The sequence below is a fragment of the Panulirus ornatus genome, chromosome 37 (genome assembly GCF_036320965.1).
Source record: "Panulirus ornatus isolate Po-2019 chromosome 37, ASM3632096v1, whole genome shotgun sequence".
NCBI classification, from domain to species: Eukaryota; Metazoa; Arthropoda; class Malacostraca; order Decapoda; family Palinuridae; genus Panulirus; species Panulirus ornatus.
In genome coordinates, this window is record NC_092260.1 from 16,448,418 (window position 1) to 16,513,997 (window position 65,580).

Consider the following 65,580-nt stretch of genomic DNA (forward strand, 5'->3'; position numbering starts at 1 on the left):
TTTCTACCTCTTAAAAAAGTGCTGGAATAGCTTCCCTGCTTATTGGGTCTTCACCCAGATTCAGCAGACGGCAGTCGTTAGGTCCGCTGGTGTAAGTAGTGCAGCGTAGTGTGTGGTGTGTTAAACACCTGTGACTATTGAGAAATTCCTAACAAATAGTGCATCCTTATCAATACTTCCGGTAGTGTAGTGTGTCATACATCTGCGATTATCGAGAAATTGTCTACCGTGAGTACGTCTTTATAAATACCTCTTGTGGCGTAGCGTAGTGTAGTGGGTGTTAAACTCCTGTGATCATTGAGCATTTCTTTACAAAGAGTACTTCTTTATAGATGCTTCCTCCACTGTATTTCTTCTTTTGAAGGTCATCCTCAAATTGGAAGAATAAGACGATAGATGTAGAAGTTGCTCTGCTGATGTTTGACGTTCTTTTGTAAGGTTTTGATTACCTTCATCTAGGCGTTTTCTGTCGTATACGGGTTCATGTGGAGCAGGTGACCCAATATTTGATGAGCCACATTTTTTCATTTCTGAATGCAGAATATATTTTTGATGAGATTCTCTGGACTTTTTTCATTTTTTAGAGTGGAATTCTCCGGGGCCCGATGAGTCCGGTTGTGTCCGTTGTTGGGCGGATGAATTCATACGTCGGTTGCTAGCTGGTAGTGAGGGCATGTCGAACATGCCCATTTTACTTTCTAAATCTTCGTTCTCCTCAGAATCACTCAAAACTCAGACTGTAAATGACAATCTACGTCTTTCAGGTATAGATTTTCATTTACAGCCGGGCATTGAAAATATATGCAGGATATACTGTAAGCTACATCGAGAACGTCACCTATCTTATATATGTTGATACAGCTCACCGGAAATCCATAAACAATTAAGATCACGCAGTGTTAACATGCATCACATAAAGAATAAAACCATTATACGCTCATGGTATGCAGTCTATATTTGCTACAGCAGTCTTACATACCAAGTCTGAAGAGAGAAGGTTCTACAGTGAGAGGAAGCAGGAGTACGCCAGCACTTGGGTTGCACTAGAGCATTAGGCTAGGCGGCCCGTACCTCAAGGACACCACCGGCACTCGCAGTACGTTGTACTACAGCTTGCCACAACACATCATGGTACATTATGCGAACGTTTCTTTACGATCAAAAAGTATTTCATTCAGTCTGCTTAGGTGTGCTGTCATTTTAGACCCGACGTCATGAATGTATACAGGATATCAACTGAAAACTGACAGTAAACCAATCAACTTCATCAACGTAGAATCATATATCTGGGTATGTTGGATATTATGTCCTGACTTGTCCAGAACCATCAAGCGTTATGCCAGATCACGTGCTTTACACGTCAAACATAAATCTCAAAAGATCTGGCCGGCGGTGTCGGTGAAGTGGATGTAGATAACCTTTTATAACATGAGCTTTCTGCTTGTGTTTTAGCCACTAAGGTCTGGACCTGCGGCACGCATCTGGCTGATGTTCACTTAGTTTTTGGATTGAGAAATGCTGTATGAGTATCAACCGTTGTCATACTTCCGACTTCCACTAAATCGCAGAGCTTAGGATTTTTTTCCATCTTTCTTATCTTCTTTTTTCTCTGTAACCTTTCTAAGATTCAAGCCCACAAACGTAGAAGTAGAAATGGATGGAAATAAAAAGACTTTGGTGAAGAGCTGAAATGGGTGTGTTAAATGGTTTGGACATATGGAGAGAATGAGTGAGGAAAGGTTGACAAAGAATATATATGTGTGAGAAATGGAGGGAGCAAGAACCGGGAGACCAAACTGGAGATGGAAGGATGGAGTGAAAATGATTTTCAGCGATCGGGGCCTGAACATGTAGGAGGGTGAGGGGCATGCACGAAATAGAGTGAACTGGAACAAAGTGGTATACTGGAGTCAAGGTATCATCAATAGACTGAGCCAGGGCATGTGAAACGTTCAGGGTTAAACCATGGATGTGGATAGGGTAAACCATGGATGTGGATCCTCGGTGTGGATAGGGGCTGCGGTGTCGGTGCATTACACATGACAGCGGGAGAATGAGTGGGAGCGGTTGTGCCCTTTCTTTGTTTCCTGGTGCTACCTCGCTGACACGGGGCGTCGATCGGGTGTGGTAAAGAAGAAAATATGTTATCTCTTTTCCTTTCATGCATTTTCTGCTGTTTCCTGTGGGGCGAAGGGGCGTCGGGAATGGATGAAGGCGAGAAAGTATAAATCTTTTTCACTCCCATCTTTCCACCTCCAATTTGGTCTCCCACTTCTCGTTCCCTCCACCTCTGACACATATATCCTCTTTGTCAATCTTTCCTCACTCATTCTCTCCATTTGACCAAACCATTTCAAAACACCCTCTTCTGCTCTCTCAACCACACTTTTTTTTTTATTTTAATTTCATTTTTATTATAGAATAGCAGATGTAGGATGTTTTGCTCGGGGTGTTGTGCGAAGCGATAAAGTCAGGGGGAATGGTTTGGTTAAGAGAGAAGAGGTAGTGAAAGCTTTGCGGAATATGAAATCCGGCAAAGCGGCGAGTTTGGATGGTATTGCAGTAGAATTCATTAAGAAAGGGGGTGACTGTGTAATGGATTGGTTGGTAGGGATATTCAATGTATGCATGGATCATGGTGAAATGTCTTAAGTATTGGCAGAATGCGTGCATAGTGCCATTATACAAAGGCAAAGGGTATAAAGGTGAGTGCTGAAACTACAGAGGCATAAGTTTGTTGAGTATTCTTGGGAAATTATGTGGAAGGGTATTGTTTGAGAGGGTGAAGGCATGTACAGAGCACCAGACCAGGGAGAAGCAGTGTGGTTTCAAAAGTGGTAGAGGAAGTGTGGATGAGGTGTTTGCTTTGAAGAATGTGTGTGAGAAATACTTCGAAAAACATGTATTTGTATGTGGCATTTATGGATCTGGGGAAGGCAAAATGATACGGTTGATAGAGATGCTTTGTGGAAGGTCTTAAGATTATATGGTGTAGGAGGTAAGCTGCTAGAAGCAGTGAAGATTTTACCGAGGATGTAAGGCGTGTGGACGAGAAGGAAGAGAGGAGAGTGACTAGGCGTTGATTAACCCTAAAAGGAAAATGACTTTTCGAATACTATATAATCGAATACCCTTCGTTTCACATAGGCTCACACAACCAGCAGATAGCATTTTCCAAAACCTGACTGTACAACACGGAGAGTGTGATTCCACCTCTTGACTCAGTGAACATACTTGGTATTACTGTAACATCCACTCTTACTCAGAAACCCCACATTGCGGGAATAGCTAAGTTTTCCTCTAAGAAACTGGGTGTCCTGTTTAGATGTCGAAACTTCTCATCTGAAAACTTGCTCCGTTTATACAAGGAATTGATTCGTCCCTGTATAAGATACTGGCCACATTTGGGATGGTTCTTGTTCTGCATCCTTACTTGACAGAGTTGAGTCGAAAGCGGTCCAACTGCCCCAGGCTAACTTCCAAAATTGATCCTCTTGCTCTGCGCCGCAATGTTGGTTCACTTTCCCTCCTCTATAGATATTACTTTGGTTTTTGCTCCTGAGAGATGGCTGTTTGTGTGCCCTCACCACTAGCTAGGCCACTCAATACTCGACAAGCTGCTGCGTCACATGATTGTGTGGCCATCGGCAACTCAAAGGTCGGCCGTTTGGAATCGTGCTTTTTTCCCGACATATTTCTCTTTATTTTTCAATGAAAGCCCAACCTCTATGTGGACCTTTGTCCGTGACTGAAGTCTTCAACATATACATACCCTGTAGTTGAAGTGCAACCAGATGTATGAACCATAGCTATTCAAGAATAATGCAAAATTTTATATTTATTGTTTGATAAATACACATAAATAACTTACTTTTACGACCTAACGCACTGTTTAGTAAATTTCTAGAATTGAGAGTACGTCCAAAAAAAAATTTGAGGGCTCTGTACAACAGTCAGGTCTTAACACAAAATTCTGGTATTCAAGGAGCTCTGTATGTCTTCTTTGGGGAGCGGGCTTCCTCCTCGTCCTCACGTCGCGCCTTCTCGATCTGGTCGAGGACGAACTGAGGGATTGGGTGAGGGAATTCAGGTGCCACAGGCAGGAAGCTGGACTCGGGCTGGAAGCCTCCTTCGTCAGCCACGTAGGTCATCTCGAACTGCTGTCCGTCGGGGAGGGTGAAGCTGTGGGAGACACAAGCAGACAGTGAGAGATGGGTCTGGGTTGGGAGAGTGCCATTCCCTCACAACAGCAGCTAACGTTACATTGATCATGGCAGTGTCAAGACAAGGTACTCTCTTATGAGGTTTTCCTACTACTTACTAGATGGATCCGCTCTGGGCGACGGCGCCCTCAGCAGAGCCGCTTGTGATGGCAGCGCCGGCCTCCTGTTGTGTGATGCCGTTCTCAGTTTCAAAGTTGAAGGCGTAGCTGGAGCCATCATCAGCCATAGTGCGGTCGTCAGTCAGGATTCTCGCCACTTCCAGTGATACTGAGTCATAGGTGGGAGCGGCCACGGCCACAGCAGCCACACAGGCGAGTACGATCTAGGGGAATCACTTTTAACGAGTAATGATAATAATGATAATAATAATGATAATAATGACAATAATAATGATGATGATAATGATAATAATAATAGATTATTATTGTTATTATTATTATTATTATCATTATTTATTTATACATTTATTATACTTTGTCGCTGTCTCCCGCGTTAGCGAGGTAGCGCAAGGAAACAGACGAAAGAATGGCCCAACCCACCCACATACACATGTATATACATACACGTCCACACACGCACATATACATACCTATACATCTCAACGTATACATATATATACACACACAGACATATACATATATACTCATGTACACAATGCATACTATCTGCCCTTATTCATTCCTGTCGCCACCCCGCCACACATGAAATAACAACCCCCTTCCCCCCCTATGTGCGCGAGGTAGCGCTAGGAAAAGACAACAAAGGCCACATTCGTTCACACTCAGTCTCTAGCTGTCATGTATGATGCACCGAAACCACAGCTCCCTTTCCACATCCAGGCCCCACAGAACTTTCATAGTTTATCCCAGACGCTTCACATGCCCTGGTTCAATCCACTGACAGCACGTCGACTCCAGTATACCACATCGTTCCAGTTCACTCTATTCCTTGCACGCCTTTCACCCTCCTGCATGTCCAGGCCCCGATCACTCAGAATCTTTTTCACTCCATCTTTCTACCTCCAATTTGGTCTCCCACTTCTCGTTCCCTCCACCTCTGATACATATATCCTCTTGGTCAATCTTTCCTCACTCATTCTCTCCATGTGACCAAACCATTTTAAAACACCCTCTTCAGCTCTCTCAACCACACTCTTTTTATTACCACACATCTCTCTTACCCTTTCATTTCTTACTCGATCAAACCACCTCACACCACACATTGTCCTCAAACATCTCAATTCCAGCACATCCACCCTCCTCCGCACAACTGTATCCATAGCCCACGCCTCGCAACCATATAACATTGTTGGAACCACTATTCCTTCAAAAATACCCATTTTTGCTTTCCAAGATAACGTTCTCGCCTTCCACACATTCTTCAACGCTCCCATAACTTTCGCCCCCTCCCCCACCCTATGATTCACTTCCGCTTCCATGGTTCCATCCGCTAACAAATCCACTCTTAGATATCTAAAACACTTCACTTCCTCCAGTTTTTCTCCATTCATACTTACTTCCCAGTTGACTTGTCCCTCAACCCTACTGTACCTAATAACCTTGCTCTTATTCACATTTACTCTCAGCTTTCTTCTTTCACACACTTTACCAAACTTAGTCACCAGCTTCTGCAGTTTCTCACCCGAATCAGCCACCAGCGCTGTATCATCAGCGAACAACAACTGACTCACTTCCCAAGCTCTCTCTCATCCACAACAGACTGCATACTTGCCCCTCATTCCGAAACTCTTGCACTCACCTCCCTAACAACCCCATTCATAAACAACTTATTATCATTATTACATATAATCAGTATTATTTTAGAAGTGCAAATACGATCGAATATATATATATATATATATATATATATATATATATATATATATATATATATATATATTGGAAAGGATCACAATTTTGCGCGTGATCAAGATATTCCTATGGCTCCACGGGGAAAATGAAACACGATAAGTTCACAAGTGCACTTTCGTGTAATAATCACATCATCAGGAGAGACACAAGAGAGAAATATGACAGTCAGTTGAAATACATCGAAGAGACGAAGCTAGGACGCCATTTGGTAAACATGTGATTGACAATCACATGTTTACCAAATGGCGTACTAGCTTCGTCTCTTCGATGTATATCAACTGGCTTATATTTCTCTCGTGTCTCCCCTGGTGATGTAATTATTACACGAAAGTGCACTTGTGAACTTATCGTGTTTCATTTTCCCCGTGGACTCATAGGAATATATATATATATATATATATATATATATATATATATATATATATATATATATATATATATATATATATATATATATATATATGTGTGTGTGTGTGTGTGTGTGTGTGTGTGTGTGTGTGTGTGCGTGGATGGGCCGTACTTCGTCTTTTTACTGGCGCTACCTCGCTGACGCGGGAAACGACGATCAAGCATAATGAATAGAATATAAACATATTCGTTTTTCATACTTGATCGACGTTTTCCGCGTCAGCAAGGTAGCGGCAGGAACAAACACACGCCACATCCGCTCACATCCATTCTTCGGCTGTCATGTGTAGCGCAGTAAATGAATGTGACCGGGTGTGACCTTTATTCGTCTTTTCCCGGAGCTACCTCGCTAACGCGGAAACGGCGCTCAAGTACGGAATATATATATATATATATATATATATATATATATATATATATATAGAGAGAGAGAGAGAGAGAGAGAGAGAGAGAGAGAGAGAGAGAGAGAGAGAGAGAGAGAGAGAGAGATCGGAAGTTCAGTCATGAGCCAAGAACTTACGAGCTTCATGGTGAGTTTGAGTGAATGTGAGCACAGGGAGGCGTTAGGCCCATTATATACAAATGTCCGAGACAAAAACTGGGCAGGTTGCCATGGTCACGGCCACCTCCCCGGGTACTGTACTCACACCGGGTTTGGCTTGAGCCATTCATGCCATACTGCTGAAAGTTTTGTCCCTCTGTTCGTCCGTAGGGATTTGTTTGTAGATTTGTTTCATCGCTGACAAGAATTTGCAAGTGAGTGCTGAGGGAGTGTGAAGACGGAGGTAGGGACGGGGTACCCGAGCCTACGAGGTCATGACAACCAGTAAAAGATTCTTGAGGAAAGATTGGATCGGTGAAAGTAGCGAGAGGATGTGATTGTCACATCTTTGACATATACACACACATCATATATATATATATATATATATATTACACTTTGTCGCTGTCTCCCGCGTTAGCGAGGTAGCGCAAGGAAACTGACGGAAGAATGGCCCAACTCACCCACATACACATGTATATACATACACGTCCAAACGCGCACATGTACATACCTATACATTTCAACGCATACACATATATACATACACAGGCATATACATATATAAACATGTACATAATTCATACTTGCTTTATTCATTCCGTCGCCACCCCGCCACATGAAATGACAATCCCCTCCCCCAGCACGCGCGCGAGATAGCGCTAGGAGAAGACAACAAAGGCCACATTCGGTCACACTCATTCTCTACGTGTCATGTATAATGCACCGAAACCACAGCTCCCTTTTCACATCCAGTCCCCACAAAACTTTCCATGGTTTACCCCAGACGCTTCACATACCGTCCACCCCGGTATACCACATCGATCCAATTCACCCTATTCCTTGCACGCCTTTCACCCTCCTGCATGTTCAGGCCCCGATCGCTCAAAATCTTTTTCACTCCATCCTTCCACCTCCAATTTGGTCTCCCACTTCTTGTTCCCTCCACCTCTGACACATACATCCTCTTTGTCAATCTTTCTTCACTCATTCTTTCCATGTGACCAAACCATTTCAATACACCCTCTTCTGCTCTCTCAACCACACTCTTTTGCTTGCCAGACATCTCTCTTACCTTTTCATTACTTACTCGATCAAACCACCTCACAGTACATATTGTTCTCAAACATCTCATTTCCAACAAATCCACCCTCCTCCGCACAACCCTATATATAGCCTCACAACCATTTAGCATTGTTGGAACCATTGTGCCTTCAAACATACCCATTTTTGCTTTCTGAGATAATGTTCTCGCAATCTCCCGCGTTAGCGAGGAAGCGCAAGGAAACAGACGAAAGAATGGCCCAACCCACCCACATACACATGTATATACATAAACACCCACACACGCACATATATATACCTATACATTTCAACGTATACATACATATACATACACAGACATATACATATATACACATGCACATATTCATACACGCTGCCTTCATCCATTTCCGCCGCCACTCCGCCACACATGAATGACATTCCCCTCCCCCCGCGTGCGCGCGAGGTAGCGCTAGGAAAGGACAACAAAGGCCACATTTGTCCACACACAGACTCTAGCTGTCATGTTTAATGCACGGAAACCACAGCTCCCTTTCCACATCCAGGCCCCACAAAACTCTCCATAGCATACCCCAGACGCTTCACATGCCCTGGTTCAATCCATTGACAAATGCTCAGTCATCTGTTCTTAACGCTACCTCGCTAACGCGGGAAATGGCAAATAGTATGAATATATATATATATATATATATATATATATATATATATATATATATATATATATATATATATATATATATATATATATATTCCTATGAGTCCAAGGGAAAATGAAACACGATAAGTTCCCAAGTGCACTTTCGTGTAATAATCACGTTATCAGGGGAGACACAAGAGAGAAATATAAGTCAGTTGATATACATCGAATAGACGAAGCTAGGACGCCATTTGGTAAACAAGATAAAAAGAGTGTGGTTGAGAGAGCAGAATAGGGTGTATTGATATGGTTTGGTCACATCGAGAGAATGAATGAGGAAAGATTGACAAAGAGAATATGTGTCAGGGGTGGATGGAACGAGAAGTGGGAGACCAAATTGTAGGTGAAAGGATAGAGTGAAAAAGATTTTGAGCGATCGGGGCCTTAACATACAGGAGGGTGAAAGGTGTGCAAGGAATAGAGTGAATTGGAACGATGTACTAGGTATACCGAGATGGACGTGCCGTCAATGGATTGAACCAGGGCATGTGAAGCGTCTGGGGTAAACCATGGAAAGTTTTGTGGGGCCTGGATATGAAAAGGGAGGTGTGGTTTCGGTGCATTACACATGACTGCTAGAGACTGAGTGTGAACGAATGGGGCCTTTGTTGTGTTTTCCTAGCGCTACATCGCGCGTTGGGGGGGGGGGGGGTCTTTTACATTTATGGCGGGATGGCGACGAGATTGGATAAAGGCAACAAGTATGAATAAATAATCATGTGTATATATGTATATGTATATATACATTGAAATGCATATGCGCGTCTGTAGGTGTTTATGTATATACATGTGTGTTTGGGTGGGTTGGGCCATTCTTTCGTCTGGTTCCTTGCGCTACCTCGCTAACGCGGGAGACAGCGACAAAGTATAATAAATGTTAAAGTATAATATATATATATATATATATATATATATATATATATATATATATATGAATTTATATGGGAAAAATTATGTAGAGAGATTGATAAGACATTTAACGCAAACTTAAGAATAAACTCTGGAGCCTTATGAACGACAGCTGTTTTTCTTTATATACACGAACAAATTATTGTGTTTTCTATACAGTCTTATCAAGAAAAAACGTAGACAGATTTGAAATTCGATTACACTTCACTGTTGACATTCAGGACTAAGGATTTGGGCAGCAATTTATCATGGAAACAGGTCGGATTGGTTCTAGTATAGCTTTTTTTTTTCTCTCTTAATTGGCATACTTAGGCATGGAAATCTCTACCCAGTTCGTCAAAGTGGTTATCGATTGAATGTGTTAGAAAGTATATAACGATATTTCATCACCACGCATGGTGGTAGCTCTCAGTATGGTTGCAATTTGCATGTTAGTGACTTGCGAAACTTTAGACAGCCTGTCTCTCAAGAATTATCAGACTGATGTAATAGTTACAGTTCTTTTTACTCCGGACCCAAGTAAAAATTATGTTTTAGCAGTTTCATGTCTATCGATGTACTGTTCAGGGGGTGTGTCCTCAACCTTTGTCAGTTTTGGCGGTTAGAGAACCCGGGTTCATCTCCAGAGACATGCCAACTATCCCTTGTATTCTGTAGGCAACCATTATATCTCATGGTTTCGTAGTATTTTTGTGTATCTAGAGATACAATTTTCATCTGCATTCATAAAATCTTTGATGCGAGCACTTTCTGGGCGCCGTGAATTTTGAATCTGGTGTTCGTCTGATTTCACATCTCTTGACGATGTACTAACATTGACTGTTAAGTCCAAGAACGATACAGAGCCTACTGTTACACTTTTTTGTTGATTTTTTCGGGTAACTTGTATTTCCAACGAGAGAGAGAGAGAGAGAGAGAGAGAGAGAGAGAGAGAGAGAGAGAGAGAGAGAGAGAGAGAGAGAGAGAGAGAGAGAGAGAGAGAGTCCAGGCTAACCTGATGTTATCATTTTGGAGGTCATAAACAAGTGTTCTATTACGCTGGTGTTCGCGATCTCCACTTCTATTTGGGTAGGAAAACTTTGATATCAGAAAATAATGTCCCCAAATCTTTTTTTTCATTTTGGTTGCAAGAAAATTGCCGACGAATTCAGTTTATGTAGTGCTTTCCCAGATACATAGTCTATATTTCCAGGTCTGATGATACATTCGTCAGTGAAAACGTAGCAGCGATTCTTGTTTCTTCATATTATAATCGATAACTTCATATGTTGAGAGCATTAAAAAAGGAGCTGCTTCATCAACTGTTACCTAACAACGGAGGACCTCCACTCTTATAATTACAAATAACCCCAGGATCCCTTCTCCAGGCGTTCCCTGCGCCTTTAAAGGCTGGGTTACAATTATTAGCATGGAAAGGATAGACTCCTTTGAAGTGAGAAGTTTGGACCTCTAGTTATAGTGAGATGTAACGGCGCCATCGAAATACCAGTGGCGGCGGCGACCTTGGATAGCGCAACCCTCTCCACCCAGCTCTACTCTCCACTAAGGCAGCAGCTATTAGTTCATCAGTTGCAGTTTGCTCTACTTATATTTTTTCACCCTTCAGCCTTGGACAACAAGCAAAGCCGGTCCAACTTGTAGTTGTTGATCTACTAACCTATCATCTGTCGCTTGCGGACAGTCGTGTTCATTATATATATATATATATATATATATATATATATATATATATATATATATATATATATATATATATATATATATATATATATATATATACTAAAGATATGCAAGGAGTCAGTGTCACTAATTTTATTGAATATGTACCATAAAACTGGCAGTTGCATAAATTTGTAACATGCATTGACATGAGTTTTGATCATACAGTAATGTTAGATATTGCATTATGATATGTAAAAATAGTTGAAAGTTTTCTAGTCATTAGATTGCATGAAGTTGCTCATGGTGTTAGTTACTTATTCCAGTCTAGTCACAGAGTGGGATCCCAGGACAATTTAAATACATAAAAGTGACAAGTATTTATCTTCATTATAGCCCCTGACGCCTGGCGAACACAGGGTTCGGTTCCTCCGTTCAATCTTCAACATCAAATATTCACGAAACTTAATATTTTTTTCTTGCTTCCAAAGATTTGAGTGATATAGATCCAGAATTAGTCAGAAATTTGCATGTATACCTGTAGAATTAACCTACCTGATTATCTGAATAAAGTTCAACGTTTGACCATGAAATTTTATACGGTTCTCAGCGCCTTTAAGGAATTGAATGGCATCAGGGCCACAGCCTTTTTTCTGTTTTAATGCCACTTACGAGAAGGTTGAGTCTGGAACCTAACCTGTTCATAGCTTAAAGAAAATTCTAATTTTGGCCATAGAATTTTATCAATAGTCATCCATGTGATGAATGTTTTAAACCAAGTCAATTCTATTCTATGTATAGCTTTCTTGGTAGATAAACCTTCTATTATTATTATCATCATCATTATTATTATTATTATTATTATTATTATTATTATTATTATTATTATTATAGTTTTTGATAGCCACGCATTTCTGTTTCACTCCCATGAACATGTTGCACTGCAGCGACACGAGTGTTCCATGGAGCACCTTTCACGTTTCGATAATGCATAGCCAATGGAAATAAAGACACCCTCCAGTCTTAAGTCTCATTAGTAATGGGTTGATATACCAGCCCCATTGGAGTGTTATTTTTCTTGAAGTTAATGATAAGATTTCTTGGATACACTTTCTTGTTTCTTGCTTCTGTGGTTACATTTATTGATATTTTGCCTGGATGCTGCAAACTGGTACCCTTAGACTTCCATCATGACTTCAGTCATGTGTATATCTCTTTCGAAAAAATATCTGAAAAAGATGCCTAAACATCCTTTCCCTATGTTTAAGGGTACTTAGCTCACACAGAAAGTGCTTCAGTGTACTTATTTCTCGGAAAAGTAAAATGCAAAAGCAGGAATGAGTGGTCTCGGATCGTTTGCAAATTATATATTCTTATTGATAATTACCCCTGGACTTATTTCTAAAAAAATTAGTTCTAGTGTTACCCAGAACGTCTTTCCACATGCTCTTGCAGCTCAAACTACGCTACCTCGCGTGGCAGAGAAATGTGGACTCCTTTGGAGTGAGAGGTTTTTTTGACAAGACTGTACTCCCAATAATACAGCCTTGCCAAATCGACTTTTCATTCACGGTGTAACTTCATACAAGCGGATTCCGGGTGTACACACACACACACACACACACGCAGGCATCGTTGGGCCGCCTCGACGTCGAGCCCCTTGCGAGTTCGGATCCTGGTTGTAGCATTCGGCCCACACCCAACTCAGGTGTTCATCCTACTCACAGAACTGGTCGACAAATGGCTACGTGGCTTGATTTGAATTAGCTAAGTGTGGGTATGCATAAATATACAGGAATATGGACATGGTCCACATATATGTGGATCAGGTGTTTGCTTTGAAGAATGTATGTGAGAAATACTTAGAAAAGCAAATGGATTTGTATGTAGCATTTATGGATCTGGAGAAGGCATATGATAGAGTTGATAGAGATGCTCTGTGGAAGGTATTAAGAATATATGGTGTGTGAGGCAAGTTGTCAGAAGCAGTGAAAAGTTTTTATCGAGGATGTAAGGCATGTGTACGTGTAGGAAGAGAGGAAAGTGATTGGTTCTCAGTGAATGTAGGTTTGCGGCAGGGGTGTGTAATGTCTCCATGGTTGTTTAATTTGTTTATGGATGTGGTTGTTAGGGAGGTGAATGCAAGAGTTTTGGAAAGAGGGGCAAGTATGAAGTCTGTTGGGGATGAGAGAGCTTGGGAAGTGAGTCAGTTGTTGTTCGCTGATGATACAGTGCTGGTGGCTGATTCACGTGAGAAACTGCAGAAGCCGGTGACCGAGTTCGGTAAAGTGTGTGAAAGAAGAAAGTTAAGAGTAAATGTGAATAAGAGCAAGGTTATTAGGTACAGTAGGGTTGAGGGTCAAGTCAATTGAGAGGTAAGTTTGAATGGAGAAAAACTGGAGGAAGTAAAGTGTTTTAGATATCTGGGAGTGGATCTGGCAGCGGATGGAACCATGGAAGCGGAAGTGGATCATAGGGTGGGGGAGGGGGCGAAAATCCTGGGAGCCTTGAAGAATGTGTGGAAGTCGAGAACATTATCTCGGAAAGCAAAAATGGGTATGTTTGAAGGAACAGTGGTTCCAACAATGTTGTATGGTTGCGAGGCGTGGGCTATGGATACAGTTGTGCGCAGGAGGATGGATGTGCTGGAAATGAGATGTTTGAGGACAATGTGTGGTGTGAGGTGGTTTGATCGAGTAAGTAACGTAAGGGTAAGAGAGATGTGTGGAAATAAAAAGAGCGTGGTTGAGAGAGCAGAAGAGGGTGCTTTGAAATGGTTTGGGCACATGGAGAGAATGAGTGAGGAAAGATTGACCAAGAGGATATATGTGTCGGAGGTGGAGGGAACGAGGAGAAGTGGGAGACCAAATTGGAGGTGGAAAGATGGAGAGAAAAAGATTTTGTGTGATCGGGGCCTGAACATGCAGGAGGGTGAAAGGAGGGCAAGGAATAGAGTGAATTGGATCGATGTGGTATACCGGGGTTGACGTGCTGTCAGTGGATTGAATCAGGGCATGTGAAGCGTCTGGGGTAAACCATGGAAAGCTGTGTAGGTATGTATATTTGCGTGTGTGGACGTATGTATATACATGTGTATGGGGGTGGGTTGGGCCATTTCTTTCGTGTTTCCTTGCGCTACCTCGCAAACGCGGGAGACAGCGACAAAGAAAAAAAAAAAAAAAAAATATATATATATATATATATATATATATATATATATATATATATATATATTCCTATGAGTCCACGGGATAGGGTAGATAGGGTAGAAAGAGGGAACAGAGAAGGGGGCCACGTGAGGATTTTCCCTCTTAGGCTCAGTCCTCTGTTCTTAACTTTACCTCGCTATTGCGGGAAATGGCGAAATATATATATATATATATATATATATATATATATATATATATATATATATATATATATATATATGTATCGATATATATTGTGGTTTAACCCCAAGTTTTTAAAGTATTGTTTGAGAATAGGCTTGATGTTGGTCATGAACAGAGACATGATTATTGACACCAATAGACAGGCTAGTTCTCAATATCCCCTGCCTTGCCGCTATGACATTCAGCAGACAATAAAAAAAATCTGACACTACAGCGAGTCATATGTTAGATCTCTCTCCTAACATTCATAATCAAACTTCCTCCAGGAATCAGAAACTTATCGGGTCAAATGACACTCAGAGCGGAATATTAAAAGCAATTATTTGAGGAAGAGAGAAAACCTGCCATGATGAAAAACAATTTATTATTTATAAGGAGTAATGTAAATGCAAAAGAATTTGTATGGTTGCAGTTTCACATGTAAGGAAAAAAATTGTATAAAAATATTTAGGGTTACGCCTAGAAAGTACGAGAACTTGAGAGATATCATTATTTGCTAAGAAAAACTATATATACCAAGAGGCACCACATATTATATCTCATGGTTCATAGTCTTAGACTTTTTAATTTTGTTTTATTCGTCTAAAGTCAAGAGAAACCCCAAAGGAAAAACATAACTATATTTTGTCTTAGTACACGAGATTGGCCACCGTGTGTTGTTTACATGTGTGTCAGCTGGGTCTTAAGGTGGTCTGAGCACGTTTTGGGGTCGTGCTTATAATACAATTCATATTTTTTTTTTGCTGAACAACTCGAGATGGTGTTTTATTTTACCAGTAGAGGTAAGTTATATATATATATTTTTGCTTATGTTGCAACGTAGTTCAAGATATTTAACCAGGTCGAATTGTGCTTGCATATGTTGATGGTCATACTGAAGCCCGGTGGCCAATTTCTCTCTCGTTGTATGTTTAGGGAATTTCTGTTAAGCCTTAACATGATTTAGGTTATTTAGTGAGGTTGGTATAGGACATACCAATTTATTTGTTTATTGACGTGATGAAAATCTTGGGTGTTTTGTGTAGCTAGGCAAGGGTGAATTAGACGCTCTTATCCGTTTTGAAGTCCTTCATTGGTAAATATATATGATTTTGTAATTTATCACTATAGGGGTTTTTCAGTTTTGATTTAGGTGAAAATATGAGCAGTTTAAGGGAAGCTAATAGAAAAGAAAACGTTGAATATCGGTTGATTTCCAACACCTAGTATCAGTGATGGAGGTCTTGTTCTTGGTAAAGTTCCAGAATTCCAGGCTAGCTGAACAGTAAAACTAATTCGGAAGTGTCATTGAACTTTTTATGCAACAGTACTAGCAGTTTACTGTGTGAAAGAAAATTCTAATTGATTAGCTGTTAAACAAGTAACTAGTTCCTGACTTGCATGTTTGGATTTTGGTGACCCATGTTTATGTGAGATCTTGTGACGCACATTTAGGATAGGATGTTAAGTATTGTCCTTTAGGTATGTTTGGATAAAGAATTGCAAAAAATTCCTCCTGAATGAAGTATTGGATAAGATTGGAAGATCTAATGAGATTTTTGCATGAATTGTAAGTCACAGCTTCTGAAAATGCAGATATTGGAAATCAGGTACAGATTTTGATGACATTCACAGTATGATGATACTGATAAAAATTGGAGCATGAGTGTTTAGGATAATTAATAAGAAGACTGTTGGGAGGGTTATGAAGTTCAGGGAAAATGGGATATTTTATGTAAAGATGGTTTAAACATGTAGAAATCAATAAAGCATATGAAAATTCTACCCAGCTTCCTCTAGTACCCAAAATTTACTATATTTTACTGTAAATTTTATTTGAAAATACTTGGTTTTTGTTATGATGTGAATAGATCTAGTTGCTGGACAGACCTGTAGCCAGTTCTTCCCTAAGGATTGTCATGGTTATGTGAATTATTGTGGAACAACGTAGTTTCTGGGAAGGTGATGTTAAGTGATAGAGTCAGTTTACAAGGTTATTAAGTGTTCGATATGTCATGCTTTAATACATTTGGAGATATCAAAGATGTAAATATTTGCAAGTTTAAATGATGATAACAAAAGCGGACCTTACCTGTTAGGAAAAGGTTTGTTGCTTGACTGCTGTAACCCACCCCGCCTTAGATTTTGACTTGCTGGAGGGATTGTGTGCTGGTTGCTGCAACATATCCTCACAATTGAACCATGGATAGGACCAGTTTAGTGGGACATTTTTGACAATGTTGAGAGCAAATGTGGCTGCTGGGAATGTTAGAGGCAATTTTCATTTGTCCTGTTCATTTCTAGAATTGTTCCTTCATTTTTGCATTAATTAACCCCATGTTCTCTGATCTTCATAACTCTCCCCATTATTGATTCATTCATTACTGAAGGATTAAGAATACAGTTCCAAGTTTTGAACATCTAGTTTAATTGTATTCTCTTTACTGTGAACTGGCATTGCAAAACAAATTGGAGAATACTCTAATATTAGCCTTGAACTGGAATTTTATATTTTTTATGAAGATTATGAAGATCTGAGAAAATGTGGGATTGATTAACATATAGCTAGGTGAAACACTCGTACAATCAACAGAACCTACGAAAATTTCACCCAGCTTTGCTGAGATGCATAGATTTACTTTACATATTAGTGTTACACTGTAAGTATTGGAGTTGGGTGACAGAAAACCTCCCTCATATTCCCTTTTATGTTATTAGTGATTGGAAATGGTGAGTGGGGCTAGAAACCCTCCCCTTATTGTATTTCAGCTTTTAAAAGATGGAACAGAAGGAGCCAAGCAAGGAGTATGCATCTTCCTTGAAGGCTCAAGCTAGAGTGTCTGAATGTCCATGTACCCAGAATGAGAAGAGGGGAGAGGGAGGTATTATGTTTGGGGAGAGGAACACAGATGTTCTTGCTCTTGAGTAATCATGAGCTCATTGGAAAGAGGGAAAAGTAGTTTAGGAGTGTCTTAGGAATAAAGTCGAATTAGTGTAAGGGCAAGAGCAAAGGAGGGAGTGAAACTTCTTTTGAAGGAGGAGTAGTGAGAATGTGTGAAGTAGGCAGGGGAAACCATAGAAAAGTCTATGGTTCTTGGTCGTGGATAAGGTGCTCTGGTTATGGCATTATGGTACATGGCAGCTAGAGAGTGTATGTAGCATATGAGGCCATTCTCCCTTCCTGGAGCTGCCACACTATGTGGGAAATAGCAAACAAATATGGAAGAAAAGAACTTTCTTTATATACCTAATTAGCAGTCACATAATGAAGATATCATGTGCAAAACTGACCAATATGAGGGTTAAACCAGTAAAAATACCAGTCTCATGGATTGGTGGCATAGTTTTCCAGTCAGCTGAGAAAGTTTGTTGACATTCCAAGATAGCAGTACTCTGAAGCAGTGGTGTCCATTTTTTTAAATATTACATATTGTAGTACATCAGAGGGAGGAGGGGGAATATTTTTCTGCTGTTATGGACAATGTCGCATTATACCCTCAAAGACAATAAAACATTGCATGATTTGCTGATTTATGCACAAAAAGGGGTTAATGCATCTGTCCATATCTTTGCATTAGCCTTACTCTCATAGATTATCTTGAATTTATTATCTGTCATATGACCAAAGTACATCCCAGTGAGGGGATGAATATTTTTCTACTATTATGGACAGTGTCGAATTATACCTTCAAAGATAACAAAAAGTTGGGTTACTTGCTGATTATTTTCTTTAGCCATACTCTCATAGATTATCTTGAACTTATTATGTCATATGCCCATCATGTTAGTACCAGTTAAAGATACTTTCATCCATGTGTTTTTAACAATTTACCATACTCATACCTCATACTTTTCTCATCATTGTACTTTACCATATCTGTTCTTTCAATTATGTCATGTAATTTTGTCTCGTGCTCTTGATTTAGATGTTTTAGAACATAGGGAAACAGTTTTCATCCCTATAAGAGATAGGACAAACACCATCATGGAGTCTTCTTGCTTTCTCCACAGTTAATATCTTCTCATTCTCCAAAGGTCTTGGTGCACTTCCTTTTCTTCTCTCTTGCAGGATTCTTCTCTCAAACATCTCAACAACCATTGTTATTGATCATCACTCATAGACCCTAAGCAGCAGGTTCTAATTCTCCATTTAGATGATATTATATCATAAAAACTCATTTTGATGTCCTTACTATGCATGTAACATATGTGACATTATTTTGTTACCCCTTCCATCTATCTGCTTATTTGTGGGCACATTAGCATGAGAACTCAAGAACAGTGCATGATAGAAACTTTGTACTTACACCATAGGTTCCCCCATGGAAATAATGAATTAGTTAACGCTGGGGAAGCATAGCTCAAGAAACTTAGATAATGATTAGGACAAAATGGATTTTTTTTTTTATAGCAATTGCTATGACACAGGAATGCTGAATCATGGGAAGAGACTAGTATGGCATACAGATTTTTGCAGTTTGATTCACTTATCAATTTTTTCCTCAGTTAATGCATGCTGGGACATCAGGCAACACAAGTGCCTTGTTTTTTAAAATAGAACCATGTTCTTACTCCCACTTACTTTCAGCATCTTACACATATCAACAAAGCAGCCAGTTTTTCCAATAAACTCTTTATATGATTTAGCAAAAAGAAGAGCATACATTGACTGTGGTAGTTAACATTTTTGTTCTCATGAGAACCTCACATAACTTTTAACTCACTCTTGTCTCACATAATTATATTAACATTGTACAGTCTTAACAAAAATCCACGTACAGTTCATGCTACCCTTTTATATTGTTATTTCTTACACATGAACTACTACTATAAATTGCATTCAGGGGTCTGTTGTGTATGAGAGAGAGAGAGAGAGAGAGAGAGAGAGAGAGAGAGAGAGAGAACATTTCAAAGTTTTCCCCTATCTGCATTATGTAAACCCATAAATTTTACTTAAACATTTCTTTTCCTCTATGATTTTTTTTATGACACAAAATGACACAAAAGTGTATATGTCAGGTCTGCACACACTCTTTGCACATTTTGTCATTAGTGGATGTAGGCATACTACCAATGTCCAGGGCCTTGGTCATCTTTCATATGATGAGTTTTCCATATTTACCAGCATATTTACCTTTTATTCAGAATTATAACCTCTTCTGTTTATCTCGAAGACTATCTGCCATTCACCACTTTTGTGAAAGACTCAGTTTTTCTCCCATACTTTTTTAACTACAAGGCTTTAATATATACTGGTATTTGTATTTTCAGTGGTGGACCCACCAGTCACTCTCTTCATGGGCATTGATAAATATGAAAGTAAGTATTGTATTTTATCTTTCAAAGCTTTTGCAGAGCATATATCTATAATTGTCTTCATTACATTAAGTAGCTTAGTATTGACAGTTTTTTAATTATGTTTAAGTGCAGTAGTTAATAATCATAGTGACAAACTTTCTTTGTTGTCACTTCGCCATATATTCTAATTGTTATATTCGTATTCCACAAAAAGATTTGAGTTATTCACAAACTTGAAAAAGATCACAAATTGAAGAGTTTGGAACTATCTTTTAACATTTGCAGACTGTATGTTGAGTGCACATTGTACATAAACAGTACTTCACTATTTATTGATAAGACTGCAGTGATCATGATCTGTTCAGGAATGCACTGATTTATAGTAAGCAGAACAGCTCATGTGGAATCTCTACAGTTTGTGTTATTGTCAGGTACTGCGCTTAAAAGTACATCACTTGTAGTTCTTGAATTAGAATTTTTTGAAAGATTTTCTGAAAGAAAAATCTCATGCCTTAACCTCGTGTAGTCGTGGTGCATGTGTTTGGGATGTCCTAGGGAAGGGAGGAGAATGCTAAACTACTTATGCTGTAATTTCACATAAAACTGACAAAAAGCCTCATGGAACTAGCTAGCCAAAGCCTCTCCTCCTAAGCTACTACATAGCCCAGTCTCTAAGAAGTTCTAGTTCTTGTGAAATTGGTTCACAGTGTTCATTTCACTGAGAACTTAGGTGCTTTATTGTTCTTCTGAAAATCAGTAACAGATAGCTTATGGGTAGTCATAGATTATTGATGATTTCTTTTTGGTACCATACTATACTTTTCTGCAACTGGATCCCCTTTTATGGCTTGCACAAGTGTGTTAATTTAATGTGTCATCATGGGGTAAACATAGGACAGTCGAGGAGTAAGTGTTCAGTGTCATTAGTATGGACATAGCATCTTGGGCATGAGGAGTCTTTTGATGTGTTGAACAAGTGTTTGTAATATTGGAAAGATGGATGATGTCCAGAACTCAGAATGAAAAGAAGTAAGAAGTAAGCCTTTTATTTCTACATGATGGCTGGAGGTTGGTTATGAAGTGGTTTGGGTGGGAGGAGTTTAGTGCTCTTGCAAAGAACTGAGTCAAATATATTGAGGTGAGATTGTATTGGAAGGTAATTGTTTCATTGTATAGATTTTGAGTGTCTGTGAATGTTAGGAAGCCAGTAACTGTTTTGAGTTGTCTGTTTATGTGGTTTTCATCTTTGTTGTATTTTATTGTAAGTGGAGAACCAAGAATGTGAATCACTTTAGGGTGGAAGTTGGAACAGATGAATTATTTACAGAGTACACAAAGGGACTATTTTTCTTATCTAAATCTGGTAATGATAAATGTTCTGTGGGAATGCAGTTTGTTTATGGCCTTTTTGTTAATGTCTGTGTTGAGGGGAGTCAGTCACAAATGTTTCATGTGTGATATTTAATGTGATTAGAGTTTTGTTGAGTGGAAATGGCTGCCCATTCTGGATGATTGGAGGGTGCATTTATTAAGTGGATTCAGCGTATCTCTGTGATCTGTTTTTCTAATGCAAGGGGCAGTTCAGAACAGTATACATAATTAGTTTGTTTGATCACATGTACATTCCAGTACACTGGAGTTCACCAGTTATGGAGATTCTTTTGCCATGGCCACCTCCTTGAGGGAATTCCTGAAGGGAATGGACATTAGAGATATAGGTAGATAGAGTGATATAGGTGTGTATGCTGTACATAGAACTTCAAGCATGAGTGGCCTGAAAAGTTTTGTGTTCTTTTCTGTCACTATGGATAATCCTGTGGCATGTGAGAAAACTACTTGCTGTGAGGACAACAGGTTTTTTTTTTAACTTTGAAATTTGCTTTTCATATGATCAAAGCTGGCTTTGTCTTTTTGGTGTGCTATTTAAACTTTGACATTAAGAAGCTGTAATGGACTGAAAAAACTGATACTGATGAACAAAATGCTTTTGTACAGTGACAGATGGTATGCTCAGATAACTATCTTTTTCTTTATTTTCCTTCATACATTTTTTTTTATGTTGAAGGCTCCAGTTGTGGACAAAAGTCCACATCAAACGGGCTTTAGTTGAAATATAAGAGAATTATGAAACGGAAAAAGAAAAGACAAGGGAAAGTATTTACAAATTTTTTATAAAGTGAAAAACCTGTCTTTTGAACTTGTCATGTCATAGTTATTACAAAGGACATGAGTGAGTAGAGAATTCCAAAGCTTCGACATGTAGGGAAAGAAGCAGTTATCAAAACAGCCCACCCTTGAGTTGCTGATGACCACACAATAATTATGTGGTGCAGCAGCTTGCCGCTTATTGTGTAGTCTAGCTATTGGTGTGGGCGCACAAGCAGCCAGCTCCCAGGAGCAAAAACCAAAGTAATACATATAGAAGAGGGAACTTGAACCAATATTGTGGCGTAGGGTAAGGGGTTCAAGTTTGGAAGTTAACGTGGGTTTGTTTATAAGACGGAGTGCTGTCAACTCAACTCTGTAAAGTAAGGATGCAGAGCTAAAATCACCCTAAATCTGAGAGCAGTACTCCATACAAGGGCATATCAATCCCTTGTATAAACGGAGCATCTGTTCAGAAGTTTCGACGTCTAAAAGGACACCCAGTTTCTTAGAGGTAGACTTAGTTTAGCTATTCCTGTAATGTGGAGTTTCCAAGAAAGAATGGATGGTACAGCAGTTCCAAGTATGTTCACTGAGTCAAGAGGTGGGATAATAGAACCATCAAAGGAGAGACAAGAGTTGTTAGGAATTTTGATAGAGAGATGGGTAGAAACTGGGTCTTGGAGGCATTAAACTTAACAAGATTTTGTGTACCCCACTGAAATATCCTGTCCAGGGACTCTAGTTATACCCTCAGTTATCATATCACCCTCTCTTTCATTCAGATCCCATGGCAGCAAGATTTATTCCCTCACATCAAAACTGTCAATGCACGTACTCACTTTCCTCTAAAAAACATTCCTTTCTTCTTCACTCCTCTCTCTACCAGGTGCCAGAGCACTGATAGTCACTCACCTCTCATGTAATTTCATTTCAACCTATTTCCTTCCATTCTGTAGCACAGTCTTGGACTCTCTTACATCCTTTGCCACAGTCCCCCAGCTGCCTTCTGTGAACATCTCCAAACATTTTACCCCTCTTCCTCTTCAGCTTGATTTCATTCAAAAACAGATTACCTATGTTCCTCACATCAAGCAGAATGCCTGTTTCCTTTCCTATCCTGGTAATATCCATGCCTAAGTTTTTGAGGAGAAATCCTTGCAAGGCTCTTCTTTTCTTGTTTTTGATAAGTGTTAGAAATATAAGGGAAAGCTTTCAAGCCTTCCTCTCGCGCCCCAGGTAGTCTTCTCTTACAAAATGTAGGAGATAGAATATTTACTGTCCCATCCCCAAGAGTAGTGTGGCATGGTGGCAGTAGTTGGGACTGTAATTGAGTTCCTCAAGAGTTGGGGTGACTATTCTTGTTGATTGTTAGTCAGGTTACTCATCATTTGTATGGGCCAAAGTGAGGACTGGCAGAATACTTGTTTATTGCCCTTATGTAAAGGCAGAGGTGACAGACGTGAATGCTCAAATTACAGGCACAAACCTTGAATATACCTAATATGGTGTATGGGAAAATAGTGATTGAAAGGGTGCGAGGGATGTGGCATACACAGAACATATGTCTGGAGAGGAGCAGTGTAACCTCAGGGTGGATAGAGAATGTGTGGACCAGGCATATGCTGTAAAGAATTTGTTTGAAAAATACATTGAGAGTTAATTGTATGTAGCGTTTATGCATCTAAAATAATTTTGTGTTAATTTTGATAAGGAGGTCTTGTGGAAGGCAATACAAGTATACGGAGTTGATTGAAAGCTACTTAATGGAGTGAGAAATTTTTATCAGGAGAGTAAGGTATGTATGCAAGTTGGACTGGGGGAGGATCAGTGGTTCCCTGTGAAGGTGGGCCTGCATCAGTGATATTTTGTGTCACCATAGCCCATGGATGGGGTGATGAGGAAAATGCAAGGGTATTAGGGCAAGGGGCAGGCTTATGGTATGTTAAGGATTGGGAGCCATGACAGTTGAATCATTTGCTTTTTGCAAATGACAAAACTCAAGAATGAAACTCTAAAACTCCAGAGGCTAGCGACACAATTTGGGAGAGTGTGTGGAAGGAGAAACTTTGGGTAAAGGTGAACAAAAGGTGTAGCTGGGAGATGAGACAGGTTAGTGTGATTGTATGTTTGAATGGGGAGGACCTGGAGGAAGTGGAGTGCTGTATGTAAATGGGACTCAATGTGGCAGGAGGTAAAACCATGAAAGCTGAGTAATAGGGTGGGAGAGGAAAGCAGGTCTAATGTGCATGAAGGAACATATGAAAGGAAAGGTCTTTGTATGATAGGTCGTAAATGGGTATTTTTGAATATGTGGTTGTTCTGACAATGTTTTATGGATTTTTCTTGGCCCATGAATGCAAAGGAAAGGAAGTGGCAGGACATGCTGAAAATAAGATACCTTAGGATGATATGTGGTATTGGATGGGTTGATTGTGTTGGGAATGACTGCTTAAGAAGTAGGTGCAGTAGTAAGCAGTCTGATTAAGAAAGCCAACCAGGATTTGCTGAAATGTGTCATACATAGAGAGGATGAACAAAGAAAGACTAACTAATAGGATCTGTGTCCAGAGTGGAGGGAAAATGGGTTAGGGAGAGACTAACAGGAAGGTGGAAGGATAGAGTATATTTATTAAGTAAATATGACCTCTCACTTCACTTGCACCTAACAGCATTATGCTGTTTTGTGTGCAGTACATTTTTTCTTTATGGTTTTGCTGATTGAACACTCCAAAATCTTGTTTTTGCAGAAAGCTTTGTTGTATATATTTATGTGCTATTTACTAGTAAGCCAGAGTACATATTTATGTGCTATTTACTTGAAAGCCAAAGTAGACATTAAACAGAAAACCTTATTTTAGATCTGGATGTGAACTGTAATGGCTTTAGTAGACGTTTTGATGAGCATTTAACCTTTGACATTTTGATAACTGTACATCCTGTGCAAGCAAAGACCCCTAAGACAACTAAAACTTAGTGACACTGAAAATGTAGATGAAATGTAAGAGGCAGCATTTATTTCATCTTTATTTCTGTGACATTTGTTTTGATACTGGTAAAAAAGATATATTACTGATTAAAATGGTAAACTACACTGTAGAATACTGTAATCTTAAAATCCAGATATATTACTGATTAACTTGGTAAACTACACTGTAGAATACTGTAATCTTAGAACCCTGTTAAGGGCCATTTGTTATCAGAATGCACAAAAAAATACATGAATTGTTTAACTTGTATTTTATGATTTGATGGTATTTATAGAATTAATAATTAGACATTTGAAAATCATAATGATAAAGGTATTCTAAATATATATCATGAATATACTGAAAGTACTCATTTAATCAGATGTTCTGAGAAGGATTCATTTGATTTCAGATGAAGATCTAATTAAATGGGGCTGGCCAGAGGATGTTTGGTTCCATGTGGATAAAGTTTCATCAGCTCATGTTTACCTCAGGCTGAACCCGGTGAGTTGATAGGATATTTGCTCTTCAGGTAGGTACTACATGAATATATGAGGGTGGGTAGGAAAGATGATAAGAGGGCTTTGTTGGATTACATACTGATTGATAGAAGTGCAAAAGAAAAACTCTTGGATGTGATTGTGTTGAGAGGGGGCAGCTGGTGGGATCTCTGACCATCACCTGTTTAAGGTGAGGGTGAAGCTTTGTTAAGGTTTTCAGAAAAGAGGAAATGATATGAATGAGAAGAGAAAAATGAAAGTAAATGAGCCAAGAAGAGACTTGTGTGAAGAAATACATGGAGAGATTGTGTGTAGAATGGCAAAAGGTGATAGCAAATGAAGCTAGGAGAATGAGTGATAAAAGGGAGGTATTCAGGGAAGCAGTTTTGGCATGTGCAGAATTAGTGTATGGTATGCGGAAGATGAGATGTGTGAGTGGTATTTAAGGGAAGGAGTGCAAGTGATTGGGAGATGTACAATAGAAAATGGCAAGAGGTCAAGAGGGCAAATGAGATTCGGTGTGAGCGAGTATTAGCAAACTAAAGGGAGAATAAGATGTTTCAGAAGGAGGTTGATAGTGTGAAAAAAGTAAGAGAACACTTGAGAACATCTTTGAATGGAGCAAATGGGGAATTGGTATTAGGAATGATGATACGAAGAGGAGATGGGTTGAGTATCCTGAAGAATTGTTAAATGTGTTTGATGATAGGGTGCCTGCTGTAGGGTGTTTGGGTCTTTGGAGCATGCAAAGTGAGAGAGTCATGGCAAGTTGTTTGATGGAGAAAGAAGTGGTGGTGAAAGTCTCTGTAAGATAGAAGGTGGCTGGATTAGCTGGTATTGCAGTTAAATATCGTAAGAAAGGGATGACTGTTATTGACTGGTATGTTAGGATTTTCAAAGAATGTATGGATGATGATAAGGTGCCTGAGGATTGGCAGAATGTGTGTATAGTGCCATTTTAAGGGGGACAAAGGTGAGTGTTCAAAATACATAGGTATAAGTTTGTTGAGCATACCTGGTAACATATGGAAGAGCAGTGGTTGAAAGGGTGGTGACATGCACAGAGCATCAGATTAGGGAGGAACAGTGTGGTTTCAGGAGTGGTAAAGGATGTGTGGATCAGGTGTTTGCTTTAAAGAATATGTATGATAAATACTTAGAGAAACAGAATTTGTATATTGATCTGGAGAAAGCATATGATAGAGTTAATAGAGATGCTTTATGTATTATTTTTTTTTCAAGTATTGTGACTCAGGAATGATCAGTGATGGAAGTTCATATTTTGTACATATATGTATTGTATCTATCTTTCTATATTTATGATGCCTGTTCCAATTTGAACTCCCTCAAAGGTGTGGCCATGGCAATAGGATCACCATAAAAAGTGAACTCCAGTGCCACTTCTTAGCCTTTATTCTTCACCCTTAACAGTTAAGGCCATTGGCAGTGTTTACTGAGGCTACTACCTAATATTCCTACTGACTACTTCTTTCTAATTCTCCTACCAACTACTTCTACCTGATATTTCAAACTAATGTTCCTGCTTAAATGTTCCTAGCTACTACCTCTATCTACTGCTACTGTTTTGCCAAAAGGCAGGGCCGGCGCATAGTGCTCACTGCTGGTAAAACTAGAGTTACGAAGAGTGAGCTGTGTGAGTTAAGTGTTGTCCAGTGTTATGTACGACAAGGAGAGATTTTACAGTTAGTGAGACAAAAAGAAAAGACAGCTACCTGGGTCAGAGGAGCACAGCTTGACAGCCACTGAAGTACTAGCTCATCAAATAGTTGTCACTAACCCTCCTGATACCTAGGCAGGGAGTACTGGTAATATACCTCCCTGGTCATTGGCTGCCTGCCAACTACTCCTTACTAAATACATGTATTAAGCAAAAGAAAAAAAAAATTTTCTTTTTTTTGAATTAGGTAATGCAAGGGCATTTTGCATTTGATATTTTATAACTTTATTTGTAATATATATGATAGACTAAACAAAACATAAAGAAGCTGAGATGAACTAATGTTTACTAATTGTACTCAAGGACCTATCACACTTTCTTTTTTTCCATTAGGGTCAGACAATTGATGACATCCCAATGGCTGTAATTGAAGATGCCGCCCAGTTGTGCAAGGCTAACAGTAAACAGGTTTGTAGATAACATAATGTATGATTTGGTTAGACATGTTCATTTATGCTGTATTGGACAACATTTAACTTACAGCTTGATTCTCTTTACCTACTTTTGAATCCTGGATTCTGAGAAACCAATAATTTCACAAAAACTTTATCACATATTTTCTACATACATAGATGGACCCTTTCATTGTACTTTAGAATGAAAGTTTAAGGTGGTTATGCTATTTTTCTTTCCTACAGGAATGAAAGTTATTAGGATTTGTTTTTCAGCTAGTAAAAAGACTTTTCATAAATTTAGTCAATAGACTCGCTCTAGAGATTTTATTCATTTAATCAGTCTATCGTGAAACTCTCAAAAGCAGCAAAAAGGCACATCATATTGCATCTTTCTTTGTGCTTTTTTGAGTACTTAATTGGACCCATAAGGAAGAAGCTTTACACTCTTGGATCCCCATCTCTACACACATATCGGCTTTTTGATATTTTAATGCTCTTTGAATTCGCCGTTTTATGTTAGCTTGCTGCATTCATCCCCAAGTCTGATGATGCACTGGAGTTGGTTCCTATTTTTTATATTTTTTATAAATTTTTTTTTCCTCGTTGATTAACTTTTGCCGGTATCAAAGAACTAATCTATATTAACATTGTCAAATTGGTTTAGAAAGTTGAGTGTTGTAATTCTAGGTTCTCTCTCCTTTATGCCTATCACTGCATGTGTGAAAAAGTCCATGGCTGTGGGGTTACCAAGCTTTACCAAAGGTTACAATGCTAGTGAAACGCCACCTTTGATGTGGCAGTCTTTAGGAGGACAGTCTCGTCAAAAAACTTCTGAGTCTAAAGGAGCCTCATCTCCCTGCTATTGGAAATGTTGAAGCTTTGGGTTGCAGTAATCTTTTGAAGACTCCCAGGTAACATCAGGATTTTTTCATAGAAATTGGTCTTGGGTTAATTGTAAATTAATGAACAATAAGTCCATGGCTGTTATCCTCTACTTGTGGTTCAGCTCCCTAACTTTTGGTTCAATGTTTGTAATCAACTGGTAGACCTTTTCCAGCAGATCTAGACGCCTTCTCAGGTAAGGTGACCAGTTAGGTTTCCAGTTAGTTTTCAGTAAACAACAGATTAAGCTGGGAATTTAGGGAGGCCCACAAAGCCCAGGTAAGTCTCCTGTAACACCCTTTTTGGTTCCTAAGAATTAAAACCTGAATTCCAGATCTGGGAGACAAAAATACTTAAATCTCAGCATGTCCTCGGATTGTTTAATTGATTGTAATCAGCCACTCTTCACTCCCACTGGCACAGGCAGGGCACTTAAACTGAGAAGAACCCCATTCCAACAGTCCTTAACAGCATATCAAACTTTTACGTGAAATGCTCTGGCCCAGTTACATTTCAAGTGCTTATAGATATCCATAATACCTCCTGACTACACAACAAAATCTCAGATATCTGGAAACTTGCCAACATTGTACCAATCCTGAAACCCTTCAGACCACTGCCACATCCTCCCACAAAAGATCCTACTTAACACCACTCTCTACAAGTGACAAAAAAGTTAGCAAGCTTTATCGGTGGTTTTTGGCTTGTCATTCACAAAGGCTTCACTTCTAAAATCCTCCAAGGTGCAGTTCTCTTTCCAACTTTTTTGAGTCTCCTCATACTTGACCTTCCATTGCTCACTGCAGACCTTAGTGTGAAAATACTCTCCTGTGCAGACAGCCTTACAGTCACATCATAGCACCCAGACTGTGTACAACCAGCAACAAACATGCAACACTAGATCACACAATGAAGACATTGGTTCACTCAGAGCAGAATACCTGCATCTCTTCAGAAGTCTTCAGTCATCCTGGTAACTCCAGACAAATATCAACCCAGTCTGCACACTTCCATTAGTCCCATTAAACAAAACTCTACTATTCTTGGTATCATACACAACACAGAATTCTTTCCTCACACCACTAAACACCAACAAACAAATTAAAAGCCCTCTGAACAAAAAAAAATTGTCCCATAGGATCCATTACAAACTTCATCCAGTCCAAAGTTGAAAACCACTCAAAACAGCAATCAAAAGACTAATGGCTTCCAAGTAACATCAAGCACTCAGCACCTATGTAGTGAAACAGATTCTCCCAAAACAGACCCACCCCAATATGTTTGGCACTCACTTCTTAGTAGCAATACTATAACCCTCTCATCCAAACCACTCCATTATTAACCTTCAGTACCCAAGTTGAAATGAAGACTTAACCTCTGCCTCAAACTTCAGTGATATCTACTCACACATCCCATCCCCAGCAAACACAACACTCATAAAACAGAGTAACCCAAAAAGCACTAAACAACTGATCCCCCAGCTCAGTCTTAATAAAGCACTAGGTAAGACATATGCCCATCTGAAGCCACATTCCTGAGACACACAAGTCACACTTTCCTGTCTGTGCTCAGAACATCACCTGTCTCTACATTACTACAAACACCAGTTCATTTCATTCTTGGACCATTCATGCCCATGATGCATCTAGTGCAGAGTTTACACGAAACATCGATTGCTCAGTTGCTGGGGCTAAAGAGAAGGCAGAGGAGAGTCAGGGTGAGTGAGTATCAGCAGACTTCAGGTAGAAAAAGAAAATGTTTTGGGAGGAGATAATAGTGTGAGAAAAATAAGATCATTTAGGAGCATTGGTGAAGGGGGCTAATGGGGAAGTGGTAACAGTCAGGGATGATTTGAAAAGGAGATGCAAGGAGTATTTTGAAGGATTGTCGAATTTGTATGATGATAGATTGGTAGATATGAGGATGGGGAGGTGTGTGATATGAGGGAGTCTTTGCAAGTGGATTGATTGGTGGAAAGAGAGGAGTCCGTGAAAGCCTTTTGTAGATAGGAAGTCTGAATGCAGAGGTGCCAACCATTACGTTTTGCCATATTTATTACTTTTTTTTTTTTCTTTATTTTTATGAGATAGATACAGCAGTACAACTTTTCTTGGAAAAATAGGTTTTTGATACCTGGTCATATGTTCATGTATTGTACATGTATTGTGTATGTAATATATGGGAAGTTCACATGGGTGCACTGTTTAGTATATAGTGTACGTTCTCATCGTGCATGCAAGTACTAATGCAGTTTACAAAATAAGTCATACAACAGTCAGTTTCCGACCATTTTGCAGAAATGACTGCATAAATTGTTGCATGGTCAGTCTTACTGTCTGATCATGTCTTGTGCAGCCAGGCTATTCCTAATCCTAGGCCAGGCTCTCCTGGGGCTTCAAAAAGTCATGCAAAATTACCATGTATAGAAGTGGATAAGAAATTGATTTTTCCCTTCCATATATTGCTGTTCTTCAAAGTAGTAAAATTTAATTTACTAAGATTTTTTAGCAATGGCAGATGAAGAGTAACAACAAAAATTTTGCTTTAATGATCAAATCCTCAGCACATAAGTTACATCATCTCTTGTTATTTGGGCCTCGACCAATAATTAACACGGATAAGTTGAACTACTGTGTATAAATCCGATCCTTTCTTGCAAATTTAGTTTGGCTAATCTCCAACATACTACTGAAAATGTTCATATTACCATCACAAATGCCAAATCATGTCTGTGTAAAGGATTTGAAATGTGATATAATAAGGAAAATCAATTAGACAATGACCAATTCCGAATGGAAGAGTTTGAAGAGGTCAGAATGTTACAGCCATCTCCTATGTGAGAAAACTTGGTCCTCATGTTTTGATGTTTTGGCTTGCTGTTGTTTGCATCGCATATCGTGCTATGCATCATTGAGCGAGTCAATGTTGAGCTGGAGAAGAGTGAAGTCACTTCATCATGGCATCAGTTTCAGTTACAAAATCAAGCTGGAAGAAGCACACTTATTGGTCAGAATACACCAGGAAGGGGCCCTGCATTGAGAGATCAAGCAAGGATGAATTTACCACAAGATATCAAGTTTGTGCTTCAGATTTTAGCATTGCATATGGAGGAGCGATTGACATTCAGACAAGATACTTTGTTGGTTTTACAGTGAACATTAATGGACTATCTACATGTAGATAAATGAATGGAAACAACAGCTTGAGCACTGGACATCACAATTTCCTGTATTGAAAGTGTAGCCTGTATTGCCTGTAGTTGTGAGTTTTGTTTTGTTAAATTCCTTTTTTTTACTCAAAATTTCTAATTTTTCCCATCTGTTTTCTTTTTCTTTTTTTTTTTTTGACAAGGTTGGCAGCTCTGTGAATGGGATTGCTGTAGCTTATCTCAAGAAAGGTGATTATGTTCTTGATTAGTTAGGATTTTTGATATATGTATGGCTCATGGTGAGGTACCCAAGGATTGGCAGAATGCTTTTATAGTGCCATTACATAAGACATGGGGGACAGAAGGGAATCTAGATATCAGAGGTATAAGTTTGTTGATTGTACCAAGAGAATTGTATGGGAGAGTGTTAATTGAGTGGGTGATGGCATGCACATAGTTTTAGATTGGGCAAAAACACTGCAACTTCAGGAGACTTAGAGAATGTGTGGATCAGGTGTTTGCCTATAAGAATATGTAAGAATTACTTAGATAAAAGAGAATGATTTGTGTATACTGTTCATAACTTTGGAGAAAGTGAATGATAGGGTTGATAGATATGCTCTTTGAAAGATGCTACAAATATTTAATTTCTGAGGAAAGCTGCTATAAACATTGAAAAGTTTTAATCAGCAGAGTAGGGCAAGTACGTGAGTAGGAGGAGAGGAAAATGAGTGTTTCCAGGTGAATATGGGTCAACAGCAGTGGTATGTGATTTCATCATGGCTGTTCTGTATATGTGTGTGGATAGGGTGCAAGAAGTGCACGTCTGCAGTCTGTCAGGGTTAGAGGCTTGGAAGGTAAGCCACTTATTATTTGCTGATGTGATGGCACTGATGGCAGCTTTGAGTGAGAAACTCCTTAAATTGGTTTCTGAGTTTGGGAGAGCATGTTGAAGACAGAGTAAATATAAACAAAAGTACGATTATTAGGTTTAGCTGGCCTTAGTTGGCCTTTGAGTTTGAATGGAGAAAATTCAGAGAAAGTGAAGTGTTTGAGATACCTTGGAGTGAATATGGCAGCAAATGGAACCATGGGAGGTGATGTGTGTCATAGGATGGGTAAGGGGGCAAAGGTCCTTGGAATATTGAAGAATTTGTAAAAAGAGGACACTAGATGTCAGTGGAAAGAAGGGCATGTTTGAAGATATAGTAGTACCTGTGGACTTGTATGGATATGAAGCTTGGGCTTTTGATTAGATTGTACAGAAGAGGGTAAATGTGTTGGAAACGAAATGTTTGAGGGCAGTATGTGGTGTGAAGAGGGATGATCAAGTAAAATATGATGGGTAAGAGAGAGGTTTTATATTAAGAAGAGTATGGTTGAGAGAGCTGAAGATGGTTACTGAAATGGTTTGGACATATGGAGAGGAGAAATTGACAAATAGGGTATACGTGCCAGAAGTGGAGGGGACAAGGAGAAGGGGGAAACTGAATCAGAGATGTTATGGTACCATTACTTTTCTTGATCTAAGTAAATAACTTACCTGAAAGTATTGACTCCTACCTGATTACGTTTGTAGATAATGCAAAGGTAATGAGGAAAGTGAAAAGTAAGGATTGCATCAGGTTACAGTTACATAATAGGTCTGTGAGCATGTAGACCTTTTGAAATTTTGAAAATAAGCTTGTAGTCAAGAGAGCTCTACAATAATGTAGGTTGTTGGGTAGAATTGCAGAGTTTAATGCTCATAGGTCCTCATCTTTTGAACCTTTTCTATTATCTTAACCTTCTTATTAGAAATCTTTCATATGCTGTCTGCATTTATTATATCCTCATTCAGTCTGTTCCGTTCCTCTGCCAGTTGTATACCTTCACAATACTTCACAACTTTTTAACAAGTTTCTTGCTTAATTTCATGTTCCACCCTTAGGCTGTTCTATCCCTATATCTTTGAAAGATCTTTTCACTGTTTGTTTGTGTATTTTACTGTTTGTGTTACAGGGAGAGAGTTTAGCTATGGTATTGCCCAATCTCTACACCTTTTGAACACACCATGTCTTTTATATATATACACATACACACCTCTAACCTATGCCATGTACCTGTTTATCAGCCAATCCTAAGGGTCTAACCTATGCCATGTACCTGCTTATCAACCAATCCTAAGGGTAGGATTGGCTGTGGGCTGAATGTCGCACCCAGAACTCTAAACCAGGCAGGCTTTTGTGTGAATTATTGTCAGCAGTGCTGTTATACCTTGGAGGCTCATGGTTTATTTTTGTTTGTGCATGCTGAAGGTTAAGACAGTGTATATGTGAGGGGTAGAAAACAAAGTCTCACAAGTGTAAAACTGTAATGTACATTTTGTAATTATAAAGAGGAATTACACACACACACACACGCACACACACACACTTTCTAATGTATACTATATATTTGTTTTTGATAGTTTTAGAAGAAAAGGGCAGTATATATATTTGCCCTGAAACTCTACTTCAGCTCTGTACACCCTTGATTCAAAACTCAGAATTGTTTTTGTTTATGAAAATCTTTATAAACTTGCAACAAAATTTTGCAGGGCTGCAAGATGAACAGTATAGATGTAGTTTATACTCAGTGGTCTAACCTTCGTAAAACTCCAGGGATGGATGTCGGCCAAGTTGGATTCCATAGTGAGAAGGAGGTGGGTTGTTTTACAGTTTTTGTGTGATCTTTACGTGTCATTAATCAAGTGATACACATGCCCTAAGGTTCTCTGCATAAGATTGTTCAGATGTAAAAATAGATATATCATGCATACGGACCCATCCCTTAAGCATATGAGAGAGCACATGCTTGAAGGAGGGTGGTATTGAGATATTCTTACCACCCAAAAGTGGGTTCGTCCATGAGGATTCATCCCCTCAACCATCACAGAATATATGAAGCTGATAGGTGTTTGTTCATAGGACTTGATGATTATACAGCAGCTGGTCCAGGCCTATGACATCGTGGTGAGGAGTTGAGGTGCACCTTGTGAACCTTTACCCCAGGTTCATTTACACTTACTTGCTCACTCATGCTCTTGATATTTGCTGATACCATATTGGCAATGACTTGGGTGACTTCATAGTCATTATTGTACTAAAGGAAGGTCAAATGGTTATTACTCTGTAGTATCTTTTTGAGATGATACCCATTGTAGCTACTTAGGTTTTGCTGTATTTGGTATCCTAGCCAGCACTTTGTTTTTCATTTTATTTGAAAATTATTTTAGATTTCTTGGTTTGTATATGCAAATATAACAGGGAGAGTTCAAAATAACTGTAGTGGAGTTGGTTACAATATGTACCATAAGTAAAGATAATTTAGGATATATACCGTAATTCTGAAGCTGGGCATTCATTGTTACTGTGGCTTTTGCCGGATGGATACCTGGCAAATCTAACTACAACAGATACATGCTATCATATGCTGATTCATATTGAGATGGGGGATATTCCAAAGCACTACTTTGGACAAACAAGGAAGCTTAACCATTGTGTGATGTTTATTTGGCTGTGCATAATGCCACAAATTTTTGAGGTTAATGTCAAAGTAACATCGGTAAAACAGAAGTTTTGGCAGGAAGATTTTCTGATTATTTTCAAAAGAATATGTCTGGCTAGGTTTCGTGGTTGTATTTGTTTTATCCAGAATGGTTTAATCTTAATGTGTGCAAATCTTGCATTGTTCACATGCTGAAGAGTGCAGAATAATCAATATGTTCTCGCATTTTACAAATTCCACAAAATTTATTAGTTAGTTACTTTTACCAAACATGTTTAATCAGCCTTTCAACAGACAAAGCTGTAGCTTACATAAGGTACAGATACCCAACTTTGTCGATATTATGTTATGATATGAATTTGTGATATTTATATATTTGTTCAGCATCAATGGTGTTATAGAAAGTTCAGCTCTGTGACCTAGTCCTTCAGATGCATAATGTTAAACAGATTTTGAACACTGAAGTGACTTCTTCCTTGCCACATCAAAGAGGGAACATCATACTAGAATCTTCTGCTCTTTCTCAGTTGACATTTAAATCATAGATTGTTTCTTCTATTCTAACTTTCCATAGAAGTAAAAGTCGTTTTTATTTTGGCTACAAAAAGAAGTCTAAGATAAGTGGAGCAGGACCATTTTAGCCCATTGGCTACCTTGGATAATTGATGTACTTTCAGTGTTGTGCTTTTCAGTAGATTAGAAGATTTAATTTTTTGTGTTACCATATGAAAAACTTTTTTCTAGAACAAAGAGAGTGATAAGAGTAAGTGAGCTTGTGTGAGGAAGTACCAGGAGAGATCGAGTGTAGAATGGCAAAAGGTAAGAGCAAATGACGTGAGGGGAGTGGGTGAGGAATGGAAGGTATTTAGGGAAGCAGTGATAAATTGTGCAAAAGAGGCATGTAGGCAGATTAGAAAGGGTAGTGAGTGGTGGGATGAAGAAGTAAAGTTGTTAGTGAAAGAGGAAAGAGGCATTTGGATGATACTTGCAAGGAAGAAGTGCAAATGACTGGGAGACGTGTAAAAGAAATCAGCAGATCAGGAGAAAAGTGCAAGGGCTGAAAAAGAGGGCAAATGAGAGTTAGGGTGAGAGAGTATCATAAAACTTTAGGGAAAATAAAAAAGATGTTTTGGAAGGAGGTAAATAACATGCATAAGACAAGAGAAGGTTAAGTTGGGAAGTAATAACAGGTAGTGAAGAAGTGAGGAGATTGAGTATTTTGAAGGTTTGTTGAATGCGTTTGATGATAGAATGGGAGGTATAGGGTGTTTTGGTCAGGGTGATGTGCGAAGTGAGAGGATTAGGGAGAATGGTTTGGTGAAGAGAGGAGAGGTAGTATAAGCTTTATGGAAGATGAAATTCAGCAAAGCGGTGGGTCTGGATGGTATTGCAGTAGAATTTTTTAAAAAAGGGGATGGCTTTGTTGTTGGTAAGGATATTCAGTGTATATATGGATCATGGTGAAGTGCCTGAAGATTGACTGAATGCATGCATAGAGCAATTGTACAAAGGCAAAGAGGATGAAGGTGAGTGCTCAGACTACAGAGGCATAAGTTTGTTGAGTATTCTCAGGAAATTATATGGGAGGGTATTGATTGAAAGGGTCAAGGCATGTACGGAGGATCAGATTGGGGAAGAGCAGTGTGGTCTCAGAAGTGGTAGAGGATGTGTGGATCAGGTGTTTGCTTTGAAGAATGTTTGTTAGAAATACTCAGAAAAACAGATGGATTTGTATGTAGCATTTATGGATCATGAAAAGGCATATGATAGGGTTGACAGAGATGCTTTTTGGAAGGTCTTAAGAGTATATGGTGTGGGAAATAAGTTGCTAGAAGCAGTAAAAAGTTTTTACCAAGGATGTAAGGCATGTGTATGAGTAGTAAGAGAGGAGAGTGATTGGATCCCAGTGAAAGTTGGTCTGCAGCAGGGGTGTGTGATGTCCCCATGGTTGTTTAATTTCTTATGGATGGGGTGGTTAGGGAGGTAAATGCAAGAGTGTTGGAGAGAAGGGTGAGTATACAATCTGTTGGGGATGAAAGGGCCTGGGAAGTGAGTGAGTTGTTGTTCACCAATGATACAGCTCTAGTGGCTCATTTGAGTGAAAAATTGCTGAAGTTGGTGACTGAATTTGGAAAAGTGTGTAAAAGAAAATAGTTGATAAGAAATGTGAATAAGAACAAGGTTATTAGGGTTAGTAGGGTTGAGGGACAAGTTAATTGGGATGTATGTTTGAATGGAGAAAAATTGGAGGTGAAGTATTATAGATATCAAAGAATGGACGTAGCAGCAAATGGAACCATGGAAGCGGAAGTGAGTCACAGGGTGGGGGAGGGGGTGAATGTTCTGGGAGCGATGAAGAATGTGTGGAAGGAGAGAATGTTATCTCGAAGAGCAAAAATTGGTATATTTGAAGGAATAGTAGTTCCAACAATGTTATTTGGTTGCGAGGCATGGGCTATAGATAGGGTTGTACGGAGGAGGGTGGATGTGTTGGAAATTAAATGTTTAAGGACAGTATGTGGTGTGAGGTGGTTTGAACAAGTAAGTATTGAGAGGGTAAGAGAGATGTTTGGAAATAAAAAGAGTGTGGTTGAGAGAGCAGAAGAGGGTGTGTTGAAATGGCTTGGACATATAGAGAGAATGAGTGAGGAAAGATTGACAGAGAGGATATATGTGTCTCAAGGGTGGAGAGAACAAGAAGCAGACCAAATTGGAGGTGGAAGGATTCATTGAAAAAGGTTTTGAGTGGTCAGTGCCTAAACATGCAAGAGGGTGAAATGTGTGCATGGAATAGAGTGAATTGGAATGATGTGGTATATTGGGGTCAACGTACTGTCTATGGATTGCACCAGGGCGTGAAATGTCTAGGGTAGACCATGGAAAGGCCTGTAGGGCCTGGCTGGGATTGGAAGCTGTGGTTTCAGTGCATTGCACATGACAGATAGAATTAGTGAGCGGATGTGGCCTTTTTTTGGTCTGTTTCCTGGTGCAGCTTTGCTGATACAGGGAGTGGCTATGTTGTTTCCTGTGGGATGGGGTAGCATAGAGAATGGATAAAGGTAAGCAAGTACGAGTATGTACATGTGTATATATGAAAATGTATTAAATTATTTTATTTATTATACTTGATAGCCGTTTCCTGCTTCAGCAAGGTAGCATCAGGAAAGAGACAAAGAACGACCTATTCACTAATATACACGTACATATACCTGAACGCCCATACACATACATATACATACACATACATGTACATATCATCATGTACACGTACACAGACTTACGTATGTACGCATGTACGTATTCATACTTGCTTGCCTTCAATCCAGAATAGAGAAATATATTTGAAAGCTAGTCTTTTAGGCATAACAGAAGTTTGCTCAAATCCTACGATTTCCAGAGGCTTTTGGTTAAGTCATAAACAAACTATATCATATATATTCTTCTGGTGTTATATATATCAGAATAGAGAAATATATTTGAAAGGAAAACATTTTCCAAGGGTGTTGAAAATTTTGTCCTAAATTTTAGTTTTCAAATATCTGTTGTATATTCATACTCTTAAACTATTATATCTTAGGTACGCAAAATACGCTTGGAAAAACGCATAAACGAGATAGTTAATCGCTTGAACAAGACCAAAGTAGAATCCCACCCAGATTTCAGATTAGAACGTGAAGAACGAGACAGACAGGAACGATTGGCTGCTAAGAAAGAACTAAAGGAAAAGCAACAGAAAGAAAAAGAAGAGTTAGAGAAGAGAAAGAAGGAACAGGAACTTCGGTAAGTAAAAGAAATTTATGGCTTTTATAATATAAACCTGTAGGCAGACATACAGTGAAAATTCAATCTGAAAAGAGAGTATGAAATGTATCCCATCATCACTCACATTATGACAGATAGCCTTCAAAATATATTAGCTGGTATGTTCACTTATTCCATTTCATTCATAACATAATACTGGGCAGAATTATCCATTTTAAGTAACCACTACCACATTTTTTTAGAACTTGTCATTTTCTGTTTTTCATACTTGCTTGCTGTTACCCATGTATAAAGGTAGTGCCAGGAACAGGCAAAGAACAGCCTTATTTGATCACATCCACTGTAGCTGTAATGTGTAATGCACCAAAACCTGAATTTCCCAGTAACAGCAAAGCTGTACTAACTTTTCTGTGTATACCTTAAGGGAAATATATTTTTCTGCCCTTGGCCAGCTTGCTGGGATAGGGACCCCAGTTCTGCAGTATTAATTTCCACAGAATGAGCCTGCCCTCATTAGTAGGAAGAAAGTTAATTTCAACAGATTATCTTTACCTTAAGTGTACCATATCACAAGAGTCCTGGGTGATTCTGATCAATATGCATATGACATGTAAAACTCCATATTTGTTTATTTAGCCTCCTAACCATTGCTTTTTTTTTTTTCATCATGAAGATTTTTTTTAAGTACAGCAATTTTTTCTTATTTTCACTTGCAATGTAAGTGGTTTGCGTATGGCATGTATATGGTATGATGGTAGACCTCATATGAGAACTACTCGCTCAAAGTAGTTAGCCTCTTGTAAGAACAATTCTTGAATTGGCCACCTCTGCCTTGAGTCAAAATATATGGCCATGAATACTTTTAGTTACATCCCATACTATGTTTCTAGACTATGCAGGCATAAACTTCTTCCACTTACTGTTCAGTAGATGAGGGGATGTCAAGGATATCTTTACAAGTCCTGCACCTTCATGTGATGCAATAATCTCGGAAACTGTGTCACTCTTATATAGTAGCAGATATTCCTGATGAAAACCAGTAGTAATCATATTAATTTAGAACAGAAACACACTGAAGTACAATCTTTTGGGATTTTCCTGATAATACTCCTGGAGTATATCACATGCCAGGCAGTGGTGCAGCATAAAAGGGTATGCAGCAGTCATAAACAGTGTCACTTAAGGTTAATCTGTATATAATTTTAGTTGGAAAAGTATTCTGGCTAACCATAATAACTGTTTTATTTCATACTTTATCGCCATTTCTCTTGTTAGTAAGGTAGAGCCAGTAACTGACAAAGAAAGGCCACTTTTGCTATCATCCACTCCCCAGCTGTCATGTGTAATGTACCGAAACAACATCATCCTATTCACAACTAGGCCATGCAGAATTTTCCATGGCTTTCCCTGGATGCTTCACATGCTTTGGTTCAGACTTGAGATTTTTTGATATTTGGAAATTTGTGGCTACAGAGTATGAAAAATTTTGCAGTTGCCTCATATAAGGGTTAATGAATCACCTTAGTGTTCATATCATTAAAGTAAGAGGCAGTACAGACAGTATTTTACTTTGATACAGTGGGCATGGGTTGAGGATGTGTACTAGTGATTTGAAAGGCTGGTTTTTAACTGATTCCCCCTGTAAAAATGGAAGAGGCTTTAAAGATATCCTTTTAATTAGATACACCTAATTACTTCTCTTGGCTGAACAGGGTAGTGTAAGTAACAAAGTGGCCTTATTTACACTCATCCAACAAAATGGCCTTATTTGCACTCATCCACTCTAGCTGTTGTATAAGATTTAAAATTTACCTGAGCCTACTATTCACAGATAAGCCCCACATACTGATCCATGGTTTGCCTTGTCTGTTCCGTGTTTTCTGGATCAGCCTAGTGACACAATCTCTCTCTCTCTCTCTCTCTCTCTCTCTCTCTCTCTCTCTCTCTCTCTCTCTCTCTCTTTTGTGAACCAATTCATTGTATCCTGACCCTCCTGGATACCTCAGGTTCCATTACCCTAGAGCCAACTCCATTTTATCTTTGAGGTAGACAATATTTTCTTAAGTCTGGCCCCTGAATCTTTTTATTAATCTTTTTCTGAATTAATCTCCATCCCAAGTATAAAACAACCAAAAAGTCAGGATTTAGTAAGAAATAGTGTGAAAAATAGTGTAATAGTTCATTTTGTAGTTGCTTTTCACTTTTGGCAAGATCATTTTCTGCAACTATGTACATTGATAATTCATAACCTGATGCACCCCATGTAACATGAAAATGAAACTAGTGACATATATGATTTGTCTGATGATGACTTTCTACCCATTTTCTAGGAGCTACAGTTCGTTGTTCACTGTAGACACCATGAAAACAAACAGACAAGCAGCTGATGAAGATTCTGATGATTTTATGTAGCTCTTTGATGCAAAGAAGTTCAAGTCTGTCTTGTGATGTCATTTTGGGTTAGGATGCTTGTATTATTTGAAATTTGACTGTTGATATTGTAAATAATTTCTTAATGAATATATTATCATTTAAGTAATATCTGTAAGTGATATTCTCAGATGGCATTTAACTTTCTTTCATAATTTGGTTATGATATTTGAAAGTGTGATTTATACTTTTAAATAATTTTTACAAATCATATGAAGAGTTTGAAAAATATAAGTGTTATGCCCCAAAACTGCAAAATTTTTATCCTTACATTATCAAAATTGAAAAAGTGGCAAAATTTAAGGAGAGATTTTATATGCTGAACACCTGGACTTTCAAAAATGAAAGTGCAAGATGTATGTATGTATGTATGGTTTAATCGTTTGGAAAAGATATGTTGAAATCCAACTTCACAGGTATTTTGCCATCCCCAATGACAGTTTAAACTGCAAACTGTTTTTTTGCAAACTGTCATTGCAAAATTCCAAGTATTATGCATGGGAGTCCATTCTTTAAATCTGACATCTAAGAAATTCTTATCACCATTGGTATATAGTAATCATGTATAATGACATTTAGAAAAACTAACTAGGTTGTTTGTATTTGAATGATGAAAGTTGTATCTCTCCATTTCTATGGTACTTATTTAAATGTATTAATATCACTGTATGTTCCATATATTAAATTTTTGGCTACGAAGTTTGCTAGATTGTGTTGGATATCAGTTAGACATAGTTTGGTTATTCTTTTCAGAAATCCTTTGCTCATGTTTCAGGATGAACCAGAAATACATATTCTCATTCATGTCTGCATGTCAGGGTTTCGTATATTTATGTTTATTATATATCATCCCTACTTTTAGTTGATATGAGAGGATGACCACCTGTGGCATTGAGAAATAGTGGAAGAGTACTAGAGGGAGGGAAATGGGTTAAGAATGCATGGAATAGTGCATGCAAGTTAGGCATGTAAGAACAGGGACAAGTGACGACTCTTGTCATGGTCACCGCTTGATGGTAATTCCTGGAGGGAATGGGCATCAGAGATATGAATCGATAGGTAGATAGTGGTCTTTGTTGTCTTTTCCTAGCGCTACCTCGCGCACAGGCGGGGGGTTGTCATTTCATGTGTGGCGGGGTGGTGACGGGAATGAATAAAGGCAGACTATGAATTATGTGCATGTGTATATATGTATATGTCTGTGTGGGTATATATATGTATACGTTGAGATGTATAGGTATATATATGTGCGTGTGTTGACGTGTATGTATATGCATGTGTATTTGGGTGGGTTGGGCCATTCTTTCGTCTGTTTCCTTGCGCTACCTTGCTAACACGGGAGACAGCGACAAAGTATAATGATAAATAAAAAGGTAGATAGTTTTAGTTAATCAAGGTGGTGATGTGAGACTTTATAGAATATGATGCCATGACTCTCTGCACAGGTTTGAAGAGTAGTCCAAGTCCTTCTTTATATATCCTTAAGCTTTACTTTATCATCACTAACTCTGTTTTGCTAGACCGGATTTGAATCAAACTTATTGAAATTACTCATTCCATTACATCTCATTACAGGTTCAGATAAGCTTCCCCCCCAAAAATGTGAACATATATCCCAAACTTTACTTTCTGGTAAGTAGTTTTGCAAAATCGACTAGGCTTTTAATCAAGATTTCTAATTTGCTCATTTCATTAGTCCTAAGTACAGTTTCAATCATGGAACCAAATCAAGCAGCTGTGCATATGCCTCTTTCAGGATGGAACCAGATTACTTAAGTTTTTTTTTTCCTTCTAAAACTATAGTTTTCACTTACCTGATCTTGGCTGAAGCATATTAGATTTTCATTGTAAGAAATATTGTTTGTCACTTCTTAACTTTATGTTTTAGTCTGTATTTTTTCTATGGTTGTACATGTAAAGACAGTGTGCTGACCTTCTTTTCCTTCTTCTCTCCATTGCTTCAGAAAACCTCTCATTTCTATTACTGACTAACAGTCATACTTATCGGCTCATTTTTCCTCAATCATCTTTGCATATCAGAATTTTTTCTCTCCTAGTCTGTTGTCCTGCATGCTGAGAAACTTCTTTTCTCTTGAACATCCCCTTAATTCCAGTGAGGTTTATGTCTCTCATCCTTCACAAACCACCCAAATGGTAGCTGCAGAAATATCGTGTTCTGGATCTCCAGTTCCAATCAGCTGCCTCTTCTCAGTGATGACACCATCTTTTTGCAAGCTGACCACTTCATAATTCTCCAAATCTTTAAGCATGTTAGAAGTCTTGACTTTTTTTCTCTTTTTCAGTGTGTGTCTAGGGCCACATGCCAAGGCAGTGATATATCAGGACATATACCCTTCAGCAGGTGTATATTTTTAGTTACCTGAAAACTTTCATTAGTTTTCCCTGGTTGTCTGTTTGTTTGGCATAAAGCTCGGGACTCAGCTATTTCCAAGGATACACATAAATTCAACTGTTTCTTAAGATAAGTGTCCTTCTTTCATTTAAAGTGGAACTTATGAATATATGTAGAGTGATTTGGAACAATGTGGTATACCGGGGTCGACGTGCTGTCAATGGATTGAACCAGGGCATGTGAAGCGTCTGGGCTAAACATGGTATGGTAAACATGCAATTGTCTTGGACAATTGCACGTTTACCAAATGGCGTCCTAGCTTCATCTCTTCGATGTATTATCAACTGACTTATATTTCTCTTGAAGGAATAGTGGTTCCAACAATGTTATATGGTTGTAAGGTGTGGGCTATAGATAGAGTTGTGCAGAGGAGGGTGGATGTGCTGGAAATGAGATGTTTGAGGACAATATGTGGTGTGAGGTGGTTTGATCGAGTAAGTTATGAAAGGGTAAGAGAGATGTGTGGTAGTAAAAAGAGTGTGGTTGAGAGAGCAGAAGAGGGTGTTTTGAAATGGTTTGGTCACATGGAGAGAATGAGTGAGGAACATTATCTTGGTCGCTATAACAACTTGATAGTTATATTGCTGTGATTAATTCTGTGGTTGGGGATATATTTTGTCATTACCTACAATATTGCTGTGATTATATTATCATGATAACAATATTTTCATGGCGATTTATAAAGAGGATATATGTTTCAGAGGTGGAGGGAACGAGGAGAAGTGGGAGACCAAATTGAAGGTGGAAAGATGGAGTGAAAAAGATTTTGAGTGATCGGGGCCTGAACATGCAGGAGGGTGAAAGGCGTGCAGGAATAGAGTGAATTGGAACGATGTGGTATACCGGGCTCGATGTGCTGGCAATGGATTGAACATGGGCATGTGAAGCAACTGGGGTAAACCATGGAAAGTTGTGTGGGGCCTGGATGTGGAAAGGGAGCTGTGGTTTCAGTGCATTATACATGACAGCTAGAGACTGAGTGTGAACAAATGTGGCCTTTGTTGTCTTTCCTAGCGCTACCTTGTGCACATGCAGGGGAGCGGGTTTTCATTTCATGTGTGGCAGGGTGATGACGGGAATGAATAAGGGCAATGTGTGGTGTGAGATTTACATGAGTTTACATGAGAAAGACAGAGAACAGGAGGTCTGATTGGCCCATGACTGGGTTGTCTGATAAAAAAATGAAAAAGGATTTTAACTTGACAAGAAAATGTAATTCTCATCAGCAGTTTTTAAGCTATCACCGACTGCCCACTACTGCACATTAGCCTTCTAGTTTCCCCATTACCGCTGTCATTTATACAGTTTATTTTTTTTTTTTCAGAGTATACCTGAAAGTATAAAATATTTGCCTAAACGACTTTTCAAGGTATTTATGGCCTTAGCATTCACTACATCTGACGGTGACTTATTCCAGGGCTCAACTCACCTATAGGAAAAGAAGCTTTTTCTCATGTCCGTATTACGTCTCTTAGCTTTGAGCTTAATTCCATTTATCCTGGAAATTGTATTTCCTTGTCTTTCGAAAAGATGTCTGTGATTACTTTATCTAATGTTCAGAATTTTGAACACTTGGATTAAGTTGCTATGAAGTCTACATTTTTTAAGGGAGAAGAGATCCAGTCATTTTAGCCTTTCTTCATATGCCAGATTTCTAAGGGATGGGATCAATTTTGTCATGTGTCTTTGTGCTTGCCCTAATTTTTCCTCATCTTTTTTATAGTTTGGGGACCAAACCTGGACTGTATGCATATTCAAGGTGTGGTCTTACTAGAGAATTGGGCTTAGGACCAACCCCTGTGGCACACCACTCATTACGTCAAGCCAGTCTGAGGCTTCACCATTTAATACTGCACGCTGCTTTCTTCTGGTAAGCCAGTCTCTGATCCATGTACAGAGTTTTTCACTGCTACTGTGTGCTTTAAGTTTATTTAAAAGTCTCTTGTGAGGTACTTTATTGAAAGCCTTTTGGAAATCTAAATATACTACGTCAGATGGTAGTTTTTCGTCCCATTTCTGATAAATAACATTGAAAAATTCCAGCAAATTCATCAGGCAGGATCTTCTATTGTGGAAGCCATGTTGGTTTTCCATTATAATTTTGTGTTCTAGAAACGTGACATTTTTACCTAACACTGACATAAGGCTAATTAGGCAGTAATTCATGGTATACACTTTTTGTCTCCCTCTTTATACGTAGATATTTTCACACTATGCTAGTTGTGCATTACCTCTTAGCCAGTTCCAGTGTTATTAAACTACCTTGTTTAGGGTCAAGATCTTTGTTAAAAAGCATTGAATTATTCAGATCTTGCAGATTTGGACCTGTTAATCCCCTTCTGCTTGCTTGGAAAATGAATGACATTCACTTGCTTCATACTGTTCATTTGTCTTCAGAAGCAGTTTATAATAGGTTATGAAACTTTTTTCACCTGCATTTTAATATTTGTTTACATAGGGTTTATCTGAAGTTCCCCAAGTAATCTAAAAAATCTTTGAATTCCACTGGCAGGGTCTGGTTTTTAACCTGTTCTGGATCCCTTTTGGTATATATTTTTCAATTTGCTTTTCTTGAGGATCTTTATTTCCTCCAATTTATATGTAGGGGTTTCAAAGGTTCCTGACATTGTTTACTCATGAAAGGTTCCCTTTCTGAATATGATAGTCCTCTCATTTAGCATATCTGAGATTGTCTCTTTTATTGCAAGGATTCAAAACATAAACATAGTATGTGATCTTAGTACCCTCATGCTGCGCTTTTCAAGGACTCCACATACAAAAACTGATTGTTTTGTTGCTTCTCTGGTGGCACCTTTAAATCTTCTTAGGTTACCAAGAAATCCCTTTCTTCTAATATAATCTGGCTGTTTGAACCCTTACTGTAAAGTTTTTAGTTTTGCCAGCTCATTCAAACTTCTTGAATAAAGCAGTGTCAACAAGGTACTGGTTGGCTAACCATTGTTGTGGAAGCCTTTCCTAGAATGCCTCTTGTGAGTGGGAAGTTTACTTAAGTACCTTAAAGTGCTGTAGGGTCATCTTTTACTTTTAAATTTTTTATCTTTCTGTCCACCTATAGGTGATTATGGTCTCTGTATCTTGGAGGACAACAAATCAGGAGAGAAAAGTGAATGTTGATGCATAAAAATTCATATTTTGTGAGCTGTGTGCTGCAAGCATTTCTTTCATTACTGCTCCCCACCCTACATACTCCTCCTCATAAAAAAAAAAAATCATCTGGCTGTGGTTAACATCCTTGTCCTAGGAATTAAAGAGGTGGTCAGTCTGCATGGCTAGGCATCTGTTAGATGAGATTGTTTCTGGGACGAAGCAGCTAATTAGAGCAGGTGTTCTGGAATAAACTGGTACCACAGCCACTGTTTGGGTAGTTTGTGAAGGGTGAGAGGTATAAGCCTCTCTGGAATTGGGGAATGTTAGAGGCTGCCAACCCCCAAAAATCAAATGAAATCATCCTCAGTAGCATGCAGGACACTGTCCAGAGAAAAAAGCTTTCCATGCTTCTGAATTCTTTTTTCACCCAAACTTTCCTCCTTTTATAACCCATCCAATATTTTCTGGTCGCAGAGTCCAAGTACTCCCATTTACAGTTCAGGAAAAAGTTAGGATGAGACATATCCCTCTGAGAGTCAGAGTAGTTAATGGGCAAGCTAGTGCTTGCACTTACTTGTTCATACTATCATTGGTTCATTCCACCTTAAAGAAGGTTGACTATTGTGATTATAGATTCTAATAGAGACTTTTAGTATATCAAGTTATTTATGTTGTATTTTAATTTTCAATAACTAATTCTTACAATCTTTTATGTGACAAGTATATCCTTTACAAGCATATCTCACTGACTTCCATTAGTCTTAAATGTTATTTCTTTTTGAGTTTCTGGGGAATCTTATAACAGGTATTGATATTTCTGAAAATCATGATAAGTTTGGCATAGCTCTAAAACTTCCCTATCTCAAATTTTATTCCTTTTTTGTAAACTCATTTGTTTTCACTTAGTTCATTACTGTAATTGTTCTGGGAACAACCAGCTTCTTTTCCATTTGAAAAATATGTTCCATAATGTTCCATTTTCTCCAACTGTCCGCCTCCTAAATTTACATATATTTCAAATTATATAATTGTAATGTCAATAAAATGCGAATACACATCCATACATTATAAGTTTTTCAATTAGGTGGCAAAAGATAGCCATAACAGTTCATGATTAATGGTTCATAGAGCTATGTAAGGGTCCATTCCAATCATTGTGCCTTTGTATTATATTGCCCAATGAGAAATTAGAAATATTTATGTTTCTTCCTCAAGTGAGATAAAGCACTGCAGTTGAAAATTTGATGCAGTAAAAGATACATGAACAAATATTGCTGAAAATTACCAATAATGATGCTGATAAACAGCTACTTCTACATTCTTTCTCACCTCAGCAAATTTCATCTGTATTCTTGCAAATGCAGTATCTATTAAATTTCATACATTACACAGAGCTTGAGTGGAAATTGGTTAACCAAAATGCAAGTTCTATCAGTTGCTTTCAGCATTATTGCTACATTATTATGGTGATTGTGAGAAGCTGACACCTTCAGCATTATCCTATGTTCACTGCAGGCAAAAACAAACTAGAAAAAGTTTATATTATGTTTAAGAACACAAAAACATGAGTTTTTTTTATATATTTTTTATTTTTTCCCCCATACCAATTAACAATTCATAAAAATCCCATCCTGATTACTTGAACAGTAGGTCTGATGATAATGCTCTCAAAACCTTTATGCTATATGCCCATACATAATGAAAGCTGTGAATGTATACCTCTCAATCAGATGATAATTTTACATATAGTAAGTAATATTTTTATATATAGATTTACAGATGCTAATTAAGAGCATGATCAAGTCTTAGATCTAATAAATGTATAATCATCCAAGTGATAAGCATACACTTAAAAATATTTTTAGACAATACCAATTAAATTAAATACATCTCAAAAAACATTTCTATACAAGGTATATACTGATGCTGTTTTAATAATAATTAATCATACTCTTTGAGAATATAACGATAATAATTTGCCCAATCAGCTTTAAAACAGTACTGCAATTACAAAAAAAATACGCCTTTTACATACTATAGAAAAACCAAGAACCTGAAAAATCTAGTTTGAATAATTTCAACATCAGGAATGTGTAAATAATGCTACTGCAATTACAAAAAAAAATACGCCTTTTACATACTATAGAAAAACCAAGAACCTGAAAAATCTAGTTTGAATAATTTCAACATCAGGAATGTGTAAATAATGCTATCTTCAAGTGATTAACTGAAAAGAACTTCATGAGTATTTTCCCCTTTTCTGTAGAGAAGACAAATATGTTACAACAAAAGAAATGCAATAATCATGCAATTTAAGGAAAAGTGCATCTCAAATCTAGACAAAATTTACCAAATCAACCTTATATAGGAATGAAATCTAAGAATATGTAAGTCTTATAAATCATATAAATGCCTCATGTAAAAAATGAGCCATGAAAAAAATAAAATAGCCTTATTAAAGAATTTTTCAAAAAGGAATGTGTAAATAAGCAATCTATCAAAAAAGGCTCTACAGAACTGAAATGCTGACTAGCTATAACAAAAGAAGCTAGACTAGGTAAATTGCACTCTGTAAACATAACAATGTATATTTAGCATTACCCAAGTCTAGTACATAAGAGCAAAACCCAAAACCAATGCCCCATTACCAATTCACACCAAATTATATACCCAGAGGCTTAGCCATTATTCAACTGGAGGACTGTAACTGTTCTTTGAATTTTGTGACAAGGTAGTTCAAATTACAAATTAGTCATGTTAGGGCATCAACTAAAATACACATGTCCAGTATACTGAAGACACCAGAGTATCAAATTATCACACATCCCAGTACATACAGCTGATACAACAGCACTATGGTTTGTCAAATATAAAAATTCAGCTTTATAATATTACAACCACTTCTAGGGGGACTGTTGCAAGTGTAAATAATGAAACAATTGTACATGAAAATTTCACAGAAAATTTCAACCTGAAGCATCAAAGAAAAATTATGGAGGCTCACTGGTCCAACAAATCAGTTACTTAATTTCTGTTGTTTATTGAAAAAGATAGGAATGATAATGTACAGCACCTTTCTTGTGACAATGTCTGATGAGGTGCCTCATGACAAAGCAAGTGTGCACATGTGCAACAAGACTCATTAAAGCTATCAGTAAACAGCTGTCATTTACCCAAGTCTGTTATTAAATAATGATGGAGCAAGGTCACAGTTCAAGAACAAATTCAACATGGCTAGTGTCATTTTCCACTCTGATGATTCTGGAAGTGATGCAATCTGGAACTTTATTGAAACTGCCCATGGACAAGGTGCAGTAGATGGTGTTGGGGGATCAGTATGGCTAGGCATCATATAGAACTGTATGGCTAGGCATCCTATAGAACTGTGCTGTTGTGAACACAGCAGTGGAGTTTGCAAGAGTGGCTGAAGAGGAGTGCAAGAAAGTCGTCATCTTTGTTCCAAAGAGTGAATACAAACAGATTATTAGAGCAAGGTCACCCAGGTGAGATGTTTGCCAAACAATTTCTGGCACTCGCTGTGCATTTTGTTTGGAAATAATAAGAGGATGCACATGCTATATTCATAGCACAGAACTCACAGTTTGTTATACAAGAGACTTGCACAGAGCACACTCTTATTAGCACAACAGCAAGCAAACTGCCCAGGACTCTGCACAACATTTACCCAGACAAGCCACAAAACAAGAGCACAAAATCAAATGATGATGACAGAGTATTCCAGCCTGAATCATGGTCTGCCACAACACATTATTGACAAGCTTAAAAATTCAGTTCCATTCACCCTGCCCCAGTAACAGGAGAAGCTTGTGACAGCTTTAATGAGTGGTGCATTTGGTTTTACTAGGGGAATCTGATAAAAATATCCTGATTTTTTTATGCCTAGAACTGAAAGTCCTCACATACAAAGGTGCTTCAACTGTGATGCCTGACACAAATTCAATGTCTATCAAACTACATTACAGTAGGTTTAGTGTTTTTGTTCCAAAGTGTCCCATCCATGACATGCAAAATACCATGGAATCCCTCTGTAATTCAAATACCTTGGTATCAATGTAAATATTACCAATGGTCATCCTACAAGACATACTGAGAGGGCTTCTTAAGCCATTTGATCCAGTGCAAAAAAAAAATAATTCTCAAACATTTTAAGTTCACCCAACAAAAAGCCCTAACAGTAGTAGACTTACAGAATGTGTCGCATTTTGGTCACATAGCAAGCTACAAGGGCAAAGTATTACATCCTGATAACATTATCACAGCTATCCAAACACAAAAAGGACTCATTTGTCCATTATGTTTTCCACAGCCCAAGTATTTAACTTGTTCATACATCTGGTATATCTGTTGTAATAACAATGGAACAGAATTCTTAAACCTTCAGCATACCAAAAGATTAGTCATAAATGCAAAGCAAACAAGGAATGAATCAACTTACTATCTTCTATGTTATTCATATCTGCTGAAAAAAATTAAGTAAAAAGCAAGTTCGTGATGTAATAATTTTGTGCAATTTAATCATAAAATAAATCATTTCTCAAATTGCATTAGTTGTAAATCTTCAATTTTAATGAGTCTAACTTATCAGTACTGCTAATAAATACTTGCACCATGCAAAACTATACGATGAATTTGAAATGAAAAAACAAAGATATCAGGATTACTGAACTGAAAGCTAAGCAAACATTTATCTAGTTAAGCTGTCCCTATGCATTATCATGCAACCATAGTGTATTTGTACTTCTTAAAAGTCACATTGTCAACTATAACATTAAGTACAATGACCTCAACAGATTACAATATTTATGTATTGAGGATAAATTCCACTATGAAAAATTGGGAAGTAACCTTCCTGAGCATCAGGATGGCTAACTGTTCTTGCTGATATTGCAATCACGTAAAGGATGAAATAATAAAAATTAGTACACAACACTCCCTGACAATATGTTCTGAGCACATGGTGATCTTACCCTGAACTTTTGAGCGAGTAATGGGGTTAGGGGTGTTGAACTGTTTAATTTCCAAAGAACAGTCCCAAAAGTGTGAATGGAAATGCATCCATTTATTACAAATCTCTTCTTACTGAATTTCATCAACACTTGTCACACCCTCTGTCATCACTTAATTTCTTTCAGTCCATACTGCCTACAGACTGTTTCCAACACTACTGACTCATAATCTCTTGGTCATTTACATGTCAAAGACAACAAGACATCCTGAATGACATGGATGCATGTGAAATTTTATTTCTTTATCTTACTTCCTGGGCTGTTGGATGACGGGTGGCTTCGCATTATGGAGATTGCGTCCATCATGGGTGGGTACTGGCTTCTCGTGAATGTGTTTAACTGCAGCAGTGGGGAAGTCTCTCTCCACTTTGCCAATTACACCAGATACCATTACTGGAGGCCTTGGGGGACTGTAACAAAATTGAAATCAGAGCTACACATGAAGGAAAATTTCCAAAAGTTACTAAAGTATGAAAAGTTATATATTTCGGAGTAAGCATGTATACAGCAAACTACATTCCAAGTTGCATTATTTTTTACTACATTACAAGTGTTGGATGGTAGCGCGTTTGGTAATTTTTTTGTTAATGTATTTTGCCATCTCTTGTACTAATGCCAGGACAGAAACAGAAGAAATGGCCTAATTCACTCGTATCCACTCTTTAACTGTCATGAGCAATGCACCCCAGACTTTGTTTCACTCAGAGCCAGAACATTCAAGTTCCCCTTTCTAATCATATCATCTGTTTCTCCCTTCTCATCCTGGTTACATTGATGCAAATTCTAACACCTCAATCTGAGCCCTCATGGACAATTAGCACTCCTCACTAGGCTCCTTCTGTTCCCATTTTTAGACAATAACAATTCAAGGGGGGGATGGTAGTCCCTTTCACCCACCACTTTTAGCCATCACTTATAACATGCAGATGTGTGGGTAGTTTTTTGTTCCCTACTTCCCAGGATGAGGAAATGTTATTTAGGATGAGAAAAAATCATGGGCACTACATCTCATGTTAAGTGAAAGACAGAAAAGAGGTTGTGTTTATTGATTATTCAGTTCCAACAACCCACTCTAAAGAAATATACAAACCTTTTGGTGACAACAGTTTCTTCATCCTGATCATCATTTTCACTTTCTTTTCGGGGTTTAGGTGGGGGTCCCTCCTTATCTTCTAAACTTCTACGCCTCTGAGGAATGCGTACCCCACCAACCTTCACTGTAAAAATGTTGATATATGTGAAACACAGTCTTGCAAATCATTCTTCTGGTCTTTTACATATAATGTTTTTATCATAGAGATGACAAAGTACTATTGAATTATTGAAAAATAAACATGCACAATCTTTTATCACAAGCAATTCACCCAAGAAAAAAAAAAACACATATATCTACCTTTGTACACCTATACAAAGGATACGCATCACTCTTTGAATGACTGTACAAAAATTGCTTAAAGTTACAAATAACAAATGAAGATTTATCAATATTTAGTGAATGGTTTTAACCCAAAACAATATTTAGCTAATGGTTTCAACTCAAAAGTCCTCTCTGTTTTCAGGAACCTCAAATCTTAAGTCAATTTCATTGGGTGGCAATGACAAAGTCCGTCTCTAATAATCACTTCTATCAAACTTTTATATTTAACTACAAAAAATGCCCAATAATAATGGTGTCATTATTCCAAAAATCAACCCAATTCTGAAGTACTATAAATGGAGAATATAGTACCAGTGTCCTCCAATGTCACATGCTCTAAAATCGCAATACAAGCAATACCTTTTTTTTTTTTTCTCCCAAATCGTTTAACAAAAGACCCATCAGCTTTTAGAAGCTCTACTGCACTTGAACTTACACTGGTCTTCCGTAAAAGAGTGCAGAAACTCTTGCTGTTGTTAAAACTTTGCCAGGCCTTAGCCTTTCTTGGGCCCCTGTCTTGCTAAAGCCCATCCCTTTTTTCCCTTTAATTCTCTAATGCTAGTCTTCACTGATTTTGCTGCATTAAGTACTGCATGGCTTCAGACTGTAATTATGCTACACGCTGAAGCCTCTGATAGCAAACTAAGATTATTTTTCTTCTGCAGTATGTTCTCTTGATTATTCTAATGACTACTCATTTCTTTTCCTTTGCACCTAGACATTAAAAGCTGTCTTTCACGACCTGAATTTCTTCCTCTTAAAGTTTTCTTGGGCAAATGTTACACAAAACCCAAACAAAATTTTGCGACATGCCAACCGTATTATGCCAATCTTTTTTCTAACTTTCCTTCAGCCCTTCTTTCTTACTGCATCTATAACTTTCCCTATTGAAGTTAATTTTTTTCAAATACAGAGATTCATAAAGTCATTTCTGTAGAGGTAAAAGAGGAATTTCAATTACTCCAACATGAGTTGTCAGAGAGCTTTCACTTACTGCCATCTTGAAGTGCCAGGAAACTGATACAGAAAAACAAACCAATCACCCTTATCTAGCTTCCCAACGTAGGAGCTCCACCCACCAACCCTAGCCTACTTCAACATAAGACAGACTACAGTTCAAAAATATTGAATAAAAAGCCTGACTAACCAAGTTACACAAACATTGGTATAATAGTCTGACCTCCAGCAGTGAAGTGACTTCACAATCTAATTACTGTTACAGCACCATACATTTTAATATTTTTATTTATCTGAAATCTCTTAAGCTGTCAACCAACTATGCATGGTTCACTACTATAGATGTCAACCAATTATGTACAGTTAACTGCTATAATTGTCAACTGACAATACCCATGATAAAAAAAAGTCAAGACATTTTTGTATGTTTGTAGAGATTAATTCCAAAAGAATGTAACGTTACAGATCATTTTCCAAAAATTCAAGTATGATGGGATGAAGGTTGCTTATACAACCGCCGATTACTTTCTAAGGAATGGGGTTCTGGTCCTGGATATGTTTATAAGAAACTATTAATGCACATATCCCATCCACAAGTGCTTTACATGACATTCTCGGTCTGGAGTAATTACTCAATACTATGTGGTAAAAATCTGCAGTGGAGCAGGTCATGTGGCCCGAAGACATGAGAGATTTCCACACTGCACGTAACAGCCGCGCCCGACCTCCCAAGGTGAAGCAGCTGTATAACTTTTCAACAAGTACCCCGTGTTCTTAAGTCATGAATAACAACTTAAATGCATGAGAACTAATATGGTGCAGAAGAAGAGGAAGTGCTGTCAACAAGCTGACATGAGAGGAAATCATTCAATGATCGCCTAGGATGGCCGGATGTTTTACTGTGACAGCTTCAACACACGCTAAAACAAAAGTGGAAAAAAATAATCCATAAGTAACAATCAAATTTTCTACTTAACATTTTACACTTACTTGCAGGAGGGTGTCCTGCTTTCACCTCAATTTCCTCAGCTGATGACATCTTGTGTAAATATGTGAAAATCAGGGAGAAACTTAGTGCGTATCACAAACTCAGCTGACACTTCTTGTTGCTGACGCCAGTGCTGCCACCTAACGGTCAGTACGGGCAACACGCTCAACACCGCCAAGTCCAAAGTTCACTCAAATTGGTCTATACAGTGCCCTGTCCTTAGCACAAATCATATCTTATAGATCAAATCATATCTTATGTATTTTCTATATTCTTTCTTTTCAGTAGGCGCATTCTGACCCCTTAAGGAACACTATTTACCATTTGAGGTTCTTATGTAATAGCGTTAAATTCATTAATCAAGATGAGAGCAAATTGAAGTGGGATCTGTGAATATATACGAATAGGGTTTTTCATTTTCATGATCAAAGCTTAACCTAAAAAATGGAGAGCAGAATGGCGCTACCAAGAAAGAACTGTGATCATTCACGTGGCCAGTCATAACGTATCACTGGTTCTCTCCGTAGTAATATTAATTCCTGAGATTTTCAACTTGTAAAGTTCTTTTCATAATCCAGAGTCATAATTCAATCTCTGTATTACAATAAACTATTTTTTTATCCAAGATTTTAAAGCATGTCCACTCTAGCAAAACTGCTTTGGGTGTTGTGGTGTAGCGGTTTATGGAGCTCTGTTCACAGGCACAAATATTATTCCTGTAACGCTGATGCCGTAGAATCGGAATGCGTCCTGTTGATTAATTAACTGCGATTAACTTACTGCACTTTATGTTTCAGGGGATTTCAAATCATAAGTTTTATACTTGATTTACAGCATTATATAGCTATCTATCCGGCTCCTATATGTATTCGAAAGTCACGTACATGTATGTATAGGCGCAAGCACGTAGTGCCTCTCCTGCAACATTCTCTCACGTCGTTAACTCAGTTGAGTTCTATTGGTATGTGTGTAAATCAGCCTCAAAAATCACACGCATTTTCTTTTTCCTCAACCCATTTTGCTGAACATGTATCTCCACCAGTATATATATATATATATATATATATATATATATATATATATATATATATATATATATATATATATATATATGTTATTGCCATTTCCCGTGTTAGCATCAAGAAGAGATAGATGACTGAGCTTAAGAGGGAAAAATCCTATCTTGGCCCCCTTATCTGTTCCTTCTTTTCGAAAATATAACAAGATATAATGATATGAAAATTAACTGGAATATCAAACAGAAACTTCAAGCTTTTCACTGTACTTTATTTAGGTCCACTTTCAAAGACAATCAAAGCATACAACAAAATATACACAGAATTAGAACTCACGCTAAGGAACATGGAATAGTTGACCAAAAAGAGTAAGGTTAAGTGTAAGTGACCTACTACCTGATGAAGGACGTTAGGTCCGCTACTGCACAGCATTGAGACCTGAATCTTATCAACATTACATTGACATTTAAAGAAAATATCATCTAGTACAGTGCCTTTCATAAGAGAGAATTCTTCAATAAACCTTCCTGTAATACACAAGACAACCCCTCCCAATTCATTAGGCGTAAATGAATTAAAACATATTTGAATGTTGTACTTTGTTCAGAGGCTGTCCATACATAATTTTGTTGCTGAATCCTCTCCTTAAAGATTTACCAGTTGGCCAATATCCCAAATGGTAAACCTACAAGTTGACACCTGATTTTTTTTCATTAGACGACTATTTTATTATTTTAACCAAAGAATTTCGAATAGTTTTCGTATTTGACTACAACTATGATATGAAGCGGTTTCAAAATACTAGTGAGGGGTAGAAGAAACAAAGTATTTCTACTGCAGAAATTTTCCTCTTTTCATGCATTTTTTTCTCAATAAATCAATCTGGAAAATAAGTTTCCTCTATCATTAATACATATTGTTTCTTCATCCAAGAATTCAGGATTACAAATTCCATATGCCATAAGATACCAGATAAGGCAAAACAAAAATTCAATGAATCATGACTGTTTGAAAAATTGAGTAATGCATCAGCTTTGGACATCGAACCTACTCCACTATCTATCTGATCTTATCAAAGTATCTAAAAAGGGAAATGAATAACTGACGTCCTCCTCATCTTTAAAAGCTATAGAAGTAATCAAGATATTGAGTCTTCACTTACGTATTCAGTATTGTCTACGTCACATGTGCTTTGAGAATGTTCTAACTATGTAAGCTCCCACAAAATGTGAATGCCAGTCCTCCATATATACAAACATTTTCTGAGATCCCAGGAAATTCCCAAACCCCTTTTGGACCCACTTCACCCTCCTTTCATTGGCTGTGGGTATTGGTGAGTGCGGCATGGATGGTGGAGGGTGTGGCGTGGGTGAGGGAGGGTGTTGCATGGATGAACTGGAGAGTATGGTACGGTTGAGGGAAGGTGTGACGCGGGTGAGAAAGGATGTGGCATTCATGAGGGAGCGTGTAGCACAGGTTAAGGAAGGTGTGGCACGGATGAGTGAGGGTGTGACACTGGTGAGGGAGGGCGTGGCGTAGAGGAAGAAGGGAGCAGTATGGGTGAGGGAGGTTGAAGCGTCGGGTGTACCGGTTGTGGTAAGGGTTGGGGTATGAAGCACACTCAAGGACCGGCTAGACTGGCTCTCAAGGTCACGGGCGATAGAAGGTGAAAAGCTTGGGGCAAGCTGGTTGGTGAAGAGCAGAGGGAGGGGATAGTGGAACTTTTATCTTCAATTTGTGAATAAAACCTGCCAATTCATTGTTCACTCCTACTCATCTTATAGGCAGTGGTGCAGAATATATATATATATATATATATATATATATATATATATATATATATATATATATATATATATATATATATATTGACCAACCCCCAGCGGTGGATGAACAGCTGGGTTGACTGTGGACCGACTTCCGTAACCTGGTATCGAACCTAAGCGCTCGACCCTGAGTGGCCCATGAATGCATCACGGTCCAGGAACAGGGCCAAGAATTATTTTCTTACCCGTGACACAGAACATTGGTAATGATACTGCAACACCAGAGGGGCATGATGAAACCGTCTGCCCTCCTTTTCAGACTGTGGTCTTTATTGTGTAGAAAAAGTACAACCAGGTGTTATACTACCTATTCATTACTCCAACTGGAGAAAAGATGATCAAGATCCTACAAAGTGCATAGACAAATATTAAGAAAATAAAATTTCTAATGATACTAAAGTTCAGACACTAAAAAATTTAAGTGCGTGTAAACAGAAAAGAAAATGCTATGTGTACCATAGAAAACAGTCTAATTTATACGGGTAGCTAAGACAGAGTTGATATCTACATTATAAGTTACATGAGTAAACTATTCGCTGTGCACAAACTCGGAAATGTCGCAATGCATGATTTTGGTTGAAATGTTTACAGCGTTGCTTGGCATGACTCTAGTTCTGGTGGAAGAATCTACGTTTTATATGCTCTGCATTAACAAGAGAAAGTCCAAAACTCCCGTAAGTACCAACAGCTTGGCCCGAGTTGAGAGAAACAATAAAAAGTCAATTAGATTCTGCCACTAATGCCGCAAATACATTGCCCTGCAGCAATGAAAGATACAAAAGTTACAAAGATGTTTTTGACCCACCCACCCTTCCCCGCCAGATAATCATCACTTTAAATATTACGAATTGATTCAGTAAAATTGTTCAAGGTATTTTTCATGTATTCCCTGACTTAGTTCTTAATGCGGTAAGTGGATATTGTCAAAATTTCTCGTATCTCATCATTGATCAAAAGTTTTTGTGCCATTATTTGCAGGGATTGTTTCACTTAACCTCTGGTAGAATTTTCTCACAGTTTGAGATATGGTTCTTGTATGTCTCTATACACCTGCCCACACAATGAATTTTTTTTTTCAAATGATTAACTTTCACATTCAAGCTATACTACCTATATCAATTATTGTTACATTATTTGAATTCCGCGGCAAGTGCGTCTCCAGAACCTCTCTTGTTATGTGTTTACCAGCGGAACCGCGTTGAGGATATAGACTGGTCCGCAACTCCACTTCTTTGTCTTAAAATGCACTTCCCCAGTCTTATGTCCATACTAAAGCTGGTGTCCTCTGTTTAGTATGAAGTATGGTGGCAATTAGGTAGAAGTGGAGAGAAGTATGCATCACATGAGCGGACTCTAAGATGAGGTGAGATACACTTTTAGCATTCCCTTCAGACACTGTTTGCATCAAGACTGCATTAGCCGGCAGTGCCTTGTTACGATTGTAAGGCGTTGTAGGTAGGCTACATTATTCTTCCCAGCATCTGAGAGTTTCTTGGTGGGTGATGACGACGGTGTTCAGGGTGGGCAGCCATTCATGGCAATCCCGGGAAAAAAACGTTCTCCTACATGTTAAGCTGAGAAGGAAGAATTTCAATGCTTACAAGACTGCATACTTCAGGGAATGATATAAAGGTTTCACTTTTAAGGTGCCTTGCTGATAATGAGGATTTCGAGTTCGATGTTAACTTGTGACAATTTTAAGCAACATATCTTTAGTGGGGTTAATGAAGCGTATAAAAGGTTCCTCTTTAACAGACGTTTTCAAGAGGAAGAACTTAATAAGTGTTACTCAGACCCAAGAAACCATCAAAACCAGTAGATACAATAACGTGTTAAGATTCGTTACTAAGAGATGGAGTAGCACGACTAGGCATCAGGGGATCTGATTTTCAAAACTGAGTACTTGCAGGCACTAAAATTGAAATTGTAGATGGAGGGGCGAGAAACAGTGGTAGAAAATGACGATTTTGGTACCAGTAGAATCATTACATTTTGTACAGTGGTGTGTGGCATTTGGTTGTAACACCTCCGTCAGTATTTTTTTTTTTAAGTGGACTGGTCTTTGAAGTAGAGGGAAATAGTTGAGAGTGAATGTAATGCATGTGTAAGACTTCCGGTTGAATCTAGCAAGAAATGTTAAACGAATAGGAGAGACGCGTGTGTAGCGTTCCGACATCATTTTCGTGTCCTCGCGGGACATTAGAAAAATGTCCTTTCTGTGGATGGCTTACAAAAACACACCTGGTGCATGTTCGGATTCTTTAGAGCTTTACTCGGTTCGTATGCCGATATACAAACCAATGAAGCTGCAATACAAGAAAGCATGTGTGCTCCTAGAGTCTAGAAATGTTCATTTACCTTTATTATGTATAATGTATTCCATTGAATCCCGCCTTGCCTCGTTACGTTTGAATTTTGAGTTTTGCAATTATTTTGGATGAGTTTAATGTCTACATGAATTTAGGGCTTAAATTAATGCGAATGAGGTCTTTTCCACAATGGGTCAAATTCCTGTCTCCATTGGTCATCTGAATTCAGTGTTTACCTTCCATTCTAAGAAAAACGCGGCGTTTTAAAGTGGAATACATGTTTTGACAACGTTAAAATTTCACCAGTGACAGAACTGCAAGACAACTGCAGCGTTAAAATTGGCAGGCTATCTTTATGTTTTTACACATTGGCATTTTACACTACTTATTACACCACACATTTTTCTTTCTTCCTCATAACCCTGCCACTCCGGTTTATTTGAAATGGGAAGATCGGTTTTAAGAATGAAAAAAAAAAATCCCTCACTGAATCACTTTACGTTGGCTACAGCGATTCCAGATCGTAATAATAGAAAACGCTCGTCCGTTTTGTAAAATGTTATCGAGAAGCTAATTACAGAAATGTGTTGATGTATGAAAGTTGCTGAAAACGTATTTCATAACCTAACCATGCGCCCAGTAACTGTCAACAAGGGAAAGTATGGTAAAATTGCCTCACGGTATAGAGCAAAATGAGTTGATCAAATGGTTATTACAGTGGCAGCACATCTAGCTCTTTAAGATGGAGTTATGGGAACTAAGTGTGTAGATATTCTATGTTGTTTTCAGTCACAAGATACGGAAGTGTTCAGGGACACTAGTTTTACTTGGATGGGTAGATAAAGTGACGGAGTTTTTTTTTTTTTTTACAGTTGTTACAGTCCAAACAGTAACATGTGCTTGGTTGTTACTTGCATATATTACATGTATCTGCTTCATGGCGTATGTTCTAGCAGTTCTATGGTGAAAACATTATTTGGATCACGCAGAAACATCAGTCCCATCATAAGAATGATTTTAGATATTGTATCTCTAGTGTTGGGTGCAACCAGTTCTTTCTGAATATCAATTACTTTCGTGTTATTGGAACAGCCAAATGTAATTATTCAAGCCTCATTCCACATTGTTTCAAGTCTCATTTATACCTTTACTGGTATCCAGAGCAGAAATGGAAAATGGCAGTCAGAGGTTTTCCTGGTATCCCTTTGAGGGTCTGCTGGTGTCACAAGTGTTACTGGCACCACAAGGTCGAGCAGTAAACAAAATACATCGTTGTAGAAATTCTTACAATAGCACCAAATTTAGGACTGTTCGGTGTCGCAACGTTTTGAGGTTTTTGTCTGTGTGTCGTCGATAAAGTTTTAGCGTTGCAGTTAAAGGATGCGGGTTACCTGGTAGTCAAGGTAACATTAAACTACTTGTATTGTGGCTGTTACTGATCATGAGATCATCAACAGTATCACTGTTGGTAGTTGTGTATGACAAGTCGAAGCTATTACACCTACCAAGAACGCATCAGATGTTTGTTTGATCCTTGCCGAGCACTTGGCCATTATCATATGCATGTTAAAGTACGATCAAGCTTTTGTCGATAATGTGAGTGGTGAGGTTACCCACATTTTCGAGTCTAACAAAGTTTGTCCCCATTGAGGACCGTAGGTCTCATGTGAATAAATTTGGTTATGTAGACGTCGGTACGGTCCGCGCTAGTGTGTGTGTGTGTGTGTGTGTGGTGAAATTTGCTGTGATTTGTATTCTCACATAATGGCTAGTACAGTCACCCTTGCTCCATGGAATAATGAAAAGACTAGACTTTATTAAAAGTATTCATTGCCATCCTGAAATATGGATGATAGTCATCCCAAGTATCGTGACCGCGACTACTGCCTTCATTCATTTTATGCATTTTCGGACAAGTTGATTTACAAAGTACCTCAAAGTCACTCTGAGACATTCTTGTAGAATTCTGAATTAGATACATAAATTATTATGATTCTTCACAAGAGCTGCTGCATTAGAAGATAGTTTTTTCCAGATGTGGTCTCCCACAGTTTTTTCATGCTTTTTATGAATTATAATGTTGGCAGCAGCTGTAATTCCAAGATCCATTTTCAAGAACTCACCCATGACAGGTTCCCTTGGAAACAGTTAGACTTACTAGCTCGTGTAAACAGAGTGGTCATGCTGCTTCGAGTTGTTCCACTTCAACGACTTTTCTTCGTCAATATTTACATCGGCGATGTTGGCTAATGTTGCTGAAATTTTAATGCTCGTGTAACCGCGCCTTTACCAGTTGCATCTCAATACTACCGTCTTTGAATCTGTTAATGTGAAGGGTACGTGAAGTACTGATTGCTCTACATAAATTAGACTATTTAATGCTCTCGGATCATTTGTAATTTGGTGTTGTGCGTCGGGATTTACCAGCAGATGGTAGACATTCTTGAAACTGTGATAGAGGTCATTTTGCCTTTTTCATATATGTGATATTCCAGCTGTGTATAACAGTTTTTGCTTATAATAATAATGATAATAATAATAATAATAATAATAATAATAATAATAACAATAATTATTATTATTATTATTATTATTAGTAGTAGTAGTAGTAGAAGTAGTCGTTTGATATAGACCATTGTTCATCTCATTCTTGTTTTGTGGTGAAACGTGTCTTGTATTAATGTCTACGGACACATCCAGTGTTTATTATTCAGTTATTCACCAAGTTTCTCATTACTTTGCATGATAGAAATCAAGAGATTGCCTTAAGTTGCAAGTGTCAGTACCTGCCATTCGTTTACATGAAGACTGTGACAGTAACATTCCCTGCCCTATCTTATTACATGTGATTATGGCAATTCATGCAACGTGGTGTAAAGTTTGGCTTTAAGATTGTTTCATTATACAATCCTTAATGTATGATGTTACGGTGGAAGGTGTAGAGGATGATAACTTTTTGGGAAGACAAAAGATAGTGCCGATGATTCCCAGGACATGGGAGATAAATGAATTTTCCGACGCCCTTGGGTATGGGAGAGCGTTGTGGCGAGGGAGGGTCCTCGGATCTGGAAGAATTTCAAATTCAGGGAAGAATGGCAGATCCCTGGGATACAGGGAAGTCCCCAATACGTGAAAAAATCTTGTGAGTGGAAATAGGTGAACATTGACTCACTTTACAGGTGTAACCCTGAGTCAGGACTTTGTCCGTTTACTGTCAGAAGAAAATACTATACGTTTTAACTGGGTGCACTTATTTACGATTACGATAAACATAGTAACAGTATCCTTTTTAATACAGACATAACGGCTGATGTACATGTAAAAAAAAAAAAACGTGAGGTAGAGGAAAACATTTTTGTTGAAATTCAGTAGCTGTTCTACCGAGACTAGGTTTCCTTAACATTTGAAGTCGACAAATCATTACTTGATTTACCATGACACAGTAGGTGTACCTAGTCATCACGTACCTTAAGCGTGGTCTCAAATCATTCAGATTTATAACAAGAACAAATCAAGTGCGAGGTAAGGACGCGTCATGTATACTCAGGAAATGACGTGGTCTAGGTGAGTGATGCTGGGCTGATAACACTCATGACTCCACGAGTTAATACGAGATAAGACGGACGTGTCAACTACCGGTGTGATCTCTTGTAGACTCGGGCTTGAGGCAGGAGGGTAGGCCACTTCTTATATGCCTGTAGATAAGACGGTAAAATCTCTCTCTCTCTCTCTCTCTCTCTCTCTCTCTCTCTCTCTCTCTCTCTCTCTCTCTCTCTCTCTCTCTCTCTCTCTCTCTCTCCCTGCCTCTTTTAATCACGTCCTTTACCCTCCTCTACCCTAGGTCGACCAGCGTGACCCTGGCACTGGCCGGAAGCTGGTCGTCCGCCCCCTCCCCTTGGGAGCCGCTGATCCTGTAAGGATGTGAGGAGAAAGAGATTTGTAAATGTCATGGAATCTACATGTTGAGCAGCAAGGTCACGATCCTACGTGCGCACGCCGGAGGAACGGGTTCGTGTCGCAAATATCTCATTGAAAAAACTGAGATAATTATTTCCAGACGTAATTACAAAACGTGTTAACAAATTCACATACCGCAGCGGTAGTGGTGGCTTGCTGCCTCTCCCGAAAATGGCGGTCAACCCCGTCTCATTCATTCTTGCTGATGGTCACCTGGCGGTTGGTGTAGAGAGTGAGGGTGGGAAGTTCCGGGCACAACACCCATGCCCGTCATATCGGCGCCACTGACACCCACACTCGTCACACCGACACTCACGGTAGTCACACAGGCACCTGTGAGCCCTCTCCCATCACACCAGTATTTTAGGAATCTGCGAATACGAATCTGGTATATGAAAGTCTGTGCACCAGGTTGGTAATTTCTAACGTTTTTCATTTAAATCTCACCATTCAAAAGGTTCTAAATATTTTTCAACCAACCATATCCACATTCGAAACCAAGTACCTCGCCCACGCGCTTTCCAGGATGGCATGTTGACAGATAAGCATAGCCTTTAGTGTATGAAGAAGACAGCTCCAACGTCCGTAGAGTTTTGCAGGATTAATGGACAATGGACCCCATACGTGCGTGCGCCAGTATTGACAGAGTACATTTTGAATCGTCCCGAGCAAGCTTGCATGTTTGATGAGGCTGATCCTTTTTTGTGTTTGTCTGTGTTTTGCTGATAAAGATAGTGAACGCATCAATGTTGGCGCTTAACATTTAACAACATTCGTTCTAGACCTTGGCGTTCAGCCGCGTCCCTCGAAAAAGTCGTGAGAGCGTGCTGATGTTCAATTTTTTTTTTTTTTTTATTGTTGGTCATACCGACGTAGAGACCTTAATGACCTCACCGACAATCAGTAGGCTTTATCTAAATCCCATTCACCCAACCAAACTAGTTCACATGAGTTTTTTTTTTTTTTCTTTTCTATGATGGTGTGTCTTGCTAAACTCTTGAACGCTAGTGGCCGTATGACTCC

At 38.4% G+C, this 65,580-nt stretch overlaps 3 protein-coding genes across 4 annotated transcripts; 1 reads left to right on the forward strand and 2 right to left on the reverse strand.

Moving 5' to 3' along the window:
- Positions 1 to 3,825: 3,825 nt before the first annotated feature.
- LOC139760713 (cuticle protein AMP4-like) lies at positions 3,826 to 7,051 on the reverse strand. The gene is made up of 3 exons (XM_071684275.1): positions 7,023 to 7,051; positions 4,322 to 4,545; positions 3,826 to 4,182 (listed from the first exon to the last, which is right to left on the reverse strand). The coding sequence occupies exons 1-3, from the start codon at positions 7,029 to 7,031 to the stop codon at positions 3,981 to 3,983; spliced, it is 435 nt and encodes a 144-aa protein (XP_071540376.1). The 5' UTR covers positions 7,032 to 7,051; the 3' UTR covers positions 3,826 to 3,980.
- An 8,338-nt stretch (positions 7,052 to 15,389) lies between these two features.
- On the forward strand, positions 15,390 to 41,789 carry LOC139760540 (coiled-coil domain-containing protein 25). Of its 2 annotated transcripts, XM_071683856.1 has the most exons (7): positions 15,390 to 15,547; positions 20,016 to 20,063; positions 25,569 to 25,660; positions 27,728 to 27,802; positions 34,398 to 34,502; positions 38,925 to 39,127; positions 41,440 to 41,789. In XM_071683856.1, exons 1-7 carry the CDS (start codon positions 15,523 to 15,525, stop codon positions 41,519 to 41,521), a joined length of 630 nt encoding a protein of 209 aa, XP_071539957.1. In that variant the 5' UTR covers positions 15,390 to 15,522; the 3' UTR covers positions 41,522 to 41,789. The 2 variants fall into 2 exon arrangements, with proteins under 2 accessions (XP_071539957.1, XP_071539958.1); XM_071683857.1 differs by lacking the exon at positions 27,728 to 27,802 and having other exon boundaries at positions 41,440 to 41,661.
- Positions 41,790 to 48,797: 7,008 nt separating this feature from the next.
- LOC139760541 (death-associated protein 1) lies at positions 48,798 to 55,609 on the reverse strand. Its single transcript, XM_071683858.1, has 3 exons — positions 55,452 to 55,609; positions 53,178 to 53,304; positions 48,798 to 52,497 (listed from the first exon to the last, which is right to left on the reverse strand). Exons 1-3 carry the CDS (start codon positions 55,498 to 55,500, stop codon positions 52,335 to 52,337), a joined length of 339 nt encoding a protein of 112 aa, XP_071539959.1. The 5' UTR covers positions 55,501 to 55,609; the 3' UTR covers positions 48,798 to 52,334.
- Between the last annotated feature and the right edge of the window lie 9,971 nt (positions 55,610 to 65,580).

What these genes read in the sequence shown, in the direction of transcription:
- LOC139760713 (XM_071684275.1), bottom strand. An exon ending in GCCCAGAGCGGATCCATCTA is followed by an intron (nt 4,183 to 4,321) that starts GTAAGTAGTAGG and finishes TGTCTCCCACAG; the next exon opens with CTTCACCCTCCCCGACGGAC.
- LOC139760540 (XM_071683856.1), top strand. Translation starts at nt 15,523, where the DNA reads ATGGTGTTTTATTTTACCAGTAGAG. An exon ending in GGGCATTGATAAATATGAAA is followed by an intron (nt 20,064 to 25,568) that starts GTAAGTATTGTA and finishes ATTTGATTTCAG; the next exon opens with ATGAAGATCTAATTAAATGG. An exon ending in AAGAAGGAACAGGAACTTCG is followed by an intron (nt 39,128 to 41,439) that starts GTAAGTAAAAGA and finishes CCCATTTTCTAG; the next exon opens with GAGCTACAGTTCGTTGTTCA.
- LOC139760541 (XM_071683858.1), bottom strand. Translation starts at nt 55,500, where the DNA reads ATGTCATCAGCTGAGGAAATTGAGGTGAAAGCAGGACACCCTCCTGCA. An exon ending in AGCAGGACACCCTCCTGCAA is followed by an intron (nt 53,305 to 55,451) that starts GTAAGTGTAAAA and finishes ACATTTTTACAG; the next exon opens with TGAAGGTTGGTGGGGTACGC. An exon ending in GAAACTGTTGTCACCAAAAG is followed by an intron (nt 52,498 to 53,177) that starts GTTTGTATATTT and finishes ATTTTGTTACAG; the next exon opens with TCCCCCAAGGCCTCCAGTAA.